Here is a 72,089-nt window from a genome sequence, read left to right as displayed (position 1 = left end):
TCCGGAGAGGGAGGTATGATCTCGTCATATTATAATGTACGGTCGATCCGCCACCACCGCCGCGGGCTATAAACATACGGCGGCGGCGGCGGCCAAATAGAATATAATACGCGTAATACAGAGCGGGGAATTCAAATCAGGACCCGATGCCGAATTACCATATTGTTGCGGCTAACCATTGCGGTGGGTGGGTGGATGGGTGGGTGGTTATTGAATGTGTGTGCGCGCTCTTATACCCGCACGAGAGTTGTACTCTATATTATATAGTGTACGGTCCTGCGGGGTTAACGAATAAATTATCACGGGGTATTGCACACGAGCCTATACATACATTACACAATACAATATACACATAATATAATACGGGTCGAATGTCTTAATTGTTTCAATTGGCCGATGCGGTCGCGTTCGAATTTTTTATTTTTTTTTTCTCATCATCTCGTTGGAAGAATTATTTATCGTTTCTTTTATAAAAAATATAGGCCATTGACTTCCATACACATTTGAGCGTATGCACCACCACGCATCGACACCACACGTGTGCGAAACGCACCGAAAAAATAAAATTAAAAACCCTTTCTCGATGACGGCGGCGACAAATTGAACGATTGCCTCCACCTCCTCCCAATGCCTATATTATTATTATTATTACTATTATATTATAAAGTACGCCTTACAGCACGCACTTACACAAAACACACACACACATCTGTCATGTGCGGGCTCACTATATTATTATTATAATATCTGAAACGGAGCAATACATCATCATAATATTTTATCGTACTCGACTGTTCTATTTCGGTTTGCCGCGATGATAAATATTTTAAACGGTGTGAATAAAAAAAAAAAAATCACTCGCATACGTCGCTGATGATGATAATAATAATATGGACTTCATCGAAATCGCAGCAGCGACGAATGTCCTCTCCCCCACCGGTTGGTTGACGAGACACTAGGGACGGCCTACAATTTTAACCACACCAGACGTGTCAATCGAATAACACTGAATTTTGTCTGTAAATCGTATACAATTATTGTTGACAAGTTTTTGTAACATAAAATATCACACTAAATGAATTGTATAATATACATTGTACGATACCGATTCGATTGATTGATTAAGCTGCTCAAAATAACCAAGAATATACATATATAGATGTGTTATAATTATATTTTATTATTGGTGATGTATATGTCTTTAATAGGTTTAGGTATAATATGTCATTAATCGTTACACGAACGAGCCGCTAGTATTTTTCCAAATACATAACAATGTTATGCACGATAAAAGTTATTCGATTTTAACATTTTAATATTATTCGTTGGTTACTTTAGTAGGTAGTCTAAATACGATTTAATTCGCATTGAAAATAATACACCGTAAAAGGAAAATATTGTGAGATTGCCTTGATTAAATGCGAACAAAATATGATTCCATCAAAATCAATCGATAATTACTTCTCAAGACCTCGACAACGTCGATTTAATTTTACATGCGATATAGGTATAAGTGTAACATGAATATTGAACAGTATTTACACATAATATCTTGCAGTTTAATAGAAATGAAATATACGTAATATTAAAACCACTCCATTATTATACAAATAATTATTGAATAGGAAAACCGTCAGTATATCTTAACCTGTTTTTTTTTTTTAATAATAATATCGTATTGTTCGAGTATGCGTTTTATTAATTTATTCAAATGAAAAAAAAAATAACAAGTTATAAGTTTAGGTATATAATACATCTACATTGTTTCTTAACAAAAGAACATCGGTACGTTTCAATGCGACCTGTTGGACTTTGAGTCTATTTAATTTTTAATTTTAGATGATCATCGACCTACACTTGCAACTTGCTATAATATTATCAACGACAATCTATCCAGAAAATATCATAATAAAATCAGTTGTATGTACCTAATAATTATACTATCGAATCTCTAATTCAACTATCGTGTAGCCCTAACCTATGCGCTATGTATATCGTATAATACAATGTTTTTTTAAAATATAATATTTTTGCGAAAATATACAAATCGAGTTGTCGACGTACGTATCTGACGTGCACACCTAGTCATTGAATTAGTTTTCACATATAATTTTAAATAGTTACCTACTTATATTTGTATCATACCATAGACATCTATGTAGGTTCCAATTTCGGAAAGAATAAACAAAAATATTAGGTTCGGTGTGGCCTGTAGCATAATATCGTATGCTGTACAGTGCAGTATACGCACTGTAGTATGTTACGTTAATATTTAATACTATTGCCAGAATGAAAAAATAAATAACATTTGATTATTTTTATCTATATGGCGTAATAATCACTATTTGTGCAAATCATATTATAATATTTTAAAGGAGAACAGTATCGGTTATTTACTGTTGAATTAACGACGTGTTGACGCGTAATCGGGAAATGTATATAAAAAAAATAAAAATTACCATGGTTTTTAAAACATATAACCATGCATAGTATAGGTATATAGGTATGACTATTACGTCACGGTACTGTACGTGAATCACACTGTATAATACGGCGTACAATAATATGTATAATATATTATTTTAACGTTATAAATTATAATATGCAGCCGAGTCAGAACAAATTCGACGGTTAGCCTTGCAGACGGTTTTATTCAATGATAAATGATCGAGAAAATAATTATGCTTCACCGAACGTCCCACTGATAACAGACCATAAAAGCCTGAAAAACATGACGCAACTTCTGGCAGGGTCAAGCTTGGGGTTATCGTATCACACACTCGTCTTTTCGTGTGTGCACATATACATATAGAAATGTGTGAATGTTTGTATTGGTATCGAGTGTAATATTATAATGCCGCAGCACAATAATTATTATAATAGTTTGAAAACAAAATGTGTTTATTATGATGCTGCAGTGAGTGTGTGTCTACAGTTTAATAATATATATTATAATAATATATCTGTTGAAAATATTAATAAATAATAATGACTGTTATTGATACAAGCAATTATTATTGTTCTTAGTAGGTATAGGTAGGTATAATATATACAACACAAGTAAATATTTATTAGGACCTCATCGAGAACCTCCGACCACCAAACCGAAGCTCTAAAAATCTAAACCCAGAGCCAAGCAACATTGTGTTCTTCAAACTAGGTACTATAGAATCCTTATCGGCAATACACGCCATATCGGACAAAATATATTATAATATAATATGGCACGTATAACACTATAATTTATTGTACATCCATTGAAATACTAATTGTGATTAAAAGACGTTCACTATTTTAATACCCATTGGATTTTATTAAGTTTATAACATTGCATTCTACGTAAAAGCACTTACCTACCTATATTTATAAAACGATAATATTTTTTTACACACAGGTGTGAATAACATTGTTGATTCGTACAGCTTGTAAGCTGAACCTTATCGAACGGTAATAGTTAATTTTACATATTAAGTGCTCATAATTGGTTAATAAACAATGATAATCGCTACACCAAAACAGGCTACAACTAAGTGTACCTATTTATGTATTGAATAAATAATAGTTTCAATATTCGTTCCTGATTGTTAACAAATGTTAATTAATAGTAGATAATATGTATCAATATGTATATTATAAAAATATGAAAGTATATTTAGATAAAACTAAAGTTGAATAATCAATAAAACTCAACAAAATGATACAGTCGTTATCCATAACTCATAGGTCTTAATCGAATGAGGTGTAATAAAATATACTCGTCATGATCCTTACATGAATCCAATCCTATAAATAGGTAGTAATAATAAGCGAAATCAAAAGTGAAGCGAATTTAATCTTATTGATCAAACTTATTTAAGTTATCTGAAATCTAAATCGATAATAATCTATACTATTAAACCTATTTTAAATTTTAAATGAAGAGACCGTTTCTTGCTGCAGTACATTACACTGGTTTTACGTTAACGTTTCAAAAAATTACAAATTTGTTGGTCACGCTCAAGAATGTATAAAAATACCTTATTTAGGTATCTAAAATTCTGACCTTATATGAAAACAATTTGTATTGAGGAAATGTCCGTTTCATAGAGAACACGTTGCATAAATTGGCTGTTGTTGATTTCAATGTGTGAAACATACCTATAATATAATGATTACAGTGTGAATTTTAAGGATAAGAAATGATTAATTACATTTTCATTAATGTACCTGTATTATGTATTCATCACAAAAAATACAATCATCTATCATTTAGATGACTAGATCAATAAAATCAATTGCGAGCAATGACTTATGAATATAATAAATTCACATATTATTAGGTATAGGTATAGGTAATTATTTTGGTGATGTTAGATAACTCTATAACAGCATTTTAATATAACATTTAACAAATTAATATTATAATTTAAATATAATAATATTATGCTGATGTTTTTTTTTAAAACGATAAACCAGAATCCATAATTCCTATAGTTAAAATATTATTAATATATTTATGATTATAGCTGTTTAATTAAAATTACAACTGTTATAATATTATAGATGCGAGCAGTATTTATATATATATATTTTATATTGATATTTTGTAATAAATTTAAAAAGCAATCGCTATCTTAAATTGATAATATAATAGTAGGTGCCTACATTAAATTTAATACCTACTAACATTATGGAAAAAACAAAATAATTGACTTTTACCGAACATTAAAATAATCTAGAAATACAATTTTTTTTATCGATTATTGTAAAATGGTAAAGTATAATATTATAATTTATAGGTATATGTGATATGTTTGTTGTACATAATTAGGATTTTGTTTTTGATTTTTATAATTTTTTCAACATTTTTTTACCATTAAAAACCAATATTATGTAGGTATATGCTATAATATATATTTTAGAAGTAAATTGAGGTTAAACAAATTGTATTAATTATACTATATTATATACCTACAGTAGCAGAAAGAGAGGGAGGGCGAATTTTTAAAAATGAAATTACCTTTTTGTTCAGCCTCAAATAGTATAATAAACATAACGTTCAAAACACAGCCCAGGGGGTGGGCCGAACGCCCTTTGCCCTCCCCTTGTATCCGCCACTGTATAGGTAATACCTACACATAATGTCATAATAGCATAAATGTACCTACATGTATTATCAGGAATCATTTCCCCAAAAAATAATGTATTAATGTAAAAACGACAAGTACTTATTTACTTATAGAATACTGAAAAAGTGACAAAATATATTATTAATATTATATGGGTACGCCTTAAACGATTTTTTTCTATTTATTTGAAGACTGTGTATAACCTACCTCTGCGTTACATGTATAGTACAATACAGTAACATTCACAAAAATATATAGATTACCACTATAGAGTCATTAAATATCCCAAAAAATTGTTTAAATTGTTTTTAAACCTCAGAAGTTTTTCTACATAATAATAACACTCCCTGCGAGTACGCTGTGGTCGATGTACTCGTGCCTATAAACATAATATTTTGTATAGTAAGTTACGACATCGCCATCATATCGTCCATAGATATAAATTATAAGGCCAACGGCGTGCGATACCCTACAGTCTTGTACGGTACGCTATATACGTATAGTGTTAAAAACTAGAAAATGCATTTCATTTCCCGAATTCGGACGATGATTTTGTATACATTATAATACTGCACGCACAACTACACAAGCGAAAGCGTTTCGACGTCAAACCCTTTGGGGGCGCGCCGAGGAATAATTTTTTTTTAATCAAAAAAAGTCACTATATACATATATATATGTAATGCTCTCCCTCACCTCTCTGCCGTCTCTTTTGCGGACGGCAAAGACAATGGAATCGTATTGTGCGTGGTATTGTACATAGTTTTGTTTTTTCGACGAGAGTTGTATACGAATAATAACTTCCGAGTGTATATATATACATTATACACACACACACACACACACACACACACACACACACACACGGGGTGCATCAGCCGCAACAACCGGTATATGACGAGAAAAAAAAAACCAACACCGGCACCACCAACAACAACAGTATACTACAACAACCCTCGGGGAATCCACTGGCGAGGAACAATCGCCTTTGACCGATCAAACGGGGCGAAAATGCGCACACAACAGATGCACCGTATTTATATATATATATATTGTATTGTATAAGCAGCGCAGCAGTGCTCAAGGTGCATCGTCGGAGACTTTATACATATTATTCGATATTTACACGCCTGCACGTCCGTTTGATGTGCAACAGACGTGGTTAAGTCTTTGATTTCAAAATAAAAAAATATGAGTTCTTACAACGCATCTAATATATATATATATATATATAATGTAAAAGCACTCATTCGTATGAATGATGATGATCGTTCAATTCACCGCGACGGCATAGCGAGTCAATTAAAAGGCTTTTAAAACAAATCGGTCTCGCGATATTATATTCTATTGTTCACGCGCGTGTCTCGTTAGGTTTTATTTTATTTTATAGTTCGATGTATTTTTTATTTCTGTCGTGTAATATAATTATTGTGCCATATTATATTATGTAGATGTAACGATGTTACACGTGACACTACGGTATATAATATAATATGGACGTTATCTGTAGTCCAGAAGCGCGTCTTTTGGACGGGTGGTGGGGGGTGTAAATAGCTATAGGGTGCATTCGAATCTAATTTTTGTAAACCGGCCCACCAAAACAAAATTTTAATTTTAAACTGCGACAGGTATATGCGTTTTAAATCTGATTATGATTTAGATGCTTTTCTATAGGTAGTTGGTATTTTTATTTTTTACTTTTCAAATAATTGCTCACTGCAATTACGGTTTAATAATATTGACCTGCAACTGCCAAAAGATAACAGTATCATATCTATATCATTTTTTCACATTTTAAATGTCATCGCCTACTTGTCATTACAAGTATACATTATAATATTATGATGAAACCGACAGTTCAAAAACTGAAATAAAAAGGCTGGTCTGCGCATGCATCTGTGGTGCGAATAATAAACGCGTTTTAACGTGGAACTGCACTGCGTATTGTCTTCTGCCGTATACATACCTACTGATAACCTATGTAATAAAATGGGTGTCTGCGGTGTACTTATGCCTATAACGTAAACAATATTATTTATTGATTTTATATAAGATGACCCGCGTGAGACGACCGTACATAAATAGGTACAACCCATACATATTGTTTTAATTTAACAAACTTACAATAAGAACAGTCCCAAATATTCGCGTTTATACAACACGGTGCGCGGTTACTGCAGTATATTATAATATAGAGCGTAGATCGTATCACGCAGTCTTGTATAGTTGTTGTACACTACGGAAAAAAGGGGTTAATTACAAGGGTTACAAATGGATGAACGATTTCGGGGCGAAATAGTATATTATGGTATGATATTATGAATAAAACGTATATAGGTAAACTTTTTCGGTGGCAGAGCGAAGAAGAAACCGCGGAAGATAAATATACATAGCGGGGGACAGAGAGAGAGAAAGAGAGACAAAGAATAAAGTGCGTCTCTGCCGTGTCGTAAACGTATAGCGGGTACGGTTTAATTTACTAACGTGCGCTAAAAGGTTGCTACGTAGCTGCAGCGCTCTGCAAAGGCTATTATAAGATTTATTTTATCCACCGTCAACCCTTTCGTCGCGCACGCGGCCGTGAGAGATATGCGAATAATAATTATCATTATTATCGTTATCATCATCATTATCATTATTATTACTATTATTATTATACTGCGTATACCCCGGGTACTTTACCCGGGGGAATCCGAAATCCATACGTCTGTGCACCTGCGAAACACCGGAAACCGAGGCACTGTGTATATAAGGATCACGTATACGCGTGTTTAATAATTATATACATAATATAACATGACACACACATATTAGACACATAATACTCATATAGGTACATATATATTGCGAACGCACGTGAAAAACGCAACGAAGAAAAATATTGGTATCTCACAAGATATTATGCATACGATATATGCAGGGGCGTCATTTCAACTTTTTTTTTGTTGGTGCGAAAATGTTTGCAGGCCATTCAAATTGTTACCAGGCCACATAGAAAACTTTTTTTTCTTTAGTGGTGGGGGGGGTCTAGTAGGGACAAAAACTGTAGAATATTTGTAAAATGTATTGAATACGTCACTTATATTAGCATGAAAACATCACAATATTATTACTATTTTTGAAGAACTATGTGTAGGTATACTTTTAATAAGTTTATATTATATTGTGGATGCCAATTGTATTTGGTAAGCAAATTTATGGATATAAAGCACCTTAATAGTACTTAATCGAACCTAACCTATACATTATTTCTCACATCGATCATTTTTGGAAATAAAACCCATTAGTACCTAGAATATTTATTATTATTTTTTAAATACTGAAAAAATATTAAATATATATAATATATTAATATATAACACTTAGGTATATCGGCACTTATATTTATTGTTGGCAGGCCAAAGAAGGCGTTTATAAAAAATGTTGGTGCAAATGTACACCCTGCACCCCCCCCCCCCCCAAATGACGCCCCTGGATATATGTACCTATATAATATATACCTATTCAATATCTATACAACAAACATGTGCCTTTTATTATACTATACGAATATAATTCATCCACGGTAAATGTAGACCTTTTGAACAAAACAAAAAAACACTTGAAAATAATAATTATACCACGCTTTACATAGGAAGTGTCATTACTGGGTGGTTACTTCCAACAACTCATTCATATCACTGTAATATTCAGCCCATATATTCTGTATTGTGCCTCTGGGTACGGATTGTATGTTTCTTATAAAAAAATAAAAATAAAAATAAAAAATACCACGCTTTATGATCATTATATCGCGTATTCCTCGGCAACATTTTATTAACTTTTAAATGCCAACTAAAAACTTAAACAGGTACACGAACACAATATGGCGATTAGCCCATACAGTTTCTCCGAAATATATTATAATACGACTTACAGGGGGAAATAACTTCGTATCGCGTCTTACCGTGTATTCTGTTCACCTTATACATCGCGTATTCGTGTCAGATAATGGCATTGACTTATGTCTGATCTGCGACCTAAACTCACGGCTCATACACACAGAGCACAGTAGCTATCTATATATAGACTATATATAGTAAGACAATCTATAGATTACAATATAGTTGTATATTATAATAATCATAACGTTGGAACGGCGGCATCCATATGGATGGAAAACTGATACATTACCGAATTCCGTCATCTGCAGACTCGCACTGTGATATATAATTCGTTGAACTGTGACAAATTCGTGTTCGACTATTACCTACGTCAAACGACGCGTATAACATCACACCGTGTGTATAGAGAGGTATGTATGGTTTTGTGGTCAAAATGTTTTATGTTTTTTCGAAGTTAAATAATTCGGTATTGGCATGCGAGATGGATACCGTTCTTAAGCACGGATAATATTCGATGTCTTAACTCGTTGGAATTATATTTCACCGACGGCAATATTATGATATATATAATATTATCAAATATGATAACTGACAAGTGATCCATATTATAATTAACTATTTGTATAAACACTGGCACATACGCGCCACAATGTTATCAGTCAGTTATCGCTCCATATACTATATGCATACTACACTCAACGTTTTTTTTTTTTTTTTATAAATTTAATTGATCGTAATATTACATTTTTAGGTATATACATATAGGTTTATATGATATAAAAATGTTTAATATTTTACAGGCAATGTAAGACGCGGGCATCATGTAACTAATAAAATGATGTCTAGAAAAAACACCATATTATTTTAAGGAAAACATTGAAATGTTAATAATAACGTTTGATAATAATAATATATAGGTACATAAACACTTATAATATTAGGTATTCTATTTCGTTATATTTATAGTAATAAATACGATTGTTAATTTAACAATTATTGTAAAATAAATAACATTTTTAATTTTACGCACAAAGCCAGTATTAAGGAACAAAATTAAAACTAGGTATGTAATTAGTATTATAATATATGTATGTATAGATATACTATAATATGCTACAGTACCTATATGAGTGTTGACTGTTCAGTGTTTATGACAAATGAATAATGTATTTGATTTTTTTTTTTTGTGACTTTTTTTATATATAGCGACAATGTTTTACCATATTTATAACATATATATATATAGGTATATATAACTACTACCACACCGGTACAAATACATACTAACAATGCAGTATTTACATACTGACGGTATAATATATACGTACTACAGATAGCTATGTATATAAAGATGTAGAATAAAATAACAATCAACTGTCGACATTTTAATAATAATTAGAATATGGCCTTAGCCGTAGCCGCACATCCCCTTACGGTATTCGACGAGTCATCCAATTTTTGTCGCTGTTTAAAAAACACATCGGTATACATTTTTCATTAGGTATTGTCCACTAGATAATCGTACGCTATATTATTCGCATATTAATTTACGGAAATCAGAAACACAATTGGGTCACGTGTATGCAATACAATAATTATTATTTTATCGAGTCTTCGAACAACGCAGTGTTTTCACGACTGAGAATTATTGAGACTCGTATTATACCATTATATAGTTATGCGTCGCCCATTTCTATAATAATATATAAACATATTTTATACGGCGTTCAGTGTAAACTGTACATAATATATAACATAACAATATTATAATATAACTTCGTGTTCGTTAGAAATTATTATATTTTACCTCCATATAGGTATATCAAACATAACCACGCCGGAGAGAGATAAAAATAAGAACCAATCCATACAAATATAATATCATAAAAGGTACCTTCGCAGATACCTATATACAAGTACCTATAGGTATATATGGCTACCTATATACTTGTATATAGATTAACGACGCTACAAACGTAATACAACGTATATATATACAATAACAGTGTAATTTGACGTGAATCACAGATCATATTATTATATGTTCCACGTCAGGCATTTTGATGTTCTTATTTTGTAGTAGGTATACATTCTAACGATATATTATATACAGGTATATAATATATGGTATACATAGGTAGCTCAGATTATAACAACAATGTCGTGTAGGCATACGTCATCGTTAAGATATGCGCGCGCGGGACATAAAATTGGATACATTGAAGAAAACCGTGAAATCGATAATAATTTCTCTCCGCACAGTATTTTGTTGTGATAGTACCTATATTATGCTATTATTTAGGTATAATGGTATATATTATTAGGCAATGCATTTTTATAATAATACACTTTATATTATATACGAATGAGGTGGGATTCTGTAAATATTATCTAGGTATACGCATATTATTATGCATACTATATTATATTATATTAAACATCAACGCTGCGTGTTCCATTCGTATGATTGGATATATTATTGTATACCTTTATAATTTGATCACGCGTTGAAAAAAAAAACTTTCAGGCGTCTTGAAAAAAAAAAAAGTAAACAAGTTCCAGCAGTCCATTGAAATATAGTTTCGATAAAAAAAAAGCATGACGTATAGAATATTTGAAGTACATTAAACTGCAATTATATCCAAGTAATTTCAAATTTTATTATAACCACAGTTTTTTTTTTTTGATAGAAATTATTAAAAATTAATATTATCGATTGGATAACTATTCGATAATACTATTACAACTAATATAGTGAATATATTATATGGAAAAAACGTAATTTAGAAGCATGCATTTCTTAACTGTAATATATATTATTTGTACTAGGCATATATTATATAGGTATTCTCAAAACTAAAGGTTAGAAAAAAACCTATGTATTATTATTTAGTAGTTAGATATATTTTAATATAGGTATTGTTTTTTTTTTTTTGTAATTATAATAGTAGGTACCTAATAGAGGAATTCTTTTGGAACATTTCATGAACGATATTTCCCTATACAGCTAAATATCTACAGTATCTTCAATGACCTATACAAATCTATAATAATTAACAAATTTATATTTAAAATTTTTTAGATTTTGTTTAGTGGATTTTTTATCATTATAGATAATAGGAAAGTAATTTATTACTTTAACTTAATTCCAGTAAATGGCTGTCTTTCGTTTTTTTTTTTTTAATTTTACAATATGCATTTGACAAAACATTTGTATTATTTCAAACGTGACAAATAATTAATATTGATTAACTTTTTTATGAAAATTGAACTATAATACACCTTATATTCATTATGTTGTATTTTATCATAGTTTATTGTAAACATTTGATTTACAAAATAAATTAAACACATTAAAATCAATCATAAATAGTATAGGTTAACTAATTAACTTGGTTTTTTGCGGCTTTAAATTATTTTGAGGGCATTATTTATATGGCATATTTTTTAAAGCCATTTAGGCCATATATTTGCAGCATTTTTTAGGTCGCATCAACCAAACCGATCCCTAGCTGATAATGTAAATAAGCTATATTATATAGGTATACCTAGGTATACAAAGGTTCTATTTGTGTTTGTATATTATACGTAAAGATATAATAGTTTATTGTGTATTTCTCTGCGTTACCTATCTTTTATTATTTTAATGAATTGCAAACGATACAATGTTATATGCAAACAATAACGTATCGATAAAATTTATCACCCATAAGATCTCATATGGGTTTAATTTTTTGCACCGTGTTTATTGATATATATATACCAAAACGTCCAAAACTATATAGGCAGGTATAATATATTATAATTTATACACATTGTATATAATTAGGTAACAGGTAGGTTAGCTTGTACCTATTATCTGACTATACTACCTACACGAAAATATATATTATAATAATTATTAGTCCTCTTTTGTGAATAAAGATATTGTATTCGACGAATATACGCGCAGGGATTTCCGAAAGAGCTAGGGATCGTAAAAAATATATAACCCAAGAACGTTTTAAATATAAGAAAAATATACTGAAAAATGATTGATAAAATGTACAATTCATTGCTGGTATAAACGCTGCACATTAATAAAAAAAAATACCTATATACACGATATACATTTAATTGAGATGATAAGTATAATTATATATATTTAAGTACCTACGTTGGCGCACAAACAACCCATAAATAATTATATTGACTATATACCTACCTACATAATATATTATATAATTTATAACTGAGATAACATATTATATTGAAATAATGATAATATATAACATTATGCTCTCGATCGTTATGGAACAAAATTCATTGCACTCCAAGCCATATATCAAACACAAATTTCTCATACAAACCTTGAATACTTGGTAAACATTTTATACCTGTATATTATATTGTACAATATTTATGTTGGGCCGAATTTAAACGGAAAATTCAATTACGTAATATTGTAATTTATATAGTGCATTAAGTCGAAAGTGCATTTAATCGCTTTAGAATATCTCTAAAAAGTATATTATTATTCCCATAATACCTACACTATACCTTTATGCATATATTATTGTTATTTATTCTCATTGTGATTACGACGACGAGCGCGCAAATAGACTTTTTGCAGATGAGAATTTGAGGGAAAAAATGTGTTTAGAAATTTCGCTCATGCTCACCTGTGCCCGCAACTGAGATAACATTATATTGAAATGATAATAATATATAATATGCTCTCGATGGGTACAACAAAATTCATTGCACAAGCCATATATTATATCAAACACAAATTTCTCATACGAACCTTGTACACTTGGTAAATAGTCTAAATATTATGTACAATATTCGTGTTGGGCATATAATATTACTATACGAAAATCCAATTGCATATTATAATATTTATATATAGTGCATTAAGCCGAAAGTGCATTTAATCGCTTTAGAATATCTCTAAAAAGTATATTATTATTCCCTCAATACGCTATACCTTTATGCATGTATTATTGTTATTTATTCCCGTTGTGATTACGGCGACGAGCGCGCAAATACACTTTTTGCAGGTGGGAATTCGAGGGAAAAAAATATGTTTAGAGATTTCGCTCACGCTCACCTGTGCACGCGCACGCGGCGGTGGCGTGGTGCCGATGGCGGACGAGCAGAAAATCGATGGCTGGCGGGGAGGAGAGGCGCGACGTGCACGCCGCGCACAATAGAATCGCGTTGTTCCGCGTCCGCAAGGTGTGGCGGGGGAGGCTGCAGGGGAATATTGCACTCGAGTTAATTATTGCGGTGAAACCGAAGCGCAAAAAAACATAAAAATACAAAAGGGGGGTGTCGGGGTAGCGGTGGCGTCGGTAGGCGCGTCTCGGGCGGGGGAGCGAATAGCCTGGGCACCCGCCGCCGCGCGCCGGCCGACGGGGTTTTCGTCCGTCGTCGCGCGCGCGGCGGTCTGTGTCACCGGGGGCCGCGACCGCGCGTGTGAATTGGTCAGAGGTGGCCGGGTCGGGAGCCAATGGCAGCACACCGGGCGCCCCGGTCGCTATGGTGACGGCGGTGGAGGGGAGCGGCGGCAGCAGCACCGTCGCCTTCGCCGTCGTGTACGCACGCCGCCGCCGCCGCGCACCGGTCTCCCCGGTCGGGTCTACTAACCTAACCCGGTGGCCCGCGGGTCAGTTCACTCCGATCTGGGATCGCGGCCGCCAGGTCTCCGAAAGGTCAAAAATCCGAAACGATCGTCGTCCGTGCCCGCCACGTTTCGCGCGTGTAAATTTTATTCGTCATTCGAAATCTGTTTTTTTGTTTTTATTTAATTTTTTTTCGCTTGCCACTACAAATCGATACGAGACGAGACAAAAATTATCACTAACAATATCGGCGAAAAAAAAAAAAGTGTTTCATACCGTGTGTTAGCTATCGGGAAATAAATATAGTTTGTTAACTCATCTTGCGTGTCTATCGGTAAAATACCAAAAGTCGTTTGTTCAGTGTTTTTTTTTCGCCGACCACTACGGTCGATTACAGCGGGCACAGCATCGCGTGCTGAGGCGCCCGGCGGTTTTCCGCGGTGAGCGACCGGCACCACCTGCACTGCCGCCAAGTCGGGGCACTAGCCCGACAGTCTCAGCAGAAGCTCAGGTGCACACCGGCAAGCACCATTATTATTCCGCATAACGGCCTCGCGGTGTGTCGCGCGGCGGTAGGCGGACTATGCACAGTGTCCGGTGGCGGCGGTCCCGGCATGACGGGCGTCGGATCGGCCGCGCCGCCGTCGCACCAGGGCCCGCCGCACGGCGGGCCGCCGGACCTGCTGACCAGTGGACACCACCACGATCTCGGTGGGTTCACCCGGAGCATGTCGCTGGTGACGCCGGCGTGGCGCGACCCACCCGGCGGCGGTGGCGGCGGCGGCCACCATCTGGACGAGCCGCAGCAGAGCACCACGCCGGGAACGGCCAGCTCGCAGTCCGGCGGTTCGCTGGTCACGCTCGGCGGACAGTGCGATAAGAACGGACAGAACATCGAGTGCGTCGTGTGCGGTGACAAGAGCAGCGGCAAACACTACGGACAGTTCACTTGCGAAGGTCAGTGCGGTTTACTGCGTATATTTCATACACATAATAGTAATAATAATATGATGCGATCGATCGATAAATATTATTATTTATAACGAGTTTTAAAAAGATTATTTTTCGTTATCTGAACAACGTTGACTCGATAAAATATTAAATGTCGAAAAATGTTCGACAAAAAAAAATTACAAGTGTGCAATTATTAATAAACAATTTTAAAAAAATCAAACGATTTTATAGATCGGCGTATAAGAATACAAAAATAAAATAATAACTTGCGACCTAAAAATTTTACAATCGTGAACAAATAAATATCTTTTTTTCTCGACCGCCGCGTGGCGGGAAAACGCGCTAAAAATCCTGTAATATATTCGATTGGATTTTCAACGGACGTACACGACAAATCAACCTGCACATAAAAAAATGTATTTATTTATTTTATTTCGCTTTATTACGTTTCATTTAGCTATATTATATACGGGCATATACGTATGGGCATTTTATGACATGATATAATATTAGTTAGTTAATATAATATTCGCGAGCGAGTGATCGCATCTCGACTGTTGTCGGGACGGCTCCGCAGAGGAAAATATTACGAAAAGCGATTAAAAAAAAAAAAAAAAAAATGCTTAAACTGCGGACGGCGCCGCTCGCTACTCGCGGCGATAACTGCAAAACAAAAAAAAATGTAATATTGATAAAAATAATATTAATGATAATGATAAAATTGAACGCGGCCCGGCGCGGTTTCCGATCGCGCGCCGCTGAGCACATAATAATATAATATTGTAATATACACACGAACACGCGTGCGCGCGCGCCAGAACCGGATTCCTTTGGGTCAACCGGTCGGCGGGTCATAACCCGACGTGTCTCTGCTGCCGCCGACGCCGCCGCCGCCGCCGCCTCATCTGAGTGGGTTTGTTTTTTTGTGTGCGCGCCCGACACCCGCCCGCGACGGATAATAATAATAATAATAATATATACGCCGCCGCCGCCCCTCGGAAACGTAAACATCGAGACACGCGCGAGATGAACCGTACGCGAGTCCAGCCCCGTGCTAAAAAAAAAAAAAAAACGATAATAATATAATAAAAATCGCGACAAATTATTGCGCACAATAATATATTATAAAATTTTATTGCAAAATTAATCGTTGTGATGGTGTAGAGGTATACACGACGAAAAGCCTGCAAAGTGAAGTCGTTAGATAAAAATATATTATTGTCGTTCTGCGCGTTCAAAATAATATTAATTATCGATCGCGGCGGCGGGCCCGGGTCGTCGCCGTGGGGTAATAATAATTTATCACCACCAGTACCTAGGTATATTCGGGTATTCGGGCCGATCCGGGTATTAAAGTGGCGGGTTTTAGATTTAGGTTATGGGTATTATGTCATATAATATTATATATACCTAGGTTGCGATACACACGTGCAGATATTAAAAATGACAAATTTTCCGGGCCGACGCGACGGCCGGATTCCACCGGAAAAATCGTACACGCATATATTACGCACGTGATGGTAAACGACAAACAGTGATTTATTGTAAATTCAAAAATAACATGCTTAAAATCGTATGACGCCGCAATCGCGGAGAAACACGTTTTTTGTTTATTGCAAGTGTATTGATAAATGTCAAACGCACATTGCACAATAGTTGTCATGACTATAATAATTCAATAATATATGGAAAAAAAAATAACTTACCGTCGGTACTATTACGTTGCGTTCGTCTTCGAACACTAAAATCATATTTAAAATATGTATTTTATTTCAAAAAACATATCATCATCATATACCCATCGTATAGTTGAGATATTAATACTAATAATACATGGGTATAATTAGGTACCTATATAATATAATTTAACATGATATTATTTTTAAATGCGCATGCATATAATTACGATCGGGCTACTACACATCACTGCAGTCGAGGAAAAAATTGTATTGGTAAATATAATTTTATTGCAAAATTGGCCACGTTTGTGGGTGTATAATATATTAATTTACCTATATACATACCTATGCATTTTGTACGGATATTGCAATGGTATAAAAACGCGTTTTTAAAATGTTTCCGACGAAATGTTTTTTTTATAATATTATGTTACCTATGTACCCAAATATCAGTGTTCTGCTAAACAGGTACCTGGTAATACGTGGTATTGTGTATATTTTTTAAATTCCGTTTGACCGCACCAACCTGCAGCGATTGGGCACGAGCTGGCAATCACGCCTCAGTCTCTATATTATAGCAGTATATGGATTAAAGTGTAAAATTTACTATAAATGTTTTTTTTTTCAAACCGCGGTAGACCGTGTCCAATTTGTCGCCGTTATTGTTTTGGTTTTATGCAAACATGCGCGATTTCCATTAATACCACCCATACATAATAAGCGTACCTATGTTTTGCAGTGTTTCTTTCTGTTTTTATATAACTATGGCGAGACACTAAGATCGCAGAGGGATTTAACTTGAAAAAAACTTAAAAAATCTACCTAACATCTGACGCCTCCACAGTCAACACGAAAACACACGAGCATGCGGTCAACCGGTTGCGTCATTGCAACATAATAATATAAATGAGTGTGTATGTGTGTGTGTGTGTGTGTGTGTGTGTGTGTGTGTGTGTATGTGTGTGTGTAAATGTAAGTATAGGTAATAACAGCATTCGATCATATCGCGTCCGGACAAGTCGTCGAAAAAAATAAAATCATCGGGCTGGTGATGTTTTTAAATTTCAATATTATGGTAATAACCGATCGATTGTGAAAAACGATTTTGAACTGAACTCGGTTCGTACAAAAATAATTAATATTGAAATTGTATTTTTTTTTTTTTTTGAAACGATTTAGTGTGTCTCTCTAAAATCCCAATTGTATATATTAAATTTTCAATCAGATGTACCTGCATACGTTTTAAACTTTTGTCCGTATACAAAAAAGAAGTTAAACGAAAATAATACAGTCGCAATAGATAGCTCCATTGTATTGTTTGCAAGTTAATATAAGCACTTTCTTTGACTTTTGACGCATAACACATAATAATATATAGGCATGCGTGGAATTACGATCCCATTATATATTATACCTTTATGCCCCCGCAGGCGAAAATCGGAAACTATGTTTTTGCTTCTTTTTTTACATGCATAAAATATATCATACTTGTCGGTAATCCACATTATAACGTTCAAAAACGCTCTTGCGGGGAGGTGATAATATGGTGTAGTACGTTATATATGCATACACCTGTTGCAGATACACATTATGCGCTGTGAACAACCCCCTCGACAACGATGATTTGTCGGTTTCCGATGGAAATGTTAATTTTCGCATTAACCTTTATATTACACTCGCAACAGGTGCACACTTTAATATAATATGACTAATGTGCATAGGTACTATAATTTGCAGCCACGTTAATAAATCGAAAAATCATCTATCTAGATCGATGGTCAATATTTTTTTAATTTCCAAAACGACAATCTCACAAAAACCCACTGCAGGGCTTACATACATTTTCGAAAATGATTATCATACAATTGTATACCTATTGGTTTTTTTTTCATCGATATTTAATTTACATAGGTACTGAACATCGTAACATAATGTAACGGCATAAGTCAGATAATTATATAATTGTATACAGTTTTTCTGTAAATAACCACTTGAACACGTGCCCTTAAAAAAATTATATAAAATATATAGTTTGACATAAATATATCGTGTTACTTGTAAACGATACCTGCAGCTGGTTTACAAATATGTACCGATGTTGGTATACTATACATGTATATTTATGGTATCTATAATATTATAATACTGCAGCAGGTATATGCGTTCCCGACAAAATCTGCGACGGATGAAAGTACCTATACATAAACGACTGCAAATTAAATACAAAAATTGCGTGTTCAATGATAATAATTTAATATGCTTGAACTTAATTATTATGTTTCCGTTTACGCGCTGATTATTCCATTATATATATTATATATGTATAATATTAACTATACTACCTCGGCAGTACATTAGTATAATAATAGGGCGGACTGGCATATCCTTCTACACATAATATATATAGGTAGATATTTTGATTAGTATATATATAATTAAACACGCGAAATCACCTCGTCGTCTGAATCGAGCCGTCCCGACGATTTCTGTTTGAATAAAAAACGGAACCATACTATATCCGTCTAGTACTTATTATATTGTATCATGTCTTTATATCAACTCTAGGTACATTAATAATAATAATAATAGTCGGGGTAGTATTCACACTTCGTTTTTATTAAATAACTCGATCCGTGCAGGAGATTTGAGAGGAGTGACAGAGAGAGAGAGAGAGAGAGAGAGAGAGAGAGAGAGAGAGCGTTAGAGAGAGACTGATAAGCGAAGTGATAAACAGAAACAAAAAAGCCTTTTCACCCTCCTTTATAATAATGCGACCACTTTTCATAAGGTTTTTACACGCGTGTATTAGTCTATATACACGAACTGTTGTTGTGTACCACCGACGCCGTTTCATTTAAAATATTTTTTTTGTACTCCCGTTTTTTTTTTTTTTTTTTTTCATAATGACCAGGCCGAGGACGACACACAAATGATAATGACGATAATAATATAAACCGCATTTCAGATGCCAGGCCGGTCGGTCCCGGTCCGTATAACGAATCCCGCACGACGCTAGCGTAGGCACATATACCCTTCATTATCACAAAGCAGCTAACAGTTCATTTCTCTCTCTCTCTCTCTCTCTCTGTCTCCGACGGAGTCTCTCTTTTTTTATTATTATTATTTTTTTTTTTTTTGTTAACGTGATCTTTTTTTTTTTTTTATTATTCGTTCCCCCTCATCGTGTCCCAGTCCCGGGCACGAGTCCGACGCTCGACCGTACCTATATACCTATGTATATATATTAATATACATCTACACTGTGTATATATTATACAGTATGTACCACCCGTTTTGTTTGTTTGTGTCCGTGTACGACGCGTTTTAATTGTGCTGTTTTGTCGACGAGGGCGGCGGCGGTGTCTCTTAATTAGCTGGTACAGTGAAACTATCGTGTAATATTAAACGCCCCGAGGGCTGGCCGGTGGGGGGGGGGGGGGTGGTGGTGGTGCGGCGGGGTGGAAATAATAAGCCGCGGGGCGCGGTGAAGCGGAGAGATCTGAAAGACTGCCGCCGCTGCTGCTGCAGTAACCTGACCTGACAAAACTAAAAATTTACAAAAAATCGGGGTAAAGGGTCACGACGCTGCAGAAGGGTATAAAGTGTATATTATGCTCGCGTACCTATGTCGATGACGGTGTCTGCCGCGGTGCTCCGGGGATGTGCGGTATAATAATTATATTATGTATAGTATATAGATGGATAGGTGGGTGGGTGGGTGTTATTAAAATGAGTGCGTAACTGATTAAAAGAGTTAATTCTGCGTAATCAAACAACGGATTAACTGTATAATAAATGCGGTGTATACGCAATGCACTGCATCGCAAGAGATAGTAGAATATATTATAATATATATTATAATGGTACGACTCAATGTTATACGGCCGCTCGCATGTACCTGTACAACGTGTATTATTAATATTTTATGAAAATGAATGTAAGCAAGGAGAAATAAAAAATTGGCAAAGACATATTTCGTCGAGTCATAATATATTATTATTATTATAATATTAAACGCTGCAGTGTTGCGCGGGTACACTTTATATTCGTTTTTAGATTTATTCGTAATATACATTACTCAAGTATACATATATATATATATTTGTAATAGATGTCATACACGTACTTACAGCAGTATATATATATAGGCACTTCATAAAATATATACCGAGTTCGCACATTATATCTACACCGTGCGATATTGACTTTTTTCGGTTTCACCTTCAACGTGTGAATATTATTCTAAAACGTTTGTTCATCATAACCTATATAATATATATATATTACAATACCCGATAGTCGATACGGCCAAGTGTATGATTTTTCGGTAGCTGTATAACATTTTTATCGTAACATTGAATAATATTATATTATATTTGCATTGTGTGCATAACGTTTCACGTCTGTAGTACATAGACGTATATTATCAGCTATAACACGTCGTATAATGTGTAGTTATTAGTACATAGTTATACCAATGTGTAATACGTAATCATCGCCGCCCGAGACCTTTGAGAATGTTTTAATGGAACAAGGTCCGACGATATTGTAATAATAATAATTATTATTTTTTTTACATCTTTTAATTAATATAAATTTTTTCAAATATTATTTATATGTCTTATCAGCCGCGCAGTAAATGCGCACATCATCGAATATTTCACGTGCTCAAACACCGCTCGTCTAATTATATAATATTATCATCGTATATTATACTTTATCGTATTGTATTTTGGACATAATAATATAATACCATAGGTGGAACTGGGTACGTATACACAGCCGTACAGGTATATTATAATATATAGAAATCTCGACCATGGCGGCAGTAGAAACGCCTCGTGGCCCGATTGATTCGAACTGATTTAACTCTGTGCAGTATAATATAATATATTATACATCGCTATTATTGTATTATCCCATTACATTATAATTCAATCCATTATGCGTGCTTAACAGGCGTCTGCCATAACCGCGCTGAACCAATTTGGTTTTCTATGGCTGTATCAGATATTATACTATCTGAAACCGAATAAAAACGAATATTAGGCGTAGGTGCAGATATAGTACCTGCTTATAAATAAATATTGTAAATAATAATATGTTCTGCAGCTTTCATTGACATTATACGCAGTCGGACCTCCTCTAACGGACGCTTTCCAATAGGAAAACCTCCGAACAGCGGACACTGTTTTAATCTTATTGAAGTGGAAAAGTGCTGTTTTTTGTCGACAACGCAGCTCCTCACCCCCGCCTTGAACTAAAAAATGTCGAACATATAATTACGTTTATATTTTATATAACATTTTTATAACGACATGATATATGTTATTTAATTTACCATGGCACAAATGTTTTCATTTTACACAAGAGCCTTTATGAATTTCAAAAATTTACGAGTAATAATATAATAAGTACTAAAAGTAATAAAATAAGGCTTATATATTTGTTTCGGTATTATTGTGTCCATCCGCTAACTGAGTATAAAGTGAATATAAATTATATTAGTATCTATATTACATTCTTAGCAGATAATATACCTCTACGCATTTAACAAATTGTCAAAAATTTAACTCTACCACAACAATGTGCATGTATACAAAACATAACATTATACATTATAATAACTTATTATGTGGCGTAGGTAATTATTACGGTTGGGTCTTTTGCATAATAATATTATACCGCGTATGGGTATAGCTAGGTGGTCTTGAGGGGGGGGGGGAGGGGGACTTAGCCCCTCGCCAAATATTTCCTTAGAATATTTCTCCAAATATTTTCTACCCCCCTCCCCCCCCCCAAATAAGAAACAATAAATCTCGGAATAAAATTTCGTGTTCGGTACATTTATACGGGTGCCATCATTCAACTGTCGCATAAAATAAAATTTGGTGTTTTGAAAAAGTATGTTATCAACAATTTCGACCGGTCTATTGCAGTTTATTACCTATTCATAATTCATGCGATAATAATAATATAATAATACATAAGTATAATATAAGTACTATAAATCGCAATGACGAGTTGTTAAAAAATGATTACTAATCGTCTAACGAAGTACAACATAACATAATAGACGGATAAAAGTGTCATTAAAAAAAACATTTTTTTTTTTTCTATAGAATGATTAATATTAGATATCATATTATTATAACGCGCTATAATGAATATTATAGTTTTAATAAAGGACGTGCATTTTTTCATTTAATAAACGTCATTGGGCGTTAAAAGCGGGCTATAGTGCGATGTTGTCATTTTTGAGTCGAACTTGACCCATTACGAGTATTTAAAGTTTAGGCAAGGAATGTAAGGCGGCACTGGCCGGGTAGACCCCGCGAAATGTTGGTCCACTAATTAACTACTTATTCGAAAATCGATTTTTATACATAGAAATTCCCTGAAAAATATTCTACTTTGGACTGTGAAATTTAAAATGCTGATGCTTAAAAAATGAAAATATTAAAACTTTTTTGAGAAGTGTGACGATGAGTACGACGATCACAGCGATCGCTGAAGTATAATAATAATAATATCATCGATCATTATGTGCCGGTTCTTCGGCACAAATAACGACAAATGAAATAGCTCGTACAAACAAGCGGGTGAGCCTGTTCGTAAAACCATCTCTGTACGCATAATAATGGGTAGGTGTATAAGATACACATCAGAATAGGCGTAAACCGCTGTTAAATGCATACTATGTATCGGAGTCGTTCTCAGAGTTTAGACGTCCTAACATTATATTATTATTATACTCATAAGCTCAAATCTGTAGTCATTTATATCTTTCTCCGACACGCGCTTACCGCGGCCGACTTGCGCGCGCATAAACATGTCAATATAATATTATATTGTTATATGTGGGTATAATGACGACCTGGTACCCATGTCCTATATACAGGTACGCTCGGACACCTTGTACTCGGACGAGAGAGGAATGATGCACGAAAAAAGTATACATATTATGAAAATATCAAAACTTTTTGAGAAATGCGACAGTGATGAGTACCGTTACAGGGATCGCTGCAGTATATAATACAATATTATCGATTATGATGTGCCAGTTCTTCGACAATAACGACAAATATTCCAAAGTCCATCTCTGTTTAATATCATAATATCGGGTATACAGGATACACATCGGAAGGCATAACCGCCGTTAAATGCATACTATGCGAGGTTAGACGTCCTACATTTATTAATATTATTACCCATCTTGAGCTGCATTTCGAACCCGTAGTAATTTATAATATCTCTCTCCGACGCACGCGCATGAACGTATTATAATATATATATATATAATATATTATTGTTATGTGGGTGTAATGGTGACCTGGTACCCATGTCCTATATAGGTACACTCGGGCACCTTACACTCGGACGATAGTGGAATGATAGACGAAAAAAAAAAAGTGTACACATTATAATAATACTATCATCGAGGAATGCGATGCGCGCGAGGAGTCTGTGTAAAAAAAAAAAACAAACGACGACGACGACGATGATGATAATAATAATAACATCGAGAGAGGCTTATTGTTGTCGGCGGCGGCGGCGGCGGCGGCGTCGACTTCGACTTCGACGACGACGACGGTGGAATGAAGCGAGGGCGTTTGTGAGGATAGCAGCTATCCTCGCCGAACCGTTTCCCCGCGACGTCCCATATAATACATTATAGTCGTTGTCCACGTCTGTATAATAGTCGTAACACATACTATACCGTTGCTATTATTATAATCATTATCATTATCGTTATTATCATTATATTGTTGTTGGACCGTACGTACGCCGGTGCGGTTTATCCGGCGCGCGCGCACACACGAGTTTGCGTATTTCCGCGTGCGTACACCTCTATATTATGCATAAGTGTTGGTGTGCGCGCGTGCGTGTGTGTGCGTGGCGCGAGCCCCCAAACCCGTCGAGGAGGACTGTGAGTGCGAGTCGATGGCGAAGAGACTGGGCGACGGCGACGGCGGCGCGATGATGCCGTGGGAACCGGTCTCTGCTCGGATCCCCATTGTGTACGTCGTCTTATTCCTATATATATATATATACAGGGTGATCGGAATGTGCGCGTACTGTTATTATATATTATTATATACACGTTATTTACCGTCGCCGCATACACCTATAACGTGATAATATATAATATTATGTATAAATATATAGGTATACAATATGCCGTCTATTATGACATTATGGACGCGAGCGCGCACGAAATGTTTGCGTATATTATAATATTAATATTGTGTGTATTATTGTGTGTGTGTGTGCACGGGGGAGAGATTTTACGATGAGCTTGGAACGATTTTGTATTTTTGATTTTGATTTTTACCTCCTCGCGATACGCGCACTATCCTGCCGGCACACACACCCGCGGTACACGCGATAGATTTGGTTTTGTCCGTCGTTATATAGTCCGCCCATGCGATTATGATGTTATTGAGTCGTACGCATATAAAACACAATGAATATAATATACGTGCGACGGGTCTCCTATACGACGGGCTCATTCGCACGGCACTGCGATCATAGGTAATGAAATATTATATTTTATCGTATATACACGTAAAGCTTGCTGTGAAAGTATGCCGACGGAAATCGTCCGATATCGCGCGTTGTACAGGCTGCAGCTCATCTACACGTAATAATATACATATTATATTAAAATATCACTCGTATAATGTGGCGGACTGAACTTACATTTCGAATGACGCATTTTCATAATTAAGTACTCACCGCGTATGAGCCAAGAGGTCGGGCCTTGAGCATGCGATTCTGCGCCACAGTCACGGGGTGACACTACCCCCCCTTGAAAAGTTGACGCAGCTGCGTCAAAATTTGAGTATTATATATCTGTATTGCTGTCGTATATGGCGACAATACGTTATATATACATTTACCGCTCTGAAGTCGTCCGATCTCAAATGTATTATTGATACCTCCTATACGCCCTGCAGAATGGCCAGCGACTTGTACATAAATAATAATAATATTATAGTTTGCTTTGCTTTATTTGTGGTTTTTCTGTTTCGAACTAAAGTTCCCGTCAGGAATAAAGGATTTAATAGTCATGTAAGTATTTAGTTGATTATGTTTTAAAAGTTAATATTATAGAAGTATTATAATCATATTATATATTATATAATATCGCCGTATAATCTTTACCCGCATCGGTGCAGGGATAGACGAGTGTTATGAACCACCTTTTTTTTGTACCACACTCCCGTTAACTTTTTGCCGTTTAAGTCACCCAGAGTATATTCATGTCAACTGATCTCGAATATACTGCGCAGGTACACCGCGGGTCGTGTGAACTGTACGTGCGCATAGACGAGGAGGAAAAGCGAGAAAATAATAATAATAGTAATAATAATAATAATAATAATATCAAGCGTCATTCCTGCACATTACTCTGTGCCATATTATGAGCATAAATAGTATTTATCTACTATACAATGGTCACGTTTTCTTAACTGTCTATGCTGTTGTAGTATGGCATTGCAGCAGTTATCGTTTATTAAATGTATAATATTGTATTTTAGGAGATGATATTTTTTCTCCACTGTCGCGCGTATCAAATAATATTATTAATTTCCCATGCCATAGCGTTTTGCTAGAACTATTACTATTATATTTACACGGTCGTCTCCGACTCTCGCATACGCAAACACGTACTTTTCACATCAATCTCACCCCGCCCACCCCACCTATCCATATAGAACCACGTGTGAAATCGCTCCGCCCGGTGATATCCTACAATGCACATACGAGTCTAATTTTTACGTTTACAATATTGATATGTTGTTATACCTAAACCGTGCTTACGAATTCCAGCAACTTTCTCAAAATCCCTAGTACCTTGCAGCTCACTATCCGTATCTAGGTATCAATGTTTTGGCAACAAAATACGACACGGACTGCATTCGGCGGATTTTTATTTTCTATCTGTTAAAACACCGAAAACGCAAGTATACATTACTAGCTGCGATGCATATAAGGATATTTTATTGTAGACTATATTATGACCTATGTAGATTATTATACCTACTGAATTTTAATGCATTTTCTTTTCCAACGAAATATTAGCATACTATATACATATACTGCCCCTTGTGAGTTTGACTACGTTTTTGCTTCGAACAAAGTTCTTCTTTCCTAGTATTGTAATTTTCGAAATTTACATTTTAAATTAAGCATCCTGCATTTGAACACTACATAATATTATGTCTATTGTTTTAACAGAACACTTATTTATATATAGGTATAGGAGCTTTGGAGTGGAATCAAAAAATTATGCTAAAATGATTAATATTCACAATTATAAACATTTTAACGCGTAAATATTGATTTACGATCCCGACCTGCACGGCGTTCAACAGTAATGAACGCATAGATAAAATTTGAATACAAAGCACCGTCGATTACCATATAGGTACCTACTGCAGTATTCAAATTGCATTTATTTCAATTCACGAAGTAGGAAATGAAATTTCATTTTACCCATATGGCGTGTAATTATTTACTAGTTTTTTTTTCAACAGTAAACAGCATATGGGTAGAGTAGGTAGTCTACATCACTCGCGATAATGAATAAGAAATAATTTCACAATACTATACTTTTTATAAGACATAATACAAATACATTACATATTATATTATATACAGAAATCATATTTTACTTTATAGGTATGTTTGAGTGTCTAATTTGTATATTATATTATATTATATCATTAAAGTGTATACGTCCGTCGGTCGTCGGTACGAATAAAATTGTACAAAGACCCACAATAATATAATACATGTATATAATATGATACGTCAATATTTTAAACATTGACGTAACTATGAATCACTATAATGATCGGGGTAAATAATTCTAAAGAAATGCGTATATGACTGTTCGTTTCATAATATATAATATGTATATAACACTCAACCAGTATTATAACATGGAGCCAGTTTTTTATTTATTATAGACACCCTATATTATATGCTAATGATTGACACTTAAAAGATAGTCATTTTATTTTTCATCGATGAGCACAATAGAAAAGTTACATTATCAAATAACGAGGAATGGGGTTTACTGATTTCCTTATTACATATTATATCGGTCGAAAATCCTGTCGGCATACAATTTAATTATGTATAGAATTTTATATAATTATACCTATGTATATTAAAAATTGTACTATTACTAATTAGATTTCACGTTTAAACGACTCGTGTATTTTAGCGTAGTGATAGATGAATATTAGTTGTCCATTAAATGTCTTAATCACTATAATATATACTCGGATAACGGACTGGTTTATAACAACGTAACTTGATATACTTGTCAAACTACATATTATTATTATAATATTATGAAACGCTGGCGTGTTATTATGCGATTTGTGTGTAAACAAACGCCCAAAGAAAGTTCATTTTACGACAACCGCTGTTAACAATAAATATTATTATTATTATTATTATATGTCCGAATGCTGATTTTCGATAATCAATTAGTACGACCTATAAAATAATACAATCGCGCGGACGTTATTAACCGTTTTCTGTTTTCTGTTTTACAGGCTGTAAAAGTTTTTTCAAGAGGAGCGTCCGCCGGAATCTCACGTACTCGTGCAGGGGCAGCCGGAACTGTCCCATCGACCAACACCACCGGAACCAATGCCAGTACTGTCGGCTGAAAAAGTGCCTGAAAATGGGCATGCGCAGAGAAGGTAGGAGAAAAAATAAAATCATAAATTATACCGTCCCACGACGATAATAATAATAATTATTACGTTATAAGTTATGAGGTACTGTGTAGTATGACGACGATAATAACGACGAGCGAGAGAGAGAGACAGACAAAGAGTGTGGCGGACGGAGAGGTCGGACCGAGAGATGAGAGTATAACGTGAATAGCAATTATAATAGAGATCCGACCGTCGATATAAAGACACACCGTGTCAAATCGGCGGTCTATTGGTCGTCGTCGTTGTCGTAGTTTTCGTCGTGTATGGGTTTCAATCAAATCGTCCCGTCGAATAACAACACAACGTGAGAACTAAAACATATATAGGAGGTAATGATTATAGTGAAATGCGCGTATAATCGACTGCTATATCGCGCGTGTAAAATTTCGTAGACATAAAAATAACGTGCCCGCATGTAGTATAATAATATAATATTATAATAGAAGACTGTCGCGAGAAAATTTAGAAAGAAAATTTCAAAATTCCCAAGGCCGAGGTGGTGGCCATCACACCATTTCGGTTGGGGGTGGCGCATCGTGCGGGTTCTGTCGTGGTCGGGCCCCGTCGTTTAAATATAGGCGCGTAAATTTAGTATAATTTAGTAATAATATTATCATATTATATTATGGTATTGTGAAAATATGTTGTACCTAGTTGTGCTGCCTTTTCATGTATTCTATACCTAAATGGTATTATCATTCTGCAGAGGAGGATTCCGTGCATTGTAGCGTGGAAAAGTTTTCAACGAGTCATCTCAAATCACGCACAATTTTTTCTCGTCCCCTCCGCATCACCGCAACCGCGCGCCGTGCCTCGAAATATATTATAATCGTCCAACTATATACTACTATCATCACTATATCACATAATATTACGTGTACACGATTTCACGGATTCTCCGCGGAGGAACAGGGTGATGAAAAAAACGTAACTATACTCCTAGCAGACGAGATTTGTTATTTTTTCAACACGTCGCCGCACCACCTCCGCCCATCGTCCTGCACGTCCAATATAATAATAATATAACCAATATTATGACTGGTGTATATATAATATATAGCCACGCCGTCCGCCACGGTCTGCTGGGACCCGTACGAGACTCCGGTCGAGGGCAATATCCGTGAAATCGTCCCATTCGAGAAGGTCGGCATCAGCGGAGTTTGGTGCGTTAACGAGGGAAGAAGTGGCCGCGACTAAACGTGCCCGACGCCCGCCGCACTCACTAATCGGTGTTTCTGTATTACACGCACTTGCCCTCCCCCGCTGTAGGATGAGTGTAACCGCCGCCTCGATCCTAAAACTATATTATACCTATAATATAATATCGTAATAGTATATATATATATATATCCTCTAATAAGTTAAATACTCTTTCTCCCTCGCCCCGCACACGCACGCGTTCCGATGCGAATACACGAAAAATCGTGAATCGATATTATTTCAAGAGTATAACATAAATGGTTTCGTTTCAGTGCTAGCTGATATATATATATAGGGTGTATTGCTTGTACAAGACGTCTCGATTATACTCGCACAATACCCACGTGGAAGTCTCCGCGGCGGTATTCATTTCCGCGTCGCGGGTCCATCGCCTTATCATAATCCAACCGTTTTTCCCTTTAGATTTTTACCGCCACAAAACTGTAGTTGTAGGTACATACGACGCATACTATATTATGGGCAGTTGGACATGGGTGGGCACGACGTTATAAGCGTCGTCGTCGTGTTTTGGCGTATTCGCGCATAGACACTGCTGCAGCCGACGGTCAACTAAAACGTGCGCACGAGGCGTTCGAAAACCGACTATATCTGGGAAACGTCGTATACGGGTACGTAACACATACCAGGTATACGAGTGTAGAAAACGAAAGACGATAATATACGCGTGCAATGTGCGCATCGTCTTACATTTTATGGGTACACAAGAACACGCGGCGAATCCGCAAAAACAATCATTTATTAATTTTTATTTTCCTCCTCGCCGCCATAATATAATTTATATATCGTCGTCAGGCTCACACGAGTGTGTACCGGCGGTACCTGTACATACAAGACGTATTATAGGTACATGCGGGTACAATATTATAGTTGGTATATACCTATACGCAGGTATAAACGGTATAATATATGATATTATTATGTACGGCCGTTTCTCCTTATCCGCTTTCCAAGCACGACCGTCGTCGCGCGCGTCTTCACCGTGAAACCAATTACTGCTGCAGTGATGTGCACCACACACACATACACGCACACATAATATAATATATTATTATAATTATTATAATATATATATGTGTGTGTGTGTGTGTGTGTGTGTGTATAAAAACATAAAACACACTCTCGGGGAGAGGATATAGTATAATATTCTTATGTACACGGTTTACTTCGAAAAACGGCGGCACAGACCGCGATTTGTGAAAACTCACGTGTGTCCGTACGATATTTATGCATAATACGAACAGGTATGTCGTGTGTGTAAGTATATTATATACAACTCTTAATATACATTTTACGCACACACGCGCTTTCTACATACACATATTTACTTACCTGTATATATGATATGATCCGTTAATTGCTCGAGTCACGCATACACACACACACACACATACATATAAATATTATATTACGCGTGTTATTCGTATATAATAATAATATATAATACGTACACACACTCGTGCTCAACAGTATAATGTCGCCGTCGGCTATATCTAATCTTGCGGTCTTGCGGTCTCTACGCCGAGCTGTGTGTGCCTATATAATAATAATAATAATAATAATAACAGTAATATATTGTGGACTTTTACTCGATTCGCACGGGGCCGGTCTCTAGCTCTCCCTCGGGCATCCGTCTCGCCCCCGCGGTCGATCTCACTCCTACGCGACCCGTCGCGGTGTACCTTACCGGCTTCTGTGTGTGATATACCTCTATACCCGGCCGTATATCCACAGTAAATAAAATATAGCGCGAGCCAATAATCCGTGTACACTCGCGCGCCAATGATATTTTATATACCGCGGTATACATTACGCGTTTACTATGTATATAATATAGGTAGGTGCGCAACAAGTGCGTGTGTATAATATCGGAATCGAATTATCTGTAAATCGTAAATAGGTAACTATACATAATATTATTATACGAGGTGAGAAAGTAACGCGATATTATACGATATCGACGACGGCGAGTGTGGTGGACAAAGCGAATAATAATAATATTATGATATCAATAATATACGATTTTTTTTTTTCATCTCGTTTTTACACAGTATATTATGTGCAATATATACTACCTATATATTATAATATATAATAATATTAAATATTACGCGTTTCGACCTAACCTCTCGCCGCCGACTCGACTCATTTGAATCTCCCGCGCGCGGAATATTATTATATTACTTTTTGTGTTTATATTTATTTTTTTCCCCGGCGGTCGTGACAGAAAAACGGTATTGCGTCACCGACCCACCGCCGCCGCACAATATTCTGCGGCGCATTTGTCGGATGAATCGTTTATCGTGCAACCGTATCTCACTCTATCTACGAGTGTGTGTCTGTATAATATAAGAAATTGTTATTATTATTATTATTATTGTTATTATAACATCTCTCTCTCTCTCTCTCGTTGTGCACAAAGTATAATATATGGCTACAAACCGACCGGCGGCAGCGGACTTCGAGTATTGCGTATTACATTACTCGTATTATTATATGTACATATTATGTTATTATTATTACTATTACTATATGACTATTGTATACGCGGCGGCGTTGAGCAACCATCGAACTCCATTCGACCACTCGGCCAATATAATATATAATATATATATTATATTATATATAGATATACATAATATAATATGTAATTTACTAATGCGTGGGCGATATTTCGTTTGTACCGTTACGAGGCATACGATTTCTACAACACTGCTGCAGCAGCCTGCGTGCGATTCTAGTTTTGAAAACTCGGTCAAAAAAACAGTTACATATTATTATATTATTATTATGTCTTATTAAACACGTGTTTTCGTTCCCCGTCTCGCTTTGTACATACATAATATACCTACGTTGATCATAATTATTATAATATATTCCTATTCGTACCGCAAAACTGCGTTTCTGCACTCAAACACCGTAGTACGCGTATAGTATAATTTTATACCTATATACTTCATGTCGCGGTCGACCGTCTGCCAATCTGTCCGTCTTGCAATCTCCGCGCGATGTCGGCGTGGGCACGAATATCGCTTACCTATATATGTAAGATCGTAAAAATAAAAACGACACAGGCGAGAATTTATTTATTTTTTTATTATTTATACGATATTTTTTGTGTGCGACGTCTCAACTCGATCAGAAATCAAATCTTGCGTAACTGTGGCTATATATATATATATGTATATTGCACATATTATATTATTATAGTTATAGCAATATTATTTAATACTCGGAATGATCAGTCGCAGGCGGGCTGGTACAGTGGTAATATACGCGGCTGCAGGGAGTATAGCTGAGAATTATTATACTATCATTCGTAGTGTACTATAGTGTAGTGCGATACAAAGGTAGAATAATAATAGTATAATAAATAATATATGATATAATAATCGTATTACGATGATACAAATATAATCGTTAAAAATGCGCGTGTTTGGCGAAGACAACACGAATCGAATCTGTCGTGTTTCGCAACTTATTGAAATAATTATACGTTCGGAGGAGTAATAATGTTTTTTTTTTTCAATTTATTGACGATAAGAGCGCAATATCATTTCGCAACAGCCACAAGTCGATATTATAATGTGCCCACCTGTATTAGTGCGAGGTGCGTGAGATATTGTAAAGTACACATAAATTTCGTACGCGGAAGAAATTTAAAAAATTGAACGCAACGAGGATGCCGGGGCGGCGATATACGACCTCGTCGCGGAGACATTATTATTACCTATAATATATTGTATACATTTTTACGATAGGTACTGCGCTCATTCGAACAATATTCGAACACTTATTTATAACACTATCGTAATCCTCGCACGTTTAAGCTTTAAATTTATCGACGACGACGACATTAGCTTGGTTTCTGATCGACGATCTTTTATTACGTCACTTGTTGGTAGTTTTGTTGTAATATTGTAATATATTACAATATTATTATTATTATTATTCATTGCGTTATCATATCTCGTGGTTTTCGTTAGCGCCACGCCGTGTTGCACACTTACAATATTATAACGATAATAATCAACGGCAACACCGACTGTGGGGTCCAAAAAGACGTATTTTAATCTCGTCCAGGGAAAAGAGGATAATACCCACGAAAAGCGGCGTGGCGCTCTTCCTGATTCCGGTTCATTAGGCCCTCGTTCCGCGGAGAACGATAACAAACGCGCTCGTATTATAATATACATCGAGATTGAAATATATACAATGATAAATTTCGAACTTTCGCGCATACATTAAATTATAGCCGGTCCGCTATAGGTGGTTTAAATAATATTGTTGTTGTATTGCGCATACGGCGGCGCCGCACAACTGAAATCATTATTATTACGCTGATTTTTTTTTATATTTTCACGATAGTAATTGTCGGGCTTGAATTATATTGTCGGGTCCTCCCCGTTTACAACATACCATTATCGTCCGATCGACGACGTTTCAATTTTCCGTCCGGTAATAATAATACCGATCGGTATTGATCTCGCCGACTAGCTGATACACTCGTGGGTATCGACCTAAATACCAACAATATTGTTATAACGTCGAGATCCGTTTTTATCGAACTTTTAACCGTCGACGTCACATAATATATTATTATTATTCAATAAATAAGTTTCTCTCGATCGGAAATCGGGTGTTCGTATGTATTTCAAGTCCATCGAGTCCTCGAGTCCCGGTCGATCGTCGCGCGCGATCGTGTACCATAATGCATGTAAATAATACAAAATATAATGAAATAAAAATGAAATAAAAATAAAATAAATATATATAAATGTTATAGTATTAAATATGTAACGCGAGTTGCGTATATTACTGTCTTATAAAATATAGGTGTATCTGAATTAGATCTCGAAAAGTATTCTAAACAATGTTTACAATATCCGTCGCTGGTGGTGGTGACGGAGTTGACGGCGTAAAAACGAGAAAAAAAAAATCGAAAGTGATAAATGATAATGCGTACGGCCGGAGGTAACCGTGTATCGCACCGCGGTAGATCGTCAGTGACGGTGGTCGGGGTGGAGAGGAGGATAGTTGAACCTGTTTGTGTGTGTGCATTTGTATACGTACGGGAATAGTCGAAGGTGAAGGCCGCCCCGCCGCCGATGTACGCGCTCTCGCACATACTGCACGCGCCGGCGCACTCGTATCATCGTCTTGCAGAGATAGCTGGTGTAGGTACCTTATGATATTCAAAGCCCCGCACGCATAGCGGTCTACACACGCACATCACACATAATACCTATGCTATGGCGTTATACAAGGTGTAACTGAAAGACCTGACAAAAAAAAAAAAAAATGATGCTACTTAAACGTATGACAAAAATTGTTAAAATCATATTATGATTAGTAAATAATTTAAGAAATATACTCATGTCAGCAAATTCCCAAAAAAAAAAATATTTTAAAAAAAGTTTATGCGTTCCAAATTATTTTAATCAAAAAAATATTGATATTTAAAAAAATTCTAAAAAATAAACTACTTGACTTAGATAAATGTTTTTAGTATCAAAATTGTTCTTATAATCAGATTCACAATAATCGGCTATTTTGAATAATATATTATTATCAGTGTTAAAAAATAAAAATATATGTGTAACTCAATAGTGACTATATATTATATATATAAAAAAAAATATTGAATAGAACAAAAGTTATTCCAAATGTCAGTTTTATCTGTTACACCCTGTATACTATCGTTATTATACACGGGTATATGAGAATATGAGACTTATATTATAGTTGTTATATTATATGTATGTAATATTTAGTTACCGATAAAACTTAACGGCAGTGATCGAATCGGTGTGTGGAGGGTACGTTGGACGATGGAGATCCTTTTTGTTGGTACCCCTTTGCTGAAACGGTTGACAAGGATGAGTTGCAGATGACCAAACTAATGTCTATCAAATGTGGTTTTATATTTTTGTCAATATTAGATAGATGCCTCCAATATAGGATTGTATAGTTTGGTTTATTGTGTAGTATTTTAGTATGGTATTGGGTGGTGGGTGGAGTGGTAGGATGTATGTCACGATTATAATTGCATTTATTCGCAGAACGCCAGAACAACAATTTATTTTTTTTTTTAGCAAAGCTCCCATTCTACATTATTTTTTCCAATTTGAGCCCCAGGGAATTTGCTAGACCGTCTCGCCGTTTTATATCGTTGTTATAATATTATTGTAGCAAAAAAGAAAACGCGATAAAAGACGCGTTACAATAACAACAGTATATTATTATAATATAATAAAACACTTATACACGCCATCAATGCATAATCGTCATATATTATATTATTACTGTCTATTATACAGCAGAACAACGATGCAAGTCCTCTCTCCGCTATGCTATATAATATATCTCTCACGACTGTGTCGCATTTTCTCGTCACGTCCATAATATTATTATTATTATATTGTCACACGTCGCTTCAACCGGTCGCGGTCGTCTCTCCGGGCTGTGGAAAATGGATTCTTCATGCGAAAAAATAAACCGTCGTCGCCCGGGAAAACTGGAACTCAGCTACGATATAAAATATTTTTATACCTATATAATAATATACATTACACGTCATCGTATACGATAGCGTATATAGGTAGGTGTACCTAATGTGTCTGCGTGTTATGTGTGTGTGCACGTCGTCGCCGTATTATGACGGTTCAAATGAGATAAGGCCACCCATGGTGGCGGTTCGGACGACGTCGACGACGACGCTTTATGGAATCGATCCGAACACGGTGTATTACACGTCCACTTGATACCGAAACGACACGTTAATAGGGCTGTCCCCCTCGGGTGACCGCCTGCCAGTCGTCGAAAAACGTATTAACGCCACCGCCTCCGCGAGGACCATAATATATATAAAGTCATTACTTATTAGTAGTTACCTATATAGTACATGTACCTATATAACATTATAGGTAACTGCGTGTGTCAAGTCTCACGAGCGTGTGTCCGGAACAAATCGCTGCTGGTCGACTGGGGACGTGAAATTTCGCCAAAAACCATACGACCATAATGATTACGACAACGACTACGACTCGCGAATAATATTCGATTTCGCGTTTAGAACAACACGTAAAAACGTTATTGGTACTACCAACTAGATATACTTATATGTATATTATATAGTTTGATTCCACCACGAAAATACTTTTATAATATTGAACTTTTACCTCAACTCCACTCGGCTTTTTAAATACTATAATAAACTAATACACACCTACCAGCAGCTACCTATTATATTCCTTTTTCAATATATTATTATTATGCGCGGTAAGTACCTGCAGCCGCTTTTTTGGACGTTACAATATTATAATAATCACACAAGCACGTTTTTTTATTTATTTTTTAACTAGCCGTCATTTTATTGTTACGACATAAATATTGTATACCTAGGTATTATATTATATGTCTATATATTCCATTAAAAGTGCGAGCGCGATAGCTGCAGCTCTTATTCCCAGCACATACGACACGAGTAATAATAATAGTCTGGCTCGTCGATGACCATAACGACTTTAATGCGATTTATAAGTGTATGCGTGTGTGTGTTCGCACAGACTTTCATTAGCGCCATAAAAAGTGATGTGGTGCGAAGGAGACACGCGCGGGAGGTCTACGCATATTTATAATATAATATACGAATGAGATATAACCGAAGGGCGTTAAAATCGGGCACGCAGACCATTGTCCGCCGTCAGATATTTTTTTTAATATTTTATATACACATATACACATGACATTTGTGGTGTAATATAATATATTATATTATAATAATATATTTTTCCGTCGACAGCAGTCTCGTTAAATGTAAATAATAATAATATGCGTGCGTAATGAACGGAACGAACCTTTTTTGGCGGAGTCTATCGTTATTGCGTCTTATTCGCGCATTATAACGAAAGTTTCACGACGACGATGATCTCTATTTCGATCACCATCGCGTCCCTCTCGAACACCGCACAATAAAAATCGGTACCTACACTATAATACTGCTGCTGCAGTGTGGCGAACGACCGGAAGAATGAAAAAAATTTTAAAAATATAATAAATAAACACGCGGTGATCGAGCACATTTTATACATAATTTATTATGCCTTCCTATATATAGGATATATAGGCGTACACCCATGTTATAGTTTTTTCCGTCATAATAATCGAACGCTCGTGGAAAAAAAGCGGTAGACACTATATAGACATTAATTGGAATCATGACTGTTAGGTTTTTCGTTAACTTTACGCAACTCCAACAGCACTAAACCGGTGGAATATGCTTTGAGTTTATATATTATAAACGGTTTTGTTGCGCGGCAGTAGTCCAAAAATACATAATAATTATTATTACGTTTCTATATCGGGCGATCTCCGATAGTTTTTTTTGTTGCCAAAACGATATACCTAATTATTATGTACAAAGGTGCAGGCGATTAACTAGTCAAAGTCAAATAGTCAACGCTCTTTAACTTAACAATTATTTAGTAATTCTATTTAATCAACCTGATACATAGGTATAATAACCTCGATATTAACTTAGCTTTTTTCATTATATTTGAAATGTATATATTTATTATTATAATGGGAATGTTATGTTAAATCCATGGTTATACAAATCTATATTTCTTGTGGTTAGAAATTAAATGAAAATGAAAAATAAAAATTAATACAATTTTTGTTTTATCACGCTGTAGACAATGGTTATAAATAAAAGTAAACAAATAAATTATATTATATTATTATCATATTTCTTGATTTAATAATTTAGTAGAACAAACTTATAATTGCTTAAGCTATATAATATATATGCATAACAATGCGTGAAATAACAAGGAATAGTTGCATGAATTTGTAATAAAACGTTTATATAGTTATCTGAAAAATTTGAATGTTGCGCAATCATTAAATGTGTGACCCTGACGATAATTAAAAATAATGAATTAACTTTAAACTTTTATAGAGTTACATTATAAATATATTGTTAAGTAACTATATTAACTTACAATAGGTATTCAACGTTCAAAACGTTAGTTAACTCAGTCAAGTTATTTATTTTTTTCATTTACTGTCCGTCTTGAATTTATATGTGCAATATTACGTTATAAAAACTTAAAATAACGAAAACATTTTTTGTTCCGCATAAAATAACAACTTATATTACCATAAATGTTTTCGAACCGTTTTGTGCAGTCACGATCCGCAAATGCCGTTAATGTGTCTCGTTATGCGTATGTATAATGTGTTCATATTATTATGTTATATATTTTTCTTCGTACCAAGATCTATATACAGTATACGCTGTTCAACGTTAGCGCGAGATCGTATCGAAAAAAAAATGAAGTGTTATAATATATATATTATTATGTGTATATACATTTTTTCAACTTTCGATCCTTCCGGGACTATCGGTCCCGCGGGAGCTCAGACGTTAAAAATAATAACTATATATCCGCTGATACGACGTTTGACACGTTAATTTATACACTGTGTGGGGAGATTTTGAAAAAATCTCGTAGGACAAACGATACGTTCTAAGCTGTCGTTGCCGCCGCCGGAGGGGCCGCAATGACGCTCAACGACGGTTTTTTCGATGCGCCAGTCCCTCCGAGACGGCGTATAAAATTTATTATTATAAACCACACACAAGGGTCGTCTGCGACAGATGTCCTGAGCATTCGGTGAAGAGGAGGGCAGTGGCGTGTTGAGATGATTAATTTAGAATTTTCGTTTTTCTTCAAACGGACTTTGACAAAACTTTATCGAACCAATCAGTGATGTATTTAACATAATAATATATGAGTACGTACATTGGGCTCGCGTACAAAGAAAACACGTTTTGTGAAAATTCAAACGAGTAAAAACCGCCACCACCACTGCCATCACTATTTCGCAGGGGCGCGTGAGGTCACCACCCCGCCGCGTGCAGTGCAGTGTGTAACGGGTGGGCTTGTTCCGTGGGATCGATAACTGGATCTAAACGGGTTCGGCGATCGGAGCGAATATCGGTTCGTTATTATATTATTAATATATTAAATTCCCATACGGGACATCTTCACACGGGACGACTCGGACGACGTCGGTCAAGGGTTCGAACTCGTTCGATCGGTTTTGCGCCATGCGATAAATGATAATTTATGGGAATCGTCTCGAAATAACCGGACGCCATCCGCAACAGCTGCGCATTATGCGGCGTATAATATGTATCGACAAGGGTGGGTCGTTATATTATTACAATATCGCGTGTATTATTTTCTACCTGTGATCGCCGAGGGTATTGCAGGGATGTCGGCTGCAAGTGTCCGATGTGTATCAAAGTCTTTAGACACAATTTTCGTTATGCGTATACCTATGTCCGATTGAGATTTACCGTTTGACGAGATTATCAAAAATCTTTATTAGAAATTATTTCGTAAAAAACGAATCAATCGTAAATGTTCATGAAAAAAAAAATTCGTCATTGTTATCGATTAGATATTAAACGGGATTTATACTTGAAAAAAACTCCTTCGGTGAAATTGTATACAATTATTATTATTAAGCGACCAAGTGTGCTGCATTATCTCAGTGTCTGGCATTCTGGCGCATTCATACTATATAACGTTAAAAAATACACAATATATTAATTAATAATATATGGCTAGGTAGTAAATTGATGGTCGATGATGAAAATACAAATAAATTTGCCGATACCTATAAATTATATCATATTCAAATGACGTGTGCCAAATGAAGCCCGGTGCATACGACTTTGATTTTGAATAGCTCTGTATAATAAATTTTACCAAACTATGTATATCGGTAGCTTTCGTATTATTATTAAAAAAAAATCCATTGCCTTCGCGTCATCTTGGACATGCCTTTGGGCCTTGGGGGTGGGTGGACTACGGCCTATTTAGAGTTGCAGACATAAGTTTGTCTATTCTCCTCTATCTGTGGTTTATCTGGTTTTTGGTGGTTGCGCTGTTTACTTGTCTTCCGATTTTTTCAAGAATGATGTTTTATTTGATGGCAGTTTTAAATTTTCGAGGTGTGGGAATTTAGAAATGTTTGCTCGGTAGAGGAATGCCTATATAGGCTGCGTCATCGATGACTGTAACAATAATATAACATATTACTTAGTTGCATGCTAATAATTTAATAGTACGTAAGCTAATGTTTTTCTGTATCTATTTTTCCACAGCCGTGCAGAGAGGTCGAGTTCCGGCCAGTCAGCCACCCGGGCTCACCGGACTTCCCGGTCAGTTGTGCCTGGCCAACGGCGAGGCAGCAGCGGCCGCGGCCGCGGCCGCCGGAGCCGTCGGACTCAACGGCCACTCGTACCTGTCCTCCTATATATCGCTGCTGTTGCGCGCCGAACCGTACCCGACGTCTAGGTACGGCCAGTGTATGCAACCCAACAACATCATGGGCATAGACAACATATGCGAGCTGGCCGCCAGGCTGCTGTTTAGTGCTGTTGAGTGGGCTCGGAACATACCCTTTTTCCCAGAACTGCAGGTGAGTGATCGCGAGACTTGTAATATTAGAATATTATGATTTAGCCATTCCATCTCCCGGAGTATTCTCCGGTTGGATAAATAATTATGTACTTACTTTAAATTGTTTAATTTAATTTAAAAATTGTTTTACTATTAATTATCTACTATTAAAATTTTAATTTTTTGTTTAAATATTGTTTTACACATTATTATTATTATTTGTGTAAAAACATGACAATTATAGGACATATTAACATTTAGATGAACACGTGTTCAGTAGGCCTATTATAACTAAGTATATTTTTAAAACCATCGAAATGGTATTCTGTGCGTACGCGCGTTTAGAAGAAATAATGTACGTACGACTCGAACAGCTATTTAAGATTGTTGCCTATGATATATTATACATATCTACTTGAAGCACACGAGTTTGTCGTTTTTGTATACATCTAACTTAAACGGTATTGTGTGTGCTTGCAGGTGACTGACCAAGTGGCCTTGCTGAGGCTCGTTTGGAGCGAACTGTTTGTACTGAACGCGTCACAGTGTTCGATGCCACTGCACGTTGCCCCACTGTTGGCCGCAGCTGGGCTGCATGCGTCTCCGATGGCCGCGGATCGCGTGGTCGCTTTCATGGACCACATACGCATATTCCAGGAGCAGGTGGAGAAACTCAAAGCCCTCCACGTAGACGCCGCCGAGTACAGTTGTCTGAAAGCCATCGTCCTGTTCACCACCGGTAAGTCCACTTCATCATAGAACTTTAAGGAATACAATCATATTATTATACGCCTTAGCACGGCCGAAGGGGGTAACTCGATTTTGATATTTAAATTTATTTCTTACTAAAAATACGCGGGCACACATTTTTTACTAAACCCGTCTTACGTGCCATCCCTGATGGTACACACTGTGTAATATTGGTACACTGACGTCGCGAACATGTAATTTAGAAAGTATAATAGATATTCGCTTTTTTCGCTCGACGATAGGTAGGTATTATATTAAATACTGCGAGTTGAAGCAGCTAGTATTCAATGATCGGACGTCACGTAGCCCAAAGTCGCAGGAAACGATAACGCGCGTCGCGTGTAGAAAGTCGCGAGAATACCGTTTTAACAATAATGCACATTAAACGTACCTACACATAATATTATTATATATATTATATATAAACAAAGTCGTCGCCGTGTAGTCTTCGTTTGGCCGGCGGGCACGCGAATCGTGTCCGACCTGTTCTCGTGCAACATTACAGCTTTCACTCGGGCGGCAAAACGTCATCCCGAAAACGATTCTCAGTCGGCGAGAATTTTTTTTCATCCTCTACTCGAGCGTATACGAGTCTCCTCCTCGATCTTCGTCTCCTTGTTCCTAGCGTCGTGCTCGTCGTCTTCTTTCCCGCGGCGCATCCTAATACGGACAGTTTGCCCCGCTAAGAGTTGCGCATATTTTGAATAATTTTTCTCAACGGACCGAGAACGCATATTGCGTATAATAATATGTTATATAAAATAAAATATAAAAAAAGTCGCCGTTAATTGGTTTAGTAAATCACCGAGTCGAGGTTTTTTTTATTGAGATAATATGTTTTTCACACAATCGGTGCAGAAGCTGCAGTATCTCAGGCAGTATTTAATAATATTCGGTAAGTGAATCGTGTACGCCGCGCCGTGCCGTTTAAACCTGAGCACAGCGCCGCCGATAGTCGATACTATATTTTATATTATAATATTATACAATACCTTACGACTAGCATTTTCCCATGGAAGATTTTCGATCGCTTCGCGTCGATCGCCGCCCTATTTTTCGTTATGATCCTAAAATTTGTTCTTCGGTATTTACCACGCCCTCCCACCACCACCACGATAGTTGGAATCGCGAGCGGTGGCGTTCGCGTTCTCTCGTCAGCCGTACTTCGTACGAAATAAGATGTCCTGACCGACTAATCAATATGTATAGCCAAAACCGCGATAGCTATATAGAAACTCGAAATTGTCACGGTACCTTCGTACACTAGGGGTGCACTAAGAAAAGATTTTTCAACATTCACATTTTAAAGATAGGATTGCCTGTCTGTCTGCCCGTTTGTCCTGCAGCAGGAAAGGTTTCGAAACGGATGAGCCGATTTTGACGGGGTTTTCACGGATACCTATGTATTGCGTATTATACGACGGAAAAACGGAAAACGATGCATAGATGGATAGATTAATTTTAAACCTGGTCAAGTCTGGTACCACACTAATACAGCTATATTATAGTAAATTTCGTGTAATAACAACGTAATAATATTACTCGCGAAGAGACCGCGGCCGGTCACGACGAGGCGATTGCCGCCGGCCGCACGTCATGTGCACGATGACGGCGACGACCGCGAGACGAGTGGACGTCATGTGCGTGTACGCACACGCCGCCCGCCTTATCGCTCTTTTCGGACAGCCGGACGATTCGTCGTGGCCGGTGTGCGTACACGATAATAATACCTACGCGAGCGCCGTCGACCGCCGCGACCCGCCCGCTCGGCACGTCCTACTTTTCCGCGCGCGCGCTCATCCCGGATCCGGCGACGACGACGACGACGACGACGACGACGGAGATCGCAATCGCGTCCTACATAACAAAAACAACAACAATAATAATAATATCCTACAGCGATAGTTTAATTTTCCCACGACCTACGCGCGAGCGAGCGAAAAGGGACGCCGGAGAAGACGCGTATTTTCGACAATAATCGTCGATAACCGCACCGCGCAGGGTCTTATATCGAAAACTAGAGATGTGAGTGGAGTAAATTTACCAGGTAATTTTTTACCGGTAAAAAAATTTACCGTAAATTTTACCAATTTTTTTTTACCGGTAAATTATTTTTTACCAAAAAAAAATGTTGTGTGACCTCTCTAATCAAATGAAATCGAAAACGCCTAGTCTAAATTGTAAAGAGATATATTTTTTATCAAATGTTAACAATACAATAATGAATAAAGTACTAATCACGGTTTAAGATAAATCTTAATATAGGTAATAAACAGGTTGGACCAAAGTAGGTAAACCGAAAAAGGAACTTCTGTGATATTATCATTTGTAATATTTATAATTTATATACTTGTTATTGTTTATATAGTTTGTTATATACTATAAAATCAATATTCTGCCACCCCTAATATATATTAGAACATTAAATATCAGTAGGTAATTAGGAAAGATTTTATAGGGAGATACCAAGAATGCAGATAATGTGATATTGATAATATACTATTATCAATACAAAAGTTAAGTCTAAATATAAATGTTTTGACTTAAAAAGAAATAAAGGTAATGTGAATTTTGATAGTTTAGTTTAGTTTAAATTATTTATTAATTGTAATATGAATAATTCAATATTCATATTTCATAAAATGTACTAATTACTAATGTCTTATACAGAACAATAGATATTTTAGATTCATTTTTTAAATTTTTTGTTAATTATTGTTATTATTAGAAAGAACTAGATTTAACAAGTAGGTATACAACATTAGTACCTAATACGAATCGTATTTAGTATTTACTAATGTCTAATAGTAAAAAATAACAATGGCTCTAAGATTTAGCTATTTTACCATTTTTACAACATTATTGGTAAATTTACCGTAAAATTTACCGGTAAATTTACCGATATTTTTTTTACGTAAATTCTCCATCTCTATCGAAAACCATTTGCCATATTATACCGTTGACGAAGTCACCGACTCGCTAAATAATCGCTGCAGCGGTCGTTTAAATAATAACGATAAAAATATAAAATATTATCGACCCACGCACGGTCGGTTATACTGCACACTACGTCGTATTATTATTATTATTATTATGTGCAGCGTTTATAGTGAAAGCGAGTGTAATAATAATAATAATAATACGATGCACCGCGCAGAAACTGACGCGGGATACGGTATCGCACGGTCGTAAAAAAATCTCACGATCGAACTATATTTTTTTTCAATTATTATTGTAGCGAGCTCTCGCGAAACCAGTTGTTGCGATGTCCGTACTTGAGCGCGCGCTCGCGCGTGGTTTGGGTAACTTACGCGACGACTTACAATAAATAACTTCGGCTCGTCGCAGACAATATATTATATTATTATACTCCATTCTTCGGTACGGCGGCGGCGGTCATTAAGTGTCCGTTAAGAAGTCTTTTGTTCCCACCCGGTGCAAAACTGTGAGTGTGCTCGCTAGGTTCTAATGAGATCCGTCGGCCGATATAACGCCTATAGGTTTTTCCGAATATATACGGGGTGATCCATTTAACGTATGACACTTAATATTATTTAAAAAAACAATAACGTTTTCAAAAATATTTCTTTAACGTACATAAATTGTAAGCCTTTACAAAACAACATTTTTGGTGAAAAATTATATTATTTACTATTTTGTTGTTATCAGTTGTTAAGTCTTTACTCTTTTCATTGACAACATATACGTTTTATTTCATATTCCGGAGCAGAATATTGATCGGAGTATTTCGATCCATAAAAATCAAATTTTCGACAAGTAGTTTATGAGTTATAAACTTATAACTTATAAGTATTTTATGTTAATATGAGTGGCGAGTGGTGGACTGCAACATCAAAACTTAAGATACTAATTTGTAATACTCATAAAGTACTCGTCCAAAATTTGATTTATATAAAACGAAGTATTCCAAATATTTTTTTTTAGATAAATGTGGTTTTTACAGACTAAAAATTATATCAAAAAAGTATTTTCTAAAACAAAAAAATCAGTGCCTAACGTTAATGGATCACCCGGTATATAACATTACGTTTATGTAAGGCGGCAAACTGCGGACACGTGCGCTAAGTTGACAGAGTCGACCCGATTTTTTGTGGGCAATTTTTAATATTTCTCATTCTGTTTGTTTAATCTAACTTAAAATTTCGGTGGCCACCAAACCTTCTGCTTCACGGCTACTGCGTGCCATGCGAAGTTCCCAAAGTCATCAATCAATCCACTGCGGCTCAGGCTTGTTCTGTATTTTTTCTAGATGAACTACTGTGTACACACCTTTCTTACAACGGTAAAAATTAATAACATGCGTTTAAGTAAACGGTTCGTTTTTTAATAGTTCGTAGTTCGTTACAATTTATAAATAATTACAACAGCACCACAGTCCACAACATACGATTTTGACGATTTTTTCCCCCAAGTATTTAGCATACAAATTTTCCAAATTTACACAAACATTGTACAAACTCGAATATTTCATAACAAATTACTATAATACACAAAATATTCGTACATAGTCGCCAATATTCTTCAAAACGACCGAGAGATCGTCAGTCGCCCGAACTGATAAATCTCAGTCGTCGCTGCTAATATAAACACACACGTTCTCGCGGCACGTACCTATAATATTATAATTTGTTTTTAAAACCTAACCGATTTCGAAACGCATTCGTATATAGATACGCTATTTAACGAATATTACTAAACGCCGATTGAATAACGGATCGGGACTAAATACGAAACGTGTTCGCGGAAAGAAAAGCGCGCGTTTAAGTACCTTCAATACATACCTGTACAGGCTTTATATTATTAACAACGCGTTAAAACCTGGCCGAAAACACCCGCGGTGGTGGAGGCGGCGTGAACACAAGTCCTACACCTCGTACTACTTGTGCATATATTATTATTACTATGTACATATTATACAATTATATATACCTGTGTTTTATACGTGATATATATATTTATTAAAATATAACGCGTTGTGCGTTTTCTACTTTTCGACGCTTCGGGTGAAAAACGACGACGACTATAATACGACGACGACGGCGGTCGTTAGCAACCTGCTCCGCGTTGTACATACGATAAATCCTTGTGACCCAGTGGCCCCCGTCCGGCGACCGCGAGGTCAGCTGCGGCGCAGCACCGCAAAACGGACGCGTGGGCGTATTAGGTGTACGGCTCCTGCGCATTACACACCTATCTATATACATACACGTAATACATTATATAGATCTATATACATCATATTATATGAGTGTGTGTGTGTGTGTGTGTGTAATGTGTACGTGTGTGTAGGGCAAACGACCCGAGAGCGCGCGCTAACCGTTAAATATATACCGCCAGAGTCGTATGTGTACGCGTTTACACGCGCACGCGCGACCGAACCTAGTCGCGTTATTATTATTATTATTCAATTAAAACGGATCCGTTTACCGAACGGTATATTTATAATCACGTCTACATGATACAAGATAATATAGGCGGTCCGGCACGCGCACACGGAGTATACCGCGGGGACGCGGTAAATCCAACGGGCGAAACGAGGATTTACAGCTAGGGGGGGCTAGAGTCCTAGAAAACCAAAATTCGAATTAAGCCCACCCCCGTCATATTATAAAGGGGGGTCACTTGAGAGTTTAGTAGTCGGAGGCAGTCCTGTAAAATCAAAGTTAAAATCTTAGAGTAAGAGCGTCCCCCTGCTCGTCATTAAAAATAGAATATAAACAATACGATAAGTAAATATAATTTATTTTACAACTCTTCACGCCTATATATTTAGATGTAAATATTTATAAAACCTCGTTATCGGTATTATAATCTTATTCAATTATTATCCACATAGACTTGTACATGATACATCTACAATATTAGTATATAATATTATAAGTAATATAACTAATTAATAATTATTTTACACATTGAACACGTCATGACAGTTTTTTTTTTATGCAAGGATTTTGAACTTAACCAGGAGGGGCTAAAAAGTAAAATCGTCAACGTGGAGCTAAGCCGGCCCTCTAGACATCCCCTAGTTACGTCGATAGAGTGAATCCTTTACAGTTTGAGTTTTTCCCAATATGACGTGTGGTAGTTAAAACCGTGCCCCCACCCCCAAAAACAGAATCTAGGGGCTGTTGTTACGACCCCCGAAAAAACTCACGATTACGGACACGTTCTGTTTGCGCGACGCCGACGGGTCTCCGCTGAGAGATCGCGTTCGTTGTGCTGCTGGTACGACCTCACGGCCCACAGGTGACCCGTGAGCACGCGCGCATAACGAGATACCTATTTATAATTTATTTCAGTTTTGGTGTTTATAACAATAATTTACCGTAACGATGGCTAGAACCGTAACGACGAGTAGCTTCTTTTTATTTTATTTTTAATTAATATATAATGAACGTGAGCTGTGGAAAACAGAGTAGATTACACTTCAAATTGTAGGTATGCCGCCTCGATTACACGAATATAATAAAATATAATAATAGGTACTGTATATAAGCGAATTACGTACCCACTCAAAATGTATGTGTACATATTGACCGTGGTATCACACGTTCGCGATCTATACGGTAAAGCTATGTCGTCCATCTGCAACAAACTTCGGTAAAACGAAATTATAATTCCAATTAATTAGGTAGGTACCTAGTTAATGAGATCATTTTTACTTCCGACAAGAATGTATCGTAGCTGCAGTGTTGTTCGGGTTCTAAAAAAAAAAAACATCGTTTTATAAATTAGTTATTTGTGTAAGACTCTCGTGATCAACCAAGTGTGATCAAGAGTGGCTATTATCCCGTCAGATTATTTACGGCCAGGTCGTTCGAATCTAACCGATTTACGAGAAAATGTGTTAATATTGACTTTTTTTCTAATTGGCGGTTCGACGTCGCAGCCGACAGTCGCAGTGTATAGGTATATATATATATATATTTATAAGTACTTATATAATAAACACCGGGCATGAAAAGACGATGGGGAAAAAAAACGGAATCCTTTCACCGAGACCGTGCTATAGCTACGCTCATTAAATACTTATTATTATTATTATACGGTTCGCGATCGAAACACGCTGTATAATATTATTATTCTCTCTTCGACTACTCTCGCTCGTTCTTCTTATATACACACATCTCATCCTTCAGTTGTCGGGACGGCTATCGTCATCGTGCGTGTGTATGTACTTATAGTAAACACCGTCGTGGTCTTACGACGACGAAGATCCGCCAAAAAAACGTCTTAAACGCCGATGCGTGTTTCGGCAGCACATGCTGCGGCTTCAGTGGCGGCGATCGAGGTTAATTGATACGACGCTTACGAACGGGAGCAAAAAAGAACAATGTATATAATATTATGTACGACATATTATAATGTATATTGTACGATACCAAACGTTAACGCGAGTTTCCCCCCGCAAACCGTCGGTCGGAAAACCGTTTCGGGCCTCGGAGAAAACGCCCCACGGAAATCTTTGCAGACGTCGTTTCGAGCAGGTCTGCGATCTCGGTCGTTGTGGCATTCTTTTTTCGCGCGAGTGAGACGCACGATCTCACACTGCAGTATAATGCACCATGTACGTACCTATAATACATGATAGGTATAGGTACATTGGATGGAAAAAATGTGCGATTTCACGGAAGAAAAATATAATGATTTCACACGCCCACGACGACCGACGCCGGCGGCGGATCGTATGTACGGGATGCGAACAATGCTCGACACGATATATTATTATTATTATTATTATTATTATCATTATTATTTTTGTCGTCGGCGGACGACACGATAGCACGTCATGACGAACGGGCGTATGTATGTATAGGTGACGACGACGACGATGCACGCGTGTGTGTGTGTGTGTGTCGTCCTCGGGGCTGCAAAGTACTTATGTATTTATATATACCGGGTGATCCGTTGAACGTATAAGGCAAAATAATTATTTCAATAATTAAAATGAGGTTTTTGAAAATATTTTTTTCACATGATTTTGAGTCGTTGCGAAACAACTTTTTTGGTAAAAATATTTTTTTTACTATTTTTAAAAAAATTTTAATTTAATGACAACATACATTTTCATTTCCTTATTCTTAAACAGAATATCGTTTGGAGAATTTCGTAATAGTAGTTTATTATAACTTAAAGTATTTACAGTTTAGATGAGTGGAGCTGTATAATACAGTGCTCTAATATCGAGCGGGGCATCCCTGCAGTGTACTACTCCACTCCGTTCTACACATTTTTAAATAAAGTATTATAACTCATAAACTATTCGTAAAATTCGATTTTTTTACATCTAAGTACTACAAAAAATATTCTCCTTCAGAATATGAAATTAAAAATGTGTGTTGTCGCATTCAAAAGAGTGGGTAATAAAAAAACTTTTTAGAATAAAAAGTAAAAATATATTGTTTTTTTAACGACTTCAAATCGTGTAAAAGTAATATTTTTCAAAAATGTTAACGCGGTTTTCTGAAATAGTGACATACGTTAAATGGATCACCCCGTATATACGCGTGTGGGTATACATCGTGTACACGTAAAAAAGGTCACGTGTGCGTCCGTGTCGGGAAAACGTATACCTATTACATGTCTACACCTATGTAGAAAGAAAGATGTATTATTATTATTATTGTTATTCCGCTCCGGTCCGAAAATAAAAAAAAAAAACAACGAATCGGGTTCTCACGATGTGGTCAAATTGTTTGGACGTGTCGGCGTCACGGTGATGGCCGGTGTAAGGCCGGCGGCGAACGAATCGCGGGCGCGTTAACAACGGCGCGGGGTCGCCGCAGCAGCTCCTCGTCAACCGCCGTCCGCCACCGCAGTCGCGCGGACCCCGGTCGGACGGACACGCCGGATCGGACATGGTCGCCCCGCCGCCGACTCGAACATATCATTGTTATAATATTATTGTTATTGGTATATTCGGTTGTCACTGTCGTGTATCGCATTGCGGCGGCGACGACGTCGTGAGCATAATATTATAATAATATATAGGCTGTGATGATGACTAAATCGGCGTCCGGTACTCGTGTTTACACACGTGTTGTATCGAGAAATGTATATTTTATTATTTTCGTTCCGACCGACGACGACGTGTGTAGATATTATAATATGCGTATAATGTGTACGACTTGTATCATTAAAACAATATTAATATGCATAACGACCGCGGAAACCGGATCGGTTATATATTATATTATAATATAATATATACTTATAGATACCGGCCCGACTACTCCGTTTACACGCGCGCGCGCGCGTCCGGCGAAAGCGTGGGCGCGCGAGCGGCCGTAATATTATTGTCGATATTTTGATAACAATTTTTTTTTGCGCGCGCGCCCGCGTTTTGCTGAGGGTAATTAACATAAACCGCCGCCGCCGCCGCTGTCGTATGGGTCAGGTCGAGATTAATCACGCGCGATTAGACCGGTCAGCGCGCGAGCGACGGACGAAGGCGATGCCCGCGGCGACGATGACGTCGAAATGAAAGTCACACTGGTGCGGAGGAGACGCTGCGTTCCCCGCGCATCAGTACGCCCCCGCCGACGTCCGACTCACGTACCTGTACACGTCTTGTAATAATACGACATGGTCAATAATCTACCGTTTCTTTTCTATACATATTTTTTATAATTCACTGTGCCTAGTGGTCATTTTTTTTTTTGTGTTCGGTCCATTCACGACCGCGGTACATCGAAAACCGCACGCTCCGACGGTCGAATAACGAACTCTGCTTCGTCCGTCGCCGCAGACGGTATTTTTACACGTGTACGACGACGTGTTAAGAATTATCGAGTAAAACGCGCGCCATGTCGAAACCGTTCGTCGAAATGAGTTTAATTTACTGTTTACAGATGATATTACACCGTCGTATTACCATAATTGAGTGATTATATATTATTCAATGTTGTTACCTACGTACAATAAATTATTTAATATTATGGTATCACTCTGGTCGATCAAAACTGTTCATATGTAATTCATATATCGATTTAAAATATTCCTTTTTTCGATTTTGCTTTTTACGCGACGGCCTATGCGCTATAATACGTTTATAGTATATTATTATATTAAGATCGGCCACATCGACGTTACGTTTTGTTTTCATTCGAAACGCGCATACACATTATTATTATATACATCGATCACGACATCAAGCCCGTGGAGTGGGGTTAGGAGGGGATCATGACTCCGGAACACAGGACTTTAAATATTTTTGGGAGCCTCTATAATTTTTCACCATTTACATTAAATTATAATATTGTAATAATTACTGTGCGTAAAACAAAATACCAAATACCTATTTTAATAATATGAATAAAAGTACAATTATAGATAATTTTTTATCTCATATTGGGGCCTCAAAAATCTTAATTCGGGCATGCACGAAACACGCAGTTGATGTGCGTGCGTGATATAATATTATAATATAGACACTTTGTTCCGAAACCGCCGCCGCTGTTTATAGAAATCTCGACGACCCTGTGTCCTCTAACCCCTCCGAAACGAGCATCACGCATTTAGGCCATTTGAATAAAACCAGTGAAATTCTTCGCGGAATCGTAAAACGAGGGTGCAGTACACAAGAGAGATAAGACCTTTCCTCCGGTGCGAACCCTTCGACCAGATAAACGCGCGCGACCCTCGTCGTCGTACGCGCGTATAGTAGTGCGGCCGATAACGATCCCCTTACACTAAAGGATGCGGTCATCTCTCGGGAGCCCCTTTCTTCCTGTGGTGCGTTTCCTTCCGGTCCGACACTTAACGTGGTCATAACACAAAAGCCAGTTTTCATAACAGCTCGGCGGTAGTGTATTATTATAATAATATATACATATATATGTAAACAGAGAAATATAATATTATTATCATGAGCGAATATATTATTCTCTGCGACGACGTAGTCGATGACAGTGTTTTTTTTATTTCTCACTATACCTATAGTTATTCTGTCGTTAAAAAAAAAATTGCAATCCCGCTGCAGAGTGAAAATACGTTGCTTATTATTGCGTATTTATATGTATATTATTACTATTATGCACCAGCTGCTGCTGTCGGACAGCGGCGGCACCAAGCACAATATATTCGGCCGCCCGTGTAAATCTCTCGCGCCGTATCGGTCACGATTCCTCACGGAACCAGTTGCTACGCTCTGTGTGTGTGTGTGTGTGTGTGTGTGTGTGTGTGTGTGTGTGTGTGTGTGTGTGTGTGTGTGTGTGTGTGTGTGTGTGTGTGTGTGTGTGTGTGTGTGTGTGTGTGTGTGTGTGTGTGTGTGTGTGTGTGTATGTGTAGTATGTTTATAACACTCGTATTACAAAATAATATAACGTTTAGGCGTGTTCCGCGTGGAAACGATTTGCGGGGGACACGCTCGTCGGTGTATATTATACTTACGTAAGTATACGCATCGAATGTGTAGTAAGTTATAGCCTATAGGTATATAGGTAAGACGCGTCGTCGCGGATCGGGCAAAGTACGACAAGCCTAACTCTCCTCGTCTGTTAAATGTAGGTAATAATATTATATTGGCCACAGATATAGAAACAAATTAAATGTGCCGAAAGCTATCCAGAAAAGTATTGGCCTCGCGCTCGTAAAACGTATAATAATAATAATATTCCGTCGTGGAAAACTGGTATATGACTACATTATATGAGCATAATAATAATAATATAATGCCTGGCGCACGGGTTAGGTAGGTTGTGCGGCAACGAAGAAAAGGAGACTGTATGACTAGGCGGTTTGTGTTTTTTTAGGACGCCAAAAATACGAGCACGTAGTACATATTATCTTTAAAGTATTTTAATGGTTTCTATTCGATGGGTGTACGGCACGTTGTATTAAATACTATGGGTGATTCACCAAGCATGCTCACCGCCAAATTTATCTTTAATTTATGCATTCGGATTTTTAAATTTTTTAAGACTATATTTTCAAACACTAAGATGATTTGTTAAAAAAAAGCGTCCTTTGATCGTACAAAATTACAACCGTCTTTTTTCAAATACCGCCTTTTTTAATGCAATTGAATAAAGCAGATCATATTATTTATGAAAACGGTGACGCGTAAAATAGTTGAAACTTTATCTAATATTTTCTGAACTATACAACTTTCTGAATAATAATCCGTGATAAAAATAGGTTTAATATATACAGACCCTATAGAGATTTTAAAATTATAGTTAGGTATACTAATATTATTATTTTAGCATACAATTTTATAATTTCTAAAAATTGTAGGAGTACCTATAATATCAAGTAAATAGGTACTAAACAAAACATTAACAATATTTTATACTTCATGTTAAACTATATTATTATGGAGGACTATAATTTATTAGTAAACAATATTGTCTTCCGGGGGACATTATCTATATCACGAATAGAGGTATATGTATATTATAATATGTGTATAACTATAGGTACATGGATACTGGCTACATATACTGCGTATATAGTTATATATTAGACTCCTCACCGTTTGTATTATAACTATGATAGTGGTGTACGATTTAATTACTCGAACAAAAAATGTGTTAACCAGTTAACCAATACGCGTGTAATACGTGGCGCGATAGATCGTTATCGACCGTGTCCTCCCGAGTCCCGACACGATCGTATCTAACCGTTATGTAAATCGGAAGCTCGCGTATTGAAATCGTAATAACAATAATAATATAATAATACAATTTATGTTGAAAACTCGACTACACTCTGTACTCTTTTGGCACTTATGACAGAGTTATTATTTATGTGAGCACTTAGGTATAGGTACTTACTGCAGTGTTATTATTTATGCATGGTCACCGCCGCGGTGCAGTCGAAGACGACGATCGCGCAGAAAAAATACCTATCTCGAAAGAATCCCGAGCGCCCGGTCGCGTAATAACAACCGATTATCGATCCTACCATTAGGTACACATTTTGTACATTTCATATTATTTACATGGTAATTCGATTTTTTCGCCATCGCCTCGCTCGTTTTGAGAAACGTTTCAGGGAGGAGCGATTTCGCGTCGTTATTTTATATTTCGCGGGTCCCGATAAATCACGCAGCGTCCTTATCGTGTATTATACACAAATAGTATCGTACAATGTACATGTAAATATACCTACACACTATATAGGTGGATACTACTACTACTGTAGCAGTGGCTCGTCCGATAATCGACGACCAGAGTTTACGAATGAGTACCTACCACCCGTACCCGGGTAAAACGTATTTCCAGCCATTGTCATAAATATATACGCACACACAATGTGGCATTATAATAATATATATCAGCTACCCCATGTATATAAGACTGTTTACACACACGGATCAGTGAGCGCATCATCAACGTGTCATTGTGGCCCGAGAGGAGTCACACACACTGCGCTCACATAATATTATTATAATATATTATTATTATATAGGTACAAACGAATATAATCACACCTACACACACTACGAGCGATCGCGACAAACGGCATCGGTAGCGGTATATAATAATAATAATAATAATAATAATATATTATAATACGCGTGTAAACACGCGCACACGTCGTTTTGTGTGCAAATAATATAATAGGTAGGTACCGTATTATAGTCGTCGTCGTTATTATTATTATTATGTGCAAAGGAAAAGGACTACGATCATCTGCTAATGCTGCTGCTGCCGGTCGTCGTCGTCGTCTTCTTCTTCTTCTTCTTCTCCTTAGTATACAAACATAATATTATTATTATTGTTATTATCGTGTATATTATACGCGATATCACGTCGTCGCCGGGTGCGCGAGTACAACAATGGTCGCGCATAATGCGTTATAACGACGTCTCGCAGCGCTCAATAGTGTGTAAATAACGCGCGGTGTACAGTTTATCTGTTAAAGTTTTTCGCGTTTATAGGTACGTTCATATTATTGTTAATAATACCTCTTCGGCGGCAGAAGTGTATAATATATTATACGAAGCCGTTCGCGGGAATGTCATATTCACAACACCCTCGACCGTACATAGGTGTACTCGATTCACAAATTGCAGCTTCGACTGCAGCATCTGTACCTATATGGCAAACAAATAATAATAATTAGGCGTGTAAAGTGCGCACGTCTTATTAACGAAAAAATACAAAAGTTCTAATTTTTTTTGATGATTTTTATTTTTATTGCCATTTCTTTTACTAGTGTTTGATGTCGATGACGCACGCACTATCAAATAGTAGTAAATAATATTTTAACTACGTTTTCAGTTCAATTATTTAAGAACGCCTAATTCAAAATTAAACTTTGCGTTCGTATACGTTTTGCGCTCGGTCTGCCTTCCTACGCCACCTGCAAATTATGAAATCGAAAGTTCTCCTGAGCTGACGACGATAATATTATTAATAGACATAAATGCATAATAGTATGCGGTATGCGGTATGATTGGGTTAAACTAACTCTGGACGCCGAAATCGTAATATAATTTCTGATTCAACCGGCGATTTGTATTAATTTGACAATAGAAGCCTGTAGTAATAGTACGCGTTCTCACATTATGACGTTGCATACGCATGCCGAAAATGGACTCAAATCGCCAGTCGCCGAGATCATAATTACGCGAGTCTGTTCAAAATACACATATAATATTATAATATACATCTGAAAATAGGTAGTACATAACTACTGATTTAACAATGGTCGGTATACTTACGAATGAATGTATAATCGTTTGGAAAATTGTAGCTGACCTCATGTGCAATTATTATACCAATTCATTTATATTATATCATTCTCGATTGCAGCTGAAACATGTGTAGTACCGTGGTATAGGTATAAACGTATTTATTATGTATTACTCTCTGCAGACATAATTCGAAAACCAATGAAATATTATATTGTTTTATATCATAATATTATAAGTTCATTAATGCCTAAGCAGATAATTTTTTTTTCATAGTTAGCTTGTATTACATATGAATAATGGAATATAATAATTATGGTTACTGATGAAAAGTCGTTTTATTATTTATACTCGCGTAATGTATTCCCGCAAAATCAATGATGGTTTACGTTTCTCAAAAACCTCGCACACGACAGTCGTATATTGATACTAAATAATAATACATCATATGATATAAGTCATAACTGACTGACAGTCATTAAACGTGGACAAAATATAGTCTGTCGTATGAGAAAATGTTAGTTTTTACGAATCGTATACATCATTACAGTTGAGTGGTTGTTTGCCTATAAATAACCGTAGAAATATGGTATTTACTATATTATTTATTATAGACATCGGATTTGTTATGGAACGCCATTTTGCGTGTTTTCGGACTAGAAATATTATATTATCGAAGGTACCTACGCGCTGCAGAATATTATACATTATTATATAATGTATATTGTTAGCCAAAAACACCGCTTAACGTCTTATACATAATATAATAATATAACAACGCAGACCTCTATATACCTACATAATATAATATATATAGCACGGTACAACACACGCATATATAATATTTTATATATAGTTTATTTCGCGCCATGTCAATTCCGATGTCAAACAATATATTTATTGCACTACACAATATATTATTCGTGGCCAGTTTTAATACGACGCGAAATTGGCTTTGTTTAAACCCCTTCACAAACGGTTATATTGCCGCAGTGTATATACCACGAACGTGGTGGGCCCACCATCATATTGTATCCATGTGTATTATATATACCTGAATCATTATATCACATACACACGTGTATACATATATTATTAGGTTTATATATAGTTATTCACGTGTTCGACTTTTACGACGATGCTCGTAAATTCGTAATCCGAAATTGGGCAATGCCATTTCACTGGCTGGAATATATACTATATAGTTATATACATAATTGGCTGAATAATATTGCGGTCTGACCACCCACTAACTCATTGTCAATATTATAGGTTTATATGCGTGCGTATATTGTATATTATATACGATCGTATACGTATATAACGTGTGTGTGAATAATAATAATAATAATAATAATATAAATATTACATATATAGCACTAAAAAAATATTCTGGCACACACTACATTATGTTATAGCAAATCTCTCTATACACGCGGGTCGACGTACACTGAAATATATTATTAATATTTCGTATATTATATAGAAGAGTCGCCTACACAAACTTTGCAATATAGACGATGTCCCTGAAAAATTTAAATAGTCATCGTGTCATTAGTGCTCGAAAAGCGCGAACTTTGCGACGCTTTATATTATATAATATTTAATATACCGATCGAGTGGGGCACGGGACGATATTATAATGATATCGTTGCGATGTTTATTAGATGCGAACAACTTCGTCGTACCTATACCAGCATATTATTATCATGATATATCACAAACGACATTTCATAAAACCACTTGTAGACAACAATGTCGTTTCGTATATATATGTAGACTATATAATATAGGTACCGACTTCGCCGTATACATGCGTTAGAATAACATCAAACCGATTTTAACCATGGCATTTAGAGCTGCAGTGCTGCATATAATCGCGTGTAACCCCGCAAGTAAAAGTATACATAAAGGTATCTGGTATAATATATCTATATGGTTCGAACACATAATGTACCCGCGCGAATCGCCGGAGAAAGGGAGTCGGACAAGATTTAGAAGGATAAAGAGAAAAAAAAGGACAATATGAATTGCAAACGCATACGTGTTATCTGGTTAATTGTTGTATATTATTGTAGTCGATTCGCGCATGGACGAACAATGTGCTGTGACTTATTGTCTCGAAAATATAATAGTAATAATAATAACAACGCATACCGATCATTAAGTTTGACGAAACCGCGGCTATTCTTTTGGTCATCGTAGGTTCGTAAGACGTATTCCCAATGCGGTTTGACGTTCCATTGCGCCCGTAGGGCCGCAATGACCATGAAGTACATAACCTACTTTTTTCTTCTTCGAGAAACACAAAAATAATAAAAAAAAAACTGAAATTCAAACCACATTGAAATAAATGTACGACGTGCATTTTAAATCTTATTATAAATCTTATCGCAGTGTACAATTATGTGTAGAGGTACACCGCGGTTATACTACTTAAACAACAGTTTTGATTTAAAACACGAGTTTAAACTATTTGTCAATATACCTAGACACAAAATATATTCCCGTAAATTTTTTTTTACCTTTTTTATAAATAGCATCGGAATAAATTGTACGTGGTGGCATCCTACGATCGTCAAACACGAATTGAAAACGGAAAAATGGTGGACAAATAAAATACAATATTACGTATAATAGGTACCTATACCTAAGCCGGAAGACAGCGCACACCCGATTCGTTTCATATCGACACCGTATTTTACGGCGTTGTTTTACGAAATTATCCTGTGCATAATATTTATACACGTACTGACGACATACCTATATACATAAGGCGCGCCGTATAAAATTTTTGTTTTAATATTTATTACGCGGCCCGTACGGAACGTGACCGAAAAGGTTTTCGTTGTAATCCGAGAAACCGTGACAAAACCTCCTGAAGGGTCAAAGTGTGTTTTATAGTGGACCAGATTGTTCGTAAACAGTGGGGTGGTATGCGCCGCGGCCGGCGGTGGAGGGTGGGCGTGCTGACGATTAGCCGACAGTTGGCCGAAATTGAAATTTCTCGAATTACACGGGTCGTTGGTACGTCGTAAAAAATAATAATAATAATAATAATCCCTGTGCGCTTTTTTTTCTCGCGCGATTCGGGACGGCTAAACGTATCAATCATAAACGCCGCGAGATGGCTGCTGCAGGAACCACAGCAATAACGCTCGAATATATTATAATTTCAGCGCATTATTCAAGACCCGTACGCGTATCTTAATTTACATACTCGCGCGGAAAGATTATGTACACATCGTTTTAATGTACCTATAATATTTCAATGACTTGTTTGAGATTATAATACAGCGGCGCGCCAAACGCATTTTACCTATATTTATAAATGTATATATATATATTATACATATATGGGTACGGTACACGACGCGGACAAATAACAAATTGAACGCGTTGGTCATTAATAAAATGTGTTTGTTGTGCGTGTGCATCCCCTGCAGCTCGTATGCACGAAACGGAAGATAATTGAAAAACAAAAAAATTTAATACGCGGTTGTCGTGCATATTATTATTATTGAATTGAATTGAATAACAGAAGACGATATTAAAAAAAAAAAGCGGGGAGATCGAGGCCGATATTGTACTTAACTCGGAATTTGAATTCAATTAACCACAACCAATTGACTCGGTCACACAGCCCATATGCATCAACCCTTTCGCGCGTGGTATATGTATAATATTATATGGGTTCGTAATCGGTGGATCGACCTCTGACACACAATCGCACACGCACTGTGGTGGCACCTCGTGCACCATATTATAAGTACCTACAGCAGCAGAATGCGGGCTGAATTGAATAATAATAATAATAATAATAACATCCCCCCCGAGCACGCTGTTGTATATTAACAAGTGAGAATCATTATGGTAAAAAACACTGTTTAATTTTAATACTCGACAATAAATACAATGGACCTAATATTATATTACTATACACCGTACAGTCGCGTTTACCAATTAGCTGGCCTGCTTATCTTGATGAATACTAATAAAAAAACCACAAAAATGCGCAAATGGTACCTACCGCTGCACCAGTGCACGGATCGTATTTGCGCCTAAACTCGTTTTTTAAGTGGGCCCTCTTACATATATATATATGCATAAAAAAACAAAACAATTAACCAAGGGAAAGGAAAATGACGATAAAAAAAGTAATAACAAAAACAATTTCCGTAATCATTTTACGAGTGTGTTTCGCTGCGTGCTGTGCGTCTCCACGTCGATTCACGTCCATCACTCAATCGCCATTAAAAAACTACTATTATACGGCGAGATACTGGTTTTTGATGCTAAAATATTAATCATCGTTAATCTCAATGCACGAATCTCGCTGGAAATTGTTTTTATTGCGCATCCGTGAAATCCTATATACGGTATTATTTATTATTATCATTATTAATATTATTATTTTTTAATGTGCGATTATAATATAATAATTTAAAATCGTCGTCATACGTGCAGCGGTTCCGGTCGTTTTCTGCTCCGGCATCAACTCACGCGTATTGTACCAATATATGGGTGCCACCACCGTGAATCATGGACAATAACGAGATCCCGTGTTTTTAAAAATAAATCGATAAGAATGGCATCCCTATGATCAATTATTATGATGCAAACGAGATTTCGGTCGGTGAACGGTAAAACCGAAAAATGTAATTCAATAAATTTCACGTGGTCCGCAAAAATTGTTCAGACGAACAAAATAACTGCAATCACGCAATTATGCACGTCATGTTTATACATATATATATTATATATAATTAATGAACTATTTTATTTGTTTAATCACTCTACGTATACCTACATACAATGAATTTAAATAAAAATATACAAATATAGGTACCTAAATATTCCTCGATTTAATATACATATATATATAAACTATAGTTTTTGACATAAAGTGGAATTTCCTAAATAGCTATATAGCTAGAGTGAAATTAGAAGGAATACACTATTATCAAAATATTTAGTTATAATTTAAAAAAAATTGAAAGTGGCGCAATCACTGTGACTCAGGTGGTAATTTAAAAAAATTAATTAACTTCTTTTTAACTGAATTAATTTAATATTTTCTCCGTATTATATTAAATTTTAGCTTGCATCTATAGTTAAGTATATAATTTGTTAACTATTAAATTATAGCTTATAATTGACTTAATTTAACCAATTCAAGTTAATTTTTAACATTTATTATTGCACACCATTGATTATAAGTGTACACACTACACTCTACATGTACCGTTAATTATATTCTCTCATCAACGATTAATAATATCATCGATTAAATTAATTTAATCAATTTAATATTATACACGATGGTGCAGTATTTTTGGGAGTTATACACGGTTTGTGACCACCCACCGGCCAAAAAAGAAAATTATAATCTAATAACTTTTACGCTTATATCAGTGTACCTAATAATAGTAAAAAATAAATATTTTACCTTATCTGTTAACTTTTTTTATCCAAAATTCAAAATGTATATCTAAAGTGTTTAAACTAGGTAGGTATCTAAAATATTGTTTTATAATAGTATGATTTTCTCATTAGGTATCTCTAAATTTCACTTCTTAATGAGTATTTTGTTTATTTTACAAAATAATATTATATATATTATATAATATATTTGACAATTAACAGTTATTATTAACATTTAACAGCCTTATGTCAACAATAACAATATTCACATACGTTTTTTGTTCTTCATTTTATACGATGTCCACGATAAATAATCACACTATTCTGTCTACTACACATCACACACCATTGTCTTTAGGCTTTAGCACAATATTAATATTTAAATTCAGTTGGTTATAACTTATAACTAATAATAAGTAATAGATAACTTATCGGCTTGTCATATAATAATCTGCATTAAAGATAGTTACAATTGCAGTAAATAATAAAATTAGATTTCAATGGCTGCATCATGTATCGCGTATAACACGAATATTCGATATAAAATCTTACTGACTTGTAATTTTTTCATAACATACCTACTCCATTTTTATTTATTAATTTCTGAACTGTTATAAATTGTCATCGATAAATAAAAAAAAATTTAAGATAATTCCGGATAATACCTCGGAAAAACTTCCTGCATATGTGCACTGGACACGCGATCCACTCGTGCCTATACATATAAGTGTATATATCACACATATACACAGCTATATATATATAAAGATATAATATATATATAGTATATACCTACTATTATAGTTCTGCGGTGGCGATCGTGGAAACTTTACGCACCCCGAAAATGAGCTTTACATGTGTGCTACAGTTGTAGGTGGTGTATAGACATACATATATTATGGCAGGGTTAGTTTGTATATATACAGAACAAATCGTTGGCCGGCGTAACGCGGCGACGGTGTATACCGCGGAGAAAAGAGGGACTCGCCCTCGGACGAACACCACGCCTTAGCCGTGTAAGCATAGCTCCGGCCCGGTGGCAAAGTCCCGAATCGCGTATTATTACACATACGGCCGGTCGTGTATATAAGCAGAAGAGGGCTCGTTGCCAAGTGCTGACGGTGTGTGTTGTACATACAGCCGCGAACGTCTTCTGGCAGCCGAAACAGCTATGGTCGCCCACGAGATATCCTGTATTGCACTGCTGTGCAGGCTTATTCCCGACGACTATATATAATACATATATATAATATATATAATACTATATATTATAATACAATATAATTATATACATATATACGCGTACTCTATAGCGTTACTGTTGTGCTGCTGTCGCGGTGGCGTCAATTGAATAATTCAATTCCGAAAAAAAAAACTCCCCGGGCGAAGTTTTTGTTTTAATGTTTATGCAAATCGCATTTCGGGTTATTAGCCGTACGGCGGCACCGACAACGTCACCTTGCGCGGTGAATTATACTATTCGCCGCGACCAGCCAAGTTTTGAACTTTGCCGCGGGTTTTCGCGCCTTTCGAATTATATTTTAATAATAACAATAATAATATACATAATATACAACGACCCTTCTTACGCGGTATACCACCCCGTACCTATATATACACGCGAAATTGCTCGGCTTTCCTCTTTCGCGGTGTATTGTTTTTATTCTCATTTCGCAATTAGCTTAAAACGCTCTCGCCGGCTTTGGTACCCATATACATATACATATATATACTTTACGATACAAAGTCTCGAAACTTTTGCCCGCCATTCCCCCGAGTCTGTTCCACCGTCGTTGCCGACCTAATTGACAAAGAGTCGAAAAGTCGATGACTATATATTATATATATATATATATATATATACGCAATAACCCTGAGCTCGACCTACCCCCGTGCGACCGACGACGCTATGACTATTATTATTATTTATACAATATTTTTATATCAAAAGCTCTTTTTTCCCCAGATGGTTTTTATGTTTTCATCATTATATTATTATATATATATTGTATCGTGCAGCGGACGACCGCGCAAAATCTCCCCGTGACGTGAAAAATCGCCGTAACCGAAAAAAATAAACCAAATAATAAAAACGCGCAAAGGGGGACATATACACATGCACACACACACTCAAACTCTCTCTCTCTCTCTCGGTTTGACGTTTAATAAAAACGGTTTTCGTGCAACTTAGTACTGCGGCGAATAGCTAGGTCGTATATATACGCACTTGGGGCGCGAGACATTTGCGTTATCGTACATATGATATCTAAAAATATAATAACAACGACGACGTATATTATATTATTATTATATCGGTCGTGGGTGATGAGAAGCTGTGCGTGTAGCCGGTGCGGCTGACCGCACGATACCGAATATGGCCTTCATAGTGCAGTTGTAGTCAGCGGAGGGGTGATAGGGTCGCCGGCGGGTTGTGGGTACGTATTGAATGTGCGTATAATAATATATATAGATAGGGGACGAGAAACAAAAAACTAATCGCGACAGCCCGCGACGAAAACAGCGCGCGCCTTTGGTATATGTACGCCGCCGCCGCCGATGTTATCCGAAACGACCCCGTTTTTTCTACCCCTGGTAGTAATATAATATATATATATTAGTACATACACACGGCGGCGATGCGATTATTATTAATATTCTCGTAACCGTGATTTCCGTATATTATAAAATACTGTTATAGCGTTGTCGCATTCACTCGGTCTCAAAGTTTCAGCTAGACGCGATGAACAATATTGAATTATTATTAATTATAAAGCGAGTTAACGCACAACATACGCTCGTGCTTCTGGCGTGTTCGGGTTGAACGAAAATCGCAGTAATGGTTAATATTTGCGTCGTCTGCGGTTAACTGCGGCGCTAGCGAGACGACCTCTACACACACACACACAGATACACATACACACATTTAAAATAATTATAATAATATTATATTATATTATGTTTATAATTTTTATATATTGTAAGTGCGGTGTTTGATTGACAAAACGCGAGTCCACGTGACGCGACGATATACTATTATAATATTCTCGTTTCTCTGGAGCGTACAAAACCGTATACGATGATAACAAAAAAAAAAATTTGTGTACGTACACGATAACGTCTTCGTCGCGATTGTCACGTCGTATATTATATAGTGCGTTAAATGTAACTTTTTCATTCCTCCGCCCCACGATAATTAATGGGCCCCGTTCGCGAGCGATTGCAATTGGCCGCGGCTGGACACTCTCTCGAACATAACAAACGTATAATAATAATATAATTTGAGATAATAATATACGCGCGTAGTGACAATTAAAAAAAATAAGAAGAAGAAGAAAAAACCACTCCCGGCGAACGCGACGATACTATTATAATAATATGGTGACACTGACAGCGACGCACGCGTAACATATACCTACCTATTATTATAAGGACGCGAGGCCTGCGAGAGAGAAAAAGAAGAAATGCGCGTCAACGCCGCCGCGATCGAATGAAAAAAAAATAATATATAAGAAAAGATGCCCAGCACGCGAGCGTTATTAATTTAAATAAACTACGCGTTACGTCATCGGCTATCGTCGTCGCATATAACGCGCATTATAATGGATACGAAATATTTGTGTGATTACCGCTCCGCTGCATGGCTGGCCTGGCCGCCCGCCGAGGTCAAACGGTCCATTAGGTGCTACGCGACGGCCAACGGATAGCTGCAACGGCGATAAGTAGACGATGTTACAGAGAGGTATACCCATGTCCATGATAGTCCATACCATACGGTACCGCGCGGTACCACAAATGTCGAGACCTGAAAGTTTCCAATAATATATTATTGCTAATAAGATTTGTACGCACTAGATATGGTAAAAATATCGAAAAAAAACCAAATGACCTAACCTTCGTCCGCGGTGAGTATAATCGGAAATCTGGAGGAGGGCTATATATTTTTTATGGGTATGATAATATATTATATTGGCTGGAACATAGAAACTAGAAATTCGGCAAATATTTTTTGTGAATTGTATTTATCTGGAACTATTGGTGGGTATTGATACGGCATGTATTTTTACCGTAAATCATTTACTCGGAAACTTTCACATTTCGTTTGAAGCCGTTGGTAAATACTATTTTGGAATTTTGTTTAATTGAAAGGTAATTTGTTGGACTAGTATTCACTCAGCACCTTATTTTATCAGAAAATAATATATTCGGAATCGTAATAGTATATTAATTATATTATACATTTCCAACGAAATGTTTTCCATGAAAATAACAGGTTGAAATAATAGTTCCAACAACATAATATTATGTTTCCAACGGTAGATTTTCCATAAAATTACGTTTCCAGTCGAATTCGTTTCCGACTGCATAATAATATATTTCCAACAAATTTCGATTCCAAAGTAACATTTATATGATGAAAACCGACTTTTTTTATAATATATTTTAATCGGCTATTTTATTCTATACGTCATCTATAAAATATTGTATGCTCGAGGATGACGACCGTGACGTTTCGTGCGGAAATCGATGTTTTCGGGGTGAGCGTATTGGCGAGGGGAAGGGTTTGATCGCGCACGGCGCACACGAGTTTTTGGCGTTTAAGACCCGGCGGCGGCAACGGCGTGCACTCCGCGGGGATGATGAGTGGCGGTGGGCCAGTCGAAAGGGCAAATATTATTATAACGCTTCGCCGTACACATGCACATACTATACGTACGTTACAGTCGCGCGTCATCCCTCTTATATGCTAATGCGGGCTGCAGCGGGGCCTAATTAAAGAATCATCCCTCGCGCGCGGGGTCGCCGCGTGGTTTTCGAAAACCGAAAAAAACAAAACTGCACGCCGAACCGACCGAAAAATTAAAAATGTTATTGTATATATTATGACGCGCTCGCGGCCACGAACTCTGCGCGGGGGTGGCGCGACAGCCCAAACGAGTTCATAAACAAATATAGCGGCGCTCGCGTGTTATGTTATTATAATATTATTGTCGTTGGTGAGTAGTATGTGTGCAGAACGTCGCTTTAGCTTCATCTATGCGCAGCTGGGATTAACGTGCAGTGGCCACCACGTGGTTATAGCTGTGGTCGGTCGATAAAAAAAAACAGCAGTCGGTTCGGACTTTAAGTCGCAGTCGATAAGCTGAAAAAACCCGAAATAGTATATTATAGCAGAGATCGCCGTGGATTGGTCTATAAACGATGACGGGGTTTTCCCCGTTTTCGTTTAGCAACGGAAAGAATAGATAATTTTTTGTACACATAGTATTGTCTGAATCCGTTAATATTTGATGATTTCTTTGAAAGCGTACTGCACAGCTGTGTACGCCACGTTAAAATCGTCCGTCGCCTATTATTCACGACAGTAATATTCTCGCGGCAGTAACAGGCGAATCATAATATCCCCGGAGTAGAAAATTCCTAGGTTATTCGTACCCCCGCGGTATATTATGGGAGTTATAGATTTCCTAGGACATAGTTTCAATAACGAAAAATTAATACCTATGATAATACGTAATAATATACTTCTTATTTATGTCAGCTATGCCTAATTAAAATACATCTTTAAACGTAATTTAATATAATTTTGTTTCTTATCGTTTTACAGACGCTTGCGGGTTATCCGACGTGGCGCACATCGAGTCGCTGCAGGAAAAGTCTCAGTGCGCCCTGGAGGAATACTGTCGGACGCAGTACCCGAACCAGCCGATCCGGTTCGGCAAGCTGCTGCTCAGGCTGCCGTCACTGCGCACGGTCAGCTCGCAGGTCATCGAGCAGCTCTTCTTCGTCCGGCTAGTGGGCAAGACGCCCATCGAGACGCTCATCCGGGACATGCTGCTCAGCGGCAGCAGCTTCAGCTGGCCGTACATAAACTCCATGTGACACTCCGTCTGGAGGCAGATGACGGGCACGCCCGCCCCGTTGTGATGCCGCGCCGCCGCTTAGTCTATACACACTCAGCCGATCGTTGTCGCGTCGCGTGGTAAAAAATATACAACGGGTGCGATGCGATATCCACCCACATAATAATATTTTAACGTGGCCGCGACAAGCGGACGCCGTGCCATCACCGCCGGGTACCGGACGTACCGTCACCTTTTACGCGCGCCGAGAGCAAACCACCGCATCACCATCGCCGCCGTATCACCTGCACCGATCATATTATATTATATTATTATAATAATGCAAGAAACGTGTTCGACGCACGATGACCTACACTATATACGGCATCACGCGATTATTATAATATATTTTATTATTATTATTATTATTTATATATTATACTACCTAAATGCGTTTTATTATTATTTTATCTTCTTTTTGTTTGTTTTTATTGTTTATTATTATTATTATTATTATATTTTTTTAATGTCCCAAAAATTAGGCCCTAAGCGCGTTTTAGTCTACACGCCACTTAGACGACTGGGAGAGTTGCAATATATATTACGATTTTATACCGTATAAAACATTTTATTTTATCGTGTCAAGCATGATGAAAAATTCCATCGATGTACATTAAACAGCTTTAATTTTATTATTAGGTACTGACTATTATTTTTACTATAGTCGAACTTGTGACTGTAAATACTTATATATATATATAATATATATATGGGCTATATTATATACATATCGAGCCAAAAAAATAAAATATATTCATATAAATAACGAATAAATACATCGCCCAAAAAGAACTATGATAATAATAATTAATAATAATAATAATAACAATAAACGTTTTTTAGTCATATTATGATATTATTATTTAGGTTATTGTTTTGTTTTCCCTTGCAGACTTTTTTCTTTTTTTTCTAATGTATATTATTATGATATTATTACGCATTTATGTATGATATTTATTATTATACTATAATAACACGTTTGAAACCATACCTTATTACAATATTACCTTAACTAAACACGCCGTTTCTCTTTTACTTTGTCTATATATAATATTATAACACGTATACCTATGTACGCATAAAATATTAATTTGCAGACGCACGCCGTAAAATCCTAATAATAATGTGTACGTTATTTCTTCGCTGCACACGACTTGCAGTGCTCTGCCGTTTCTATAAGATACAATAATATATAATAATATTATAGATACACGCTTTTATTTATTTTCAAGATAGGTATTCGAATATGTTTAGTCGTTTAAGTGGCATGTCTAGTTAAATTGATCAAGGTGATGGTTATGTAGCCACGCCTCGTCAAGAGCTCATATTATTATAATCATTTTAAAGTTTGTTTTATTTATATTGCCATACAGGTTTATATATTATGGCTTATTAATGATTGGTTTTATTTTTGTTTTTATGTTACCGTTAAACACATAGGGTATAGAATTTTTTATTTATATTCGATTCGGTAATCGAAAAATAACTTTTTATTATAATAATTGTTTTGTTTTCCTGTAACCGCTATCGCATAACACTTCATATTTAATATATTATTATACCAGCTACTATACGTAGGTACCTATAATTTATAAATAATATGCAATAATATACCTGCACCCATACCCATTTAATTGTTTAATTGTTATTATAAAATGCCGGGAAATGCGTGAAATGAAAAAAAATGATATCACTCGATCACATCGTTATTATATAATATGATGGCTTCAGATAACATCAATGGCGCTACAGCAAGGGATGATGACTATATATTATAATACGACGGCCGTAACCCCCCCATCGCACCTGTCGACTAAATATGATTATCGCGCCAATTCATTATGTACCTACAGGTGCTGTATATTACATCGACACAATAAAATAAGCGTTACAACGATGGTCGCATATATAGGACATCTAGTCGTCGCTATCGTCATGCACAATCACGTACAAATCGAATTCGTTTTTTTTTTTTAAATCAATTAACAGAAAGCCTATAGTATATAAATCGTTTTGATTTGTGCAGTCGTTCGTAATATACCCGTTTTATAGACATAGCCTAACCTTACATAGCATACACGTCATAACCAATATTATATTCAATCATCTTGTAATAGACTAATAAACGATTCTACTTCAAATCAATAGCGAATAGATTAAAATATGAATTAAATATAGGTATAAAGAGCTATTATTTTATATAAGTGTTATTTCTTTCTGTATTAATTATAATAGATAAATAATAATATTCCGGTTTTATTCGAATCACTAGATTAGTCTAGATTAGATACACGAGGTGGCACAGTACTGTCCACGTAAAATAAAACTGTCTGTATAAAACTATTATAATATTTATAATATAGGTACCGACTATATAATTTTTAGAAGAATAATATTCCTAATGATTACTGTATATTAAAAATACCCGAGTATGGACGATGCGGACCAAACGGCATCTCTGTCGTAACGCATATTCTATAATATAATTAATAATATTATGTAGGTAAAATAGAAATATTAAAAAGTGTGTATAATATTGTGTACATAATATCTAGTTATGAATTTTTATTATTATTATTATTCTTTATATAATATATAAAATGTTAAATTTCGCATACAATTTCGTAGTCTGCACGTGTTTTACAACATGGCCGATACCTAGTTATTTTGCGTCAAACGTAAATCCCATAATAGATGGTATATTATAATAATCTGGTCGTATGTAATAATGATATATTGTAATATTATAAATAATATGTTTATGTACAATTAATATAAATAATTGATTTGCAAAATGTTATGATTTATTATATATAATGATAATATGATGATGATGATGATAATAATAATAATATAATATATACTTGTAAGTGTTTTCACGCGGATTTGTTGTAAATATTTTACTATTTTATGTGTATAGTAAAGAATGCCATATTAAAAAAAGGTTTTTTGTTTCAATATTGTTTTATTGGTAATTATTCTTTTGCACTTTGATTTCAAACAACGTTTGCTATATGACAGTGTTATTATGGCATAGATTATACAAATTACAATATTGTTGTGCGTATAAATCGATACGATATTATCATGTCAAGACAAATATTCGATAATATGTCTAATAAATTCAATTTCATTGAAAGGGGCTGTTATGACTTACGTTGGATCTCATATTATATTATAGGTCTCGTGGATTTAAATTTTTATCCTAATGAACGCAAGACTTTGATTTGGAACAAGATAAATTTAAGCTATTTGAAATGAATCATGCAGCAGAAATCCCTACACAATTGTGATACCAACCCTGCCAATAACCCTTTAAGATAAAATAAATGAAATAGAAATGAATATCCCTTATTCCCTTATTCCTATATCCCTTTAAACAGCCTATAGTATGATGGATTTGATATTTGACATTACGTCGTTGTCCATTGCAGGCCGTCCGTCACCCACCACTATGTTACAGGGGTGGACAGGTCAGGGTGGCGATAATTGGGACCAATATTTTATGTGATATTTATAGCAATAACTACATACCTATAAAAAAAAAACTTGGTTGATATAATATCTACACCTTTCACCCAAAAATGACTTTCCTCTTTTTATCTACGTCCACACTTCGACAAATTATAATAAAGTAGTTTCGCCTAAAAATAATTGCATTATGTTTGCCCATGGTTTCA

At 36.2% G+C, this 72,089-nt stretch overlaps 1 protein-coding gene across 1 annotated transcript; it reads left to right on the top strand.

The window, feature by feature from the left end:
* Positions 1-14,588: 14,588 nt before the first annotated feature.
* On the top strand, positions 14,589-71,367 carry LOC132940710 (nuclear receptor subfamily 2 group F member 1-A). Its single transcript, XM_061008421.1, has 5 exons — positions 14,589-15,555; positions 28,808-28,957; positions 41,376-41,692; positions 42,154-42,412; positions 68,115-71,367. The coding sequence occupies exons 1-5, from the start codon at positions 15,213-15,215 to the stop codon at positions 68,387-68,389; spliced, it is 1,344 nt and encodes a 447-aa protein (XP_060864404.1). The 5' UTR covers positions 14,589-15,212; the 3' UTR covers positions 68,390-71,367.
* Positions 71,368-72,089: the final 722 nt, after the last annotated feature.

This window comes from Metopolophium dirhodum, chromosome 3, assembly GCF_019925205.1.
Source record: "Metopolophium dirhodum isolate CAU chromosome 3, ASM1992520v1, whole genome shotgun sequence".
In the NCBI taxonomy this organism is placed as follows: Eukaryota; Metazoa; Arthropoda; class Insecta; order Hemiptera; family Aphididae; genus Metopolophium; species Metopolophium dirhodum.
Note: the sequence above shows the minus strand (reverse complement) of the source record. Positions and strands in the feature narration are given on the sequence as shown.

Excerpts from the sequence above, each read along its gene's own strand:
- LOC132940710 (XM_061008421.1), top strand. The coding sequence starts at position 15,213 with ATGACGGGCGTCGGATCGGCCGCGCCGCCGTCGCACCAGGGCCCGCCG. Across the intron at positions 28,958-41,375 it reads AATGGGCATGCGCAGAGAAG|CCGTGCAGAGAGGTCGAGTT; the intron begins GTAGGAGAAAAA and ends ATTTTTCCACAG. Across the intron at positions 42,413-68,114 it reads CATCGTCCTGTTCACCACCG|ACGCTTGCGGGTTATCCGAC; the intron begins GTAAGTCCACTT and ends ATCGTTTTACAG.